At 41.6% G+C, this 72,089-nt stretch overlaps 1 protein-coding gene across 1 annotated transcript; it reads right to left on the reverse strand.

Moving 5' to 3' along the window:
- Positions 1 to 22,506: 22,506 nt before the first annotated feature.
- On the reverse strand, positions 22,507 to 50,595 carry LOC310874594 (chymotrypsin-like protease CTRL-1; the record flags this gene model as incomplete). Its single annotated transcript, XM_083787453.1, has 6 exons — positions 22,507 to 22,578; positions 44,295 to 44,501; positions 45,532 to 45,593; positions 45,859 to 46,136; positions 49,192 to 49,348; positions 50,580 to 50,595. 6 exons carry the CDS (start codon positions 50,593 to 50,595, stop codon positions 22,507 to 22,509), a joined length of 792 nt encoding a protein of 263 aa, XP_083643579.1.
- Between the last annotated feature and the right edge of the window lie 21,494 nt (positions 50,596 to 72,089).

A 72,089-nucleotide genomic window follows, 5' to 3' on the forward strand; every position in this document is an offset into this window, starting at 1 on the left:
TGACTGGCCCCCAGACACCCACCAAATTATTGTAACTAGTATACACGCACGCACATGCATACACACGTGCAAACGCATGCACGCACACATGCACGCACAGACACACACACACACACACACACGCAGGGAAGCCTGCATGTGACAGAGCCTGAGGGATATTTCACATGAAAAGATATTACCCTGCCTGCCTGCCTGCCTGTCTGTCTGTCTGTCTGTCTGTCTGTCTGTCTGTCTGTCTGTCTGTCTGCCTGCCTGCCTGCCTGTCTGTCTGTCACTCACTCACACTAGCCTGAGTATTTATCTCTTGCAGAGACACACGGAAGTGTGAGACAATTATCTGACCTGCATTTCTGATTTCTGAACACTAACACAGCAGCTCTGATTCAATTAGCTTTTGAGGGGCTCTAGCCCCTCCAATGCATGGCTTTTGAAGATTACAGTAACAGCTGCGGCAGCGTTTCCTCCTGCCGGTCCGTGCGTGTGCATCCCATTACCAGTCGGGTAATTCTGAAGCTTTCCTGAAGCATAATTCCTAATATGTATTCCAGAAGCAGTTGGGGGCTGAAAAATAGCAGACCTACAAGCTCGTAGCGCGCCACTCGGTGGCGCGCTACGAGCTTGTAGATCTGCTGGCAGCATTTGGCGCCGGCGACGCTGCGGCTCACGCCGGTGCTGGAAAATGCATGTCATGTGGGAGGCCCGCATTTCACACAAGTGTGATTTTTTTTAATTAACATATTTACACTATAGCCAATAATAGTGTACATTTTCACTAAATAGATAAATAAAACGTGCTCCTCTTTTTTTCCCTCCCTGCCGTTTTCTGATGAGCTGGCAAAATGTTAAATGGTCGCCTGTTATTCGTGTCAGGCCGCCGGCAGGTTGATTGTGTGGCTGCTCGCGGTGTATAATAATGCAAACTATTTAACATGTCATTCTTCATCTACCTCATGCTTGCTGTGGCCTGTGGGAGATTACACTCCCTAGTCTCCGCATGCACGCACGCACACGCGCGCGCACACACACACACACACACACAGAGTACTGTACTCCCCAGTGATCTCCTGCCTCTCTAAACCCCAAGCAGTGTGCTAATGCGGCGATACGGTTCATGCATTCCTCTCCTCTTCCCATCTTCTCTCCTGTCCTCTCCTCTTTTAATAGCGTCACTGATAAAGCCTGTGTCATCTGCCTTCATTTAACACGCACGCACACACACATGCATGCGCGCACACACACACACACACACACACACACACAGTGATCCATTGTGCTAAAGTAAATCTCATGGGAGGGGACGTGAGAGTGTGATGTGCTCCATCTTCCATAATTAAAAGTAGGCTCAAACAATGTAGGTAATTAATATAATGCAAATATAATGACACTCTTTTTTATATAGGTTAGAATCTGCTTTCACAAGCTGCGATCTACATTTTTTGCTGCAATCCTCCATTCATTAATATACTTTATCTATGTAGTCATATACTTCAGGACATAATGTATTGCTACACTGTGTGTACATATAAATACATAGTCTCCGTAAGAAGGCTCCATGTTCATAATAACATATAACAACTGCTGCTGTATTGTCCTATCCTGTCTCCTCCACCGTTCCAACCACAGCAATTGCTGCCTGACTCCATTTGTTTCTCATTGTTTTTCTTGGAAATGTTCCCTCGTGGCAACAAGTATGCGCTGCCCCATTTCATTAGACCCATCTTTTGTACCTGTCCCACTGCTGTGGGTCGAACCCGCTGTAGCATTACACTGTCCACATAGACATTAACATTACTGCCTTTAAACTATTCTGACCTGAGATCAGATTCATACGAGGTTTCCACTGGACACACACTGGTCTGATTAACCCATTCTGACCTGAGATCAGATTCTAAAAATGTCAGTCGCTCTTCGATTTTTCAAAAATAGCAGACCTACAAGCTCATATCGCGCCACTCGGTGGCGCGATATGAGCTTGTAGATCTGCTATTTTTAAATAGCTAAAGCATAACATGATGCTGACACCAAAATGGGTGCCCGTTCAGAATGGGTTAAACTACAGGTCAGATTATTGCTCTGAGGATGTTTACTGCTGCTGTAAAAAGTAAGGTACAGTAAACGTAATGCACTTGACTCAACTACTTGTTTACTGCGTGTCAGTAATCCAGAGGAACTGCTCACTGCCTGGGCGCTGAAATATATGGAGCTGTCCAGGACTGAACGGAAACAACTGGACAGTTACACAGCCAAGCTTTAGCTGATCAATGAGGTCTGTGTGTGTTGTGTGTGTGTGTGTGTGTGTGTGTGTGTGTGTGTGTGTGAGGGTGTGTGTGTGTGTGTGTGTGTGTGTGTGTGTGTGTGTGTGTGTGTGTGTGTGTGTGTGTGTGTGTGTGTGTGTGTGCGTGCGTGCAAATCGTCTGCTTTTGTAGAAGGAACGAGCCTATAGGGTTTGAGTTCATTGTGAGGTTTACAATATATGTTGGTAGTGTGTTATAGTTTAAGGTTAGGCATTTAGACGTGGAGTAAATGTCATAGTAATATATATACATTATACCGGTAAGCTACAATTTGTGCAGCCATCCATCCCAAAAAACTGAACCTTTACATCAGTGGTAACCAACCTTTTCAAGCCCAAGAGCCCATTTTATTCCCAACTGTAAGCCATGATCTACCACTAAAATATGTAACAAAACACTTGTTTCTGACAGGCTCAATGTATGTGCATTGTGCACACATCCACACAAAGACTAGATAGTTTAAATAGGAAAAATACTGAGTTATATAATAATAATGAATTGCATTTTTATAGCGCTTTTCCAAGTGCTCAAAGCACTTTACAATGGTTCATTCATTCATACATTGGGAGGTGAAGCGGCGATCAGTCGACGCCAGCGTCCTCACTTCCCACATTCACACACCAATGGTGGCAAGCTCACACCAACCAACTCATTGGAGGCAATGCAGGGTTCAGTGTCTTGCCCAAGGACACTTCGACATGTGGACAGGAGGAGCCGGGATTCGAACCGCCGACCCAGTGATCATTGGACGACCTGCTCTACCTCCTGAGCCACAGCCACCCTATATAATATTTAATCAATGTGTAAATATTAAGAGCAATGCATTAGAAATATAAATATTAGGACAAAAAAAAACGTTTTTAATAAAACAAAATGCAAAGGACATGAAATGAATGCTTATACAGCACAATATTTAGTTTCTCAGTTCGATGAATATTCACCTTTACAGATGTTCAAATGACAAATACATAGCACAGGGGTCCTCAACTAGAAATGATGAAGGTCCACAAATATTTTTTTGAATAAGACCGAGGTCCGGTCCCATGTGCGGCGTCCATCGGAGAGCGGGGCTCTATGCCCGTTTAGTATGGTCAAGCCAAGCTTATACAAATCGGATCGCCTTCCACCCAACCAATAATGGGGTGCAGAGTGCAGGCCCGGAGTGGAACTCCAAATCAGGCCGGGAGTTATACGCCCTGGCAGGCCACACTGCGCGCGCGCATAGCGCGCGCCAGAATTTTGGGGGCCCTTGGGGGACATTTTGGGGGCCTTTGCAGCAATTTCACATGAGAAATGTACCATCTGATGTTATTTATATTATTAACTTAAAAAAAAAAAAAAAAAAAATCTTTTTTTTTTTTTTTTTTTTTTTGGGTGGTCCGCAAAGAGGTGGTCCGCGGTCCGGTCGCGGACCGCGGTCCGCCAGTTGAATACCCCTGACATAGCATATACAGTAGCATTTCAAACAGGAGCTCTTCTTTTCACCCTTAAACACAACATGTTCTTTTAAGCCAACATTTGAAAAGCTTCATCAGGGGCCATGTCCTTTTCTTACTACATGCCAACGGCAGCATATTAAACTTTAAACATGGATGTGATGAAAGTGCAGCGCAAGCTAGCATAAAGATCCTGGAGTGAAGTCATGCTGATATAATGTCCAGATGACACTGCGGCTGCATCAGGACTGTGTGTGTGCGTGCGTGTGTGTGTGTGTGTGTGTGTGTGTGGGGGGGGGGGGGGGGGGGGGTGGCAACTCTGTTAATGGTGTTGTCTGTTTCCGTAGCCGCACGGCGCTGCCAAGATGTTGATTTGAGTTGATACAAAACACTTTCACATGTGGACACGTTTCAGCCCCGCTGGCTTCCTGTCCAAAACATCATTCCCCACGATGGACACACTGCTCTGAAAATGGTATGGCACCAAATGGCGCTGATGAGATCATAATATTGCAATAACATACTCTACCAGACGGATTGGCTAATGACAATTCATTCATTAAAATAAGTTCCAGATGGCAACTTTCATGTGCTCATGTGTATGGGGCAATTCAAGTCCTATAGAGTCTAAAAGGGAAGCATGCATGCACATCCCGACAAAAGACGTATTCAGGTGCTGAGCAACAATACGCTGGAGGAAAGGAAGGTTCGCACACTGCAGCTCCCACTAGAACATTAATTATTGGAGCCTCGGGTCTCAAACAACGTCTCGACCTCTGTGGATCTTCATCAGGCAATTCAAGTCCTGCCTTGATAAAAATGTGCAATGGAAATGTTCTTTTTTTGTTTCAACTGGTTTCAATAGACAATCACTATAGTGTTGATTTCAGAGTTGTTGTGTTCAATCAGGCGTTTCTTTTAATTATCAAAAGTATTACATTAGCTCCATTAACTCTAACTCTAGATTGGCCATCGTTTTCAAAGTGGAACTGTTTATGGCTTCATAGTGTGATGGCTGCATGCCAAGAATGAGAGGATGCAGCTGGGTGAGGTGCAGAACATGGCTGTGTGCACCCAGAAACCATGTATTGTAAGGTCAAAGAAAAGTTTTTTTTTTTTAGTTGATGGAAAGTCCAACTGTGAATGTACACAGCCATCATTATTTAGATGTTTTACGTTATGTATTGCACTTCTAAAAACATATATACTGTACTGTGTAAACCTGCTTACATTTTCTGCTATATTGACCCAGAAACACTGTTTGCACTAGATGGGAATTGTTCAATTCCCTGAGTTCTTTAATGTTCTGTCTGGATAGACAACATCCTATAGCCTGGAGGGGTGTAGTTCATTGTTAGGCCAACAGTCTGACCAATGGCGTAACTTCATCAGTCAATGGCAGATTCATAATTAAATTAAATCTTTCCAGATTCAACATCTCTATTCACCTCTTGTAAACAAATGCTAGTCACATATCTCCTCATACAGGATTAGATTCACCTATAATTGTGCCAGTGTGAAGCGAGCTAATTATTAAATTGCTCTCAGATGAAAGACTGCACTGCTCGATCTTGGCCAAATGTCCAGGGAACACAGAGAGTCCCAAACAAGGTAGAAACGCCTGGAGGAGCCCAAAGGCAGCAAACCCAAAATGAACTCACGTCCTCCACATCACAGATGCTGCGCAGTGGCGTGCACAGATAGACACTAGGGGGTGCTAGAGCACCCCCTGCCCTTTTGGCAATGTGCTCTTAAAAAATATATATATAAAATAAAATAAAACGTTTAATTTTTTTTCTTAATTTGTAGTGTGTGGACCATGGTGACATTGATCAAATATTGATAAAAAAACACTTCTACTATATTATTTAGGCCCCCACAATCTATGTTTCTATGTCAGTGGTCCTTCGATAATAATAAAAATAGCAGACCTACAAGCTCGTAGCGCGCCTATGAGCTTGTAGATCTGCTATTTTTCAATAGCTATAAAGCACCAAAATGGGTTCCCGCCCCAAAATGCGCTGCACAAGGTGCCCTTTTTTTCACTTGAGCACCTGCCCCTCTAAATGTCTGTGCACGCCGCTGATGATGCGTATATGACCATAATTATCATGTGTCCGTTCTAAACCCCTCATTGACTTCCCCAGCTATAACATCATGCTGATAGTGGACTGTGTGTGAGAGCGTTACAGGCATTGGCTCTGCATTCATCGGTGCATTGCATGGGGATGTTCTAATAATGCTATCGAGTGGCGTCCATTATGTCATTATGTGGTGATAGTGCTAGGTCTTGTATTGGTGTAGGTGCTTACGCGGGTTATGAGCCGCAGGTGCGTTAAGTATTGGGGGTGCAATCACTCCCATCTAAATGTCAGGCAGTTTAACAAATGGCACACGTCACGCGTCATTCTTCTATCGACAGCAATGACTTCCATTTGATCCATCTGAATCTAAGAGCAAATTGATCGATTCTACTGCGATTTTCTTTATTAACGATATTACTCTTTGCACTGTTCATGTCTGCTACTATTTCGTAATCTCACTAGTTTATGTTTATAGCAGTTTAGCAGTCAAATTATTTATGGTTACATTTAATTCAGTTAATTTAAATATTTTGTGAACAAGTCCTCTGCTTGTGATGATTCTAAATCATCTTAGTTCTTGTTCTTAGTTCTTTGTAATCATTTGAGTTGACATACTGTACTAAATTAATGTGTCCAAATATGCCCTCTCCTCAATACAAATTTTAAAATGTCAACTGACTTGGATTTTTTTAAAGGCAAAGGCAGGGCATTCCACAAGGTACAGTAGGAGCGACCACTGCAAAGGCCCTGTCACCTTTTGTCTTTAACTTGGATTTTTAGGAGACCTTTAGCCGAGGACCTGAGAGGTCTCACATTATCCTTAGGGGTTAAACGATCAAGGAGTGGGGCCAGTCCATGAAGTACTTTAAAAGTAGTTAACAGGATTTTGCAGTCCAGCTAATGGGGGGGGGGGGGGGGGGGGAGGTGGTTGGGGGGGGGGGGTGACGGGGGTGACGGGGGGACGACGACGACGAATGCACCGCTCTATGAGACACAGACCGAGTAGAAAATAAATGTGGTATTTTACCATGAGCATTAGTGAGCACCACTTTTCAACTTACCTTCCTAGAATTCTCTAACAACAAATGCAATGCATCAGTTTTATGGATGCCTTCTTTAGACGTTGAAACATGAATGAAACATGACTTCTCTCACTGAATTATTCTGTAAAGGTTTTCTAATACACAGTTATGGTAATATATGTCTCTAATGTATGCTTTTCTGTCTTAGGGGGTCATATTAATTGATAAATATACTCATTACAAGGTAAACAAGCCTGATTTAGTGCAAATGAGATGAAATTAGCTCCCTTAGCCTGGTATTGATGGCTTCTCTCCAGTGGTTTATGTCTCATCGATTGACGCAGTATTTATTGACGTAAAAGGAAAGGCTAGGAATTAGGAAACATGTTTAGGTTTAACCACTGGCTATGGTGTTAGCAGAGCATATAGCTACTTTAGGTATAAGGTAGGTAGGTAGGTATAGGTAGGTAGGTAGGTAGGTAGGTAGGTAGGTAGGTAGGTAGGTAGGTAGGTAGGTATTTAGGTAGGTAGGTAGGTAGGTAGAGGTAGGTATGTAGGTACATAGTGAAACATACATGGAACAGGTCCAGATATGACGGGATGAGACCACTCTCTGTAACATTGAATGTGTGTGTGTGACCTAAACAGTCCAATTGGACAGAGGGTCCAGATTAGGACTGTATAGGGTTTAAGTGGTTGAGATTGTGACCTTGAAACAGAGAGGGAGCTTAGAGTGCTGAATTCATGGTGGCTGATTCACAGAATAATCCTTCTAAAGCTGGCCTGCATGAATATGAGAGCTGATGATAAAACATAGACACATACAGTAACACTAACAACAATCTAGAAAGGTAAATCTCCGACAGGCTGGATTGCCTAGCCATGGCTGTGTACGTTGTGGGTTGTGGGTGTATGAACCCGAAGCTGCGGGGGTCATTTCAGGGTTTGAAATTCTTCTCAGAACTCCCAGAAATTAAACAAAAAAATGGGGGGTCAACCCCCCCAATACCCCTGAAATGCATAGAAAACTGCATTTTGGCACAGTTACAGTATATAACCTACTGTATAACACACAATGCAAACACAACAGGTCTTACACCTGCATTAGGCTGCTTCGTTACACTTACTGTATCATGTTTGATTGTAACAAGTCCTATTCATACATACAGTAATCACAAGGCAATGGAATGCTTCAACCATAAGTACTAAGACACACAAACCTGAATTTGTATAGTTTCTGTGAACTACATGAACTATACAACTTATATAATAAGTCCTTCACACGGCAACTGCAACATAAATAAGAAATCACAACAGCACATCTTAACCACTGCTATCCTGACATGGTCCAGCCCAATCCTTACTGAAACACATCAAAGGCACTTCCCAAACATATTGCAGCTATAACCCACATTGCCCCTCATGTTTGTTAATCACCAAGCATTTCCCCAGGTGGAACTCGTTGGCTGAGTGGCCATCTCAGCTAAACAGGAAACTTTGAAGTGTAATTAGTATTCTGCCGCATGGCCAGTTCGCACTTGAAAAAGAGACGCAGTCTCAATGTGTTTTTTTTTTTACTGGTTAAATAAAAGTTAAATAAAAACTGACTCACCTGCCAGTCAGGAGCAGGAGCCCCCACCGGAAGGACTCCGTCCTACGCCTCCCGCCCAACAATCCCTGCAGATGCTGACAGGTGCCACCCTGGCCTGTAGGATTAAATGCAGTGACACATATCACACTTCCAGCTTCCCTCCCCCGAACATGGGTCCATTATGTGTTCTCATAGACGACCGACAACGCTGGATGCACCATGGTGAATTCAAACCTACCTGGTGGGGATTCTAATCCGCCACCCAAGCCTTGCAGGGTTCATTCAAGACAGACACAATTATTTCATTGTGTGGTGCCCCCTTTGCGCTGAAGTGAAGTGCATTTTTGGATGCGTGACCTATAGAGGCACATCAACATGGAATTCCAAAGTGGGGTTGATTGGATGTTGTTACGATTATGGTGGCAAACATTATGGAATATGAAATCTCCTCCTCATTAATCATTGTAGACTGTAAAAAATGCATGAAATAGGGTTCTCGCACACGCGCACACACACACACACGTACAGTATAGCTTAATTTGCATCATGTTGAAACTTTCGACAACTCCTCTGTTTTTAATATGTTTATATACGTATACTTATACGTTTCTCATTTTCTATTATTTTTAAGTTTGCGTTTTCATTTTGCTTCCATTTATTGTGTAAATATAATAAAGCTCTTTGCCTGCATGCCTCTGTGTTAAGATATTGAAGTCAATCATTTATCATCCACAGTCATGCTTCTAAAAAACCTGACTTTTTTCTTTTTTTTTCAGAATGATTGAATTGTTTACTACCAGACTAGTTTCATCTCTGGTATTCTATATGGATGGACTGAAGCTCATGATTAATGTGTCTTAATATTATAATATTAATACTTAATGTTCAGCAACTGAAGCCAGGTTTTAAATACCAATGCAGCACATTAATGGTTACATAAATTACATTCCGTGTTATAAATTATAGTCCACAGGCAATTTCATACTGTATGTGAAACATTACATTGCATTAAATAATGGAATCTCACCTCTATGTTTATGTTCTCTCTCTCACTCTCCGCTCACGCACACACGCGCGCGCACAAAGCGACACCTGATGTTTGTAGCTGCTAATTTCTTAAAAGAAAATACACTCCAAGTTAAGCTGGCTTCAACTGCAAAGTACAAAGCTATACAACATGGCCAATAACCACTTCCATTCACCTTCTCTCTTCAAACAATTCCTGCTCGTAATGGCAGGGAAACTATAACTATTTTTCTATCACCCAGTTCTGCTGTGTTCTTTTTTTTTGGGGGGGGTGATGTGAGAGCTTATGATAGTTAAGGGTAGCGGAATATATTTCGAAGACATTGTCAAGAGGCGCATTTAAATTTCACAGGGTTAGGGTCAAGTGTATTGGACTTGCAGCGGTATAGGATTTCAGTGTATCCTTGTGTATTCATGTCTACCCACCATCTCATGAGGATCTGAATCACAGCCTTCTCTGGTTTTACCGGAGAAAAAGTCCATTATATCATGTTTAACCTTCGGATTGGCTGGGCTTTATTAGATGTCTGTGGTTTGTCCATGGCTGGTCTATGGAGCTCTGTGGTTGGGTCCATTCATCCAACTCTTAACCCCATTTCAATGGTTGTGCCCCAGGCATAAGCTATCATTATAACATCTAATTGGCTTGTGACTGCAAGACTAAATCATGACTAATAAGTTGAGCTACAAAGCGGTGGTGTGTGTGTGTGTGTGTGTGTGTGTGTGTGTGTGTGTGTGTGTGTGTGTGTGTGTGTGTGTGACTGTGTGTGCGTGTGCGTTCGTGTATGTGAGGGGGGTGTGTGGATGATGAGACCGATTTGAAAGCCAAAAGAGAACTGTTTGCTCTGTGTGCTCAACATCAACCATATGTATGCTTTTGGAAAACGCTGGAATTAACAGAAAAGCAAATCAGCCTCTCCAAAATCTAAGAAATGTCAACAAGGAAGGAAGGAAATAAAAAAATAAAAAGCCTTTCATTATTATTGGATACATCGTTAAAAAAGCCAACATGTTTCGCCATTGGTCAGGGCTTTAATGAATTAAACAGACAAACTATAGCCATTAAAGTTACATCATGAAGCCACCAGGGTATTAGCAGGCGTTCTGCAATCTGCACTGCCCTGGAATTAATGACTCGTGTTTATGCTCATGGGCTCTGGAGCTCTTGGACTACTGGGATTTCACTGCGATCATTATAGCTCTTTTGCACGTAAATAACTAATTAAGTGAATCGCCCTGTGCCATATAAACGTGTTTCACATGTTCTGGATATGTTTACATATTGGTTTGGTTCCAGATAAGGTTCTCGGAACCTAATCTGGGCCCTGCCCAGGAGGTGGTATTAACCCTGATATTTGGGCAAACTGATATGCTTTTTGCTGTGGATAGATTGCATATTCATCATTATATTCACTGTCAATATTTATGAGGACATATTGTATTTTCCACTGTGGATTGACTGTACTATCTTAGATTCTTATGAGAAACAGCTCACTGAAGTCAAGTTGTACTGTATAAACAGACACCTTTGACTATACAAGTATGACCACGTCTACACCTGGCGTTCCAGATACAAACAACAACATCAGGGACAGAGACGAGGAGTCTTCTCCGCCCAAGTGGGTTATCATCCACAGACGAGTCGGGGAACGAGGATCCTCCAGCCACCGCTCCAAGACGAGGACAGCAAAAAATGTTTTAGAACCAGCAACGGCCACCGGCCGTTACCAAACCCGATCAAGAAATGACCCACCCGGCGGGGAGGCAGATGACACTGCCGGCAGGTCGAACAGCGCACGGCTTCCGACGAGGTATCGAACGTAATTAAACTTTCCAACAGACAGTTGAGGTATCGACCCTCTCCAGAACGGTTATCATTCGTACCCCTCACCAGAGCTAATTCGTTCACAACGAGGATTGTGAACGATTTAAACAGTTAAACTGAAGGCTTTCTTTACGAAGAGAGCCTCGCGAATGTTTCTTCACCTTCCCATGACTTCCAGTGATGCTGCGGCATCTACACCCCCCAGGGTTGTTGTTAAAAAACGTAAAGCTAAGAGTACCTTTTTCCCGCCGGCTTTCAACCCCTCTGTGGCTACATTTTGCAGACCGATTCAACAGGATGTGACCAGTAAACTGTAAACTGTAAAGATTACACTCTAATATAGGAAAATGCAGTGTCTGATCTTTGTAAAGATACTAGTATTGTGATTAAGAATGCTGATAAGGGAGGAGCAGTGGTTTATTTGCAAAACAAGAAGAAATATTCAGGCAGCTTAGTAATACTGACGTTTACACTCCTTTAAATGGAGATCCCACAGTAAAAGTTTCACAAGAAATTGAATAATTCTTAACCAGAGCCCTGAGTGAGTATTTTATTTCTCAAGATGAGTTCAACTTTATGTTTCAGAGACACCCTATCCGCCCTATATTTCGTACATTATCTACAATTCATAAATCCTGTATAGAACCGGTACCCGGCCAGGCGGCCAACCTATTGTGGCCGGCATACAATCGTTATCAGAACCTATTTCACAGTATATGCATATCAAAGAGTTAGTTTCACATCTTCCCTCTTACTTAAAAAAACCCACAGATTTCTTACATAAATTAGACTCAATAGAGAATATTCAATCTAGTGATGTATAATCTGTAGTCTATCACTTCTTTATATACAAATGTGCCTAAGCAAGAAAGCCTTAGTGCTCTTTCATATTGACTTTATCCAATTACAATACGACGATACGATACGATACGATACGATACGATACGACACTTGAGAATTGTAAAACGCAGCCCTTCGATTGATATAATTGTAAAATGCGGCCGTTCGATTGATAGAATTGTAAAACGCGGCCGTTGGATTGATATAATTGTAAAACGCAGCCCTTCGATTGATAGAATTGTAAAACTAGGCCATTTGACTGATAGTATTGTAAAACTAGGCCATTTGACTGATATAATTGTAAAACGTGGCCGTTCGACTGATAGAATTGTAATTGTTACTGACAGAATTGTGTTCAATATTGTTGCAATATTAAAAAGTGTGTGATTACTATAATGAAATCAAATTTATTTTGTTGCCAAAACTGAAAAACTGAAATATTGTGCAGTGTTTGTCCAACTTCCGGAAAAAATGGAAGCATCAACTTTTAGAAAACATTAATTTATGCCGCATGTATCCTCAATGAATCCAAATGAACTCCTCTGCATTATTACAAGTGAAGTGAGGACCAGCCAGTGGTCCTCTCTCAGCTGGTTAGAAACTTTCTTTTCCCTCACATATGTGACCAGATTTGACTGAGAGCCGGCCATCGCGCAAACTCCAGCTTTTCACCAGAGAAGAACCTTTTTTGAGTTAATAGCACAAAATGAGTTAATAGCACAGGGAGACTCTTCACACACTAGAGCATGTCTGAAATGAGTGTCAGAGCTGAAATAAATGCTTAAACATGTAGCTAGGTATAATGTTAGAGACCACAGGAGTGAACCTTTCAAGCCTGTTTTCTCAACTCGCTGTTTTCTGCAAGACATTACTCTATAAGCCATATCTCCAAAACTGGTGGGTCAAACTGAACAACTAATATGTCAATTTGAAGCTAAGATTCCCTGCTTTCACATGACATGAAAAAACGAACATTCAAAAAGATCCAATGGCAGTCCCTCAGTCAAATTTAGTCACATATGGTGTTTCAGCTAATCTAAGGCAGTACATGGGGTAAGGGTGCCTGCCTAGTGTCTAGACTTACTATGGCCCCAAGTACAGGAGTGTGTGTGTGTGTGTGTGTGTGTGTGTGTGTGTGTGTGTGTGTGTGTGTGTGTGTGTGTGTGAGGGTGTGTGTGTGTGTGTGTGTGTGTGTGTGTGTGTGCATGTTTTATTTAGTTGGAAAATCCTCCAGGGGATAATAATGAAGGCAGGGCTGAGGGAGGAGGTTAAATACAGGTTCAGTCGGTCTTATAAATCACAGTGGGGGGTCCCGACATGCCGGCATGGCTGAATGCTGCCTTGACCAGTAATAGCTGCTGCTGCACATACAGCAGCACCTTGACAACCGCTAGCCATGCCGGCACTACCCGTCCGCACGCACACACTCACACACACACATTTAATACGGAAAAACTCAATACAAGTGTGATTATTATATTACATCTTGGCATTCAGCACATTAGCAGCACTAAGTTTGCATGATGGCCATGACGCAAATCAGCATCCAATTGTGGTGAAACTGTGCACGCACATTCCCACTAGGCTGAGGAAGAAATGCCACTTGTCAACAGGCAGAGTCGCGTCTTTACCAATGTATCTGCACCAATCTGGATCAATGTTTGTATACACACTCCCTATAGAGGCCAAGAAAAACATCTGGACTGCGTTTATGCGTTTTACAGCGCCACCAGGAGGTCGACTTATGTGAAACACATTTTTTTATATTACTCGTTCCAATTTGATCCAAATATCACGCAAATAGGTAGGCCTATACTCACATCAACCTTGCACTGAAGACCAATTTAAACAGCTACTCAGAAAGACCAGGATCCGCTGTGGACAACTGGAAGGCCCTGGAAGCAGCGGACTCGCGGAGCACCTTTTCTAGCTTTTGCTCTGTTCTTTCTCCGTGTCTCGCCTTCTTTAGTCAACTCTGCACTTAACAGAGTTGACAGGTGCGTTTAAACTTTAAGGAACACTCTGACAGATCAATCACGATAGCCAGCTAGGTGGTTCGGGCATCTGGTTAGGATGCCTCTCGGGCGTCTCCCTAGGGAGGTCCTCGATGCACGTCCCACTGGGAGGAGACCCCGGGGCAGACCAAGGCACAGTTGGAGGAAACACATCGACTCACTGGCCTTGGAACGTCTCGGAATCCCCCAGGAGGAAGTCACTAATGTTGGAGCTGTTGCCCCTGCGAGATATATATATATATATATATATACATATATATATATATATATATATATATATATATTAGGGCTGTCAAATGATTAAAACATTTTATCAGATTAATCACAGCTTCAAAATTAATTTAATCATGATTAATCACCATTCGAACTATGTCTAAAATATGCCATGTTTTCCTGTTTATTGTTGTGGAAATGGAAATATAAATGACAGAAAGTGGATATACATTAGTTTTTTAATGTTTTTTGTTTTCTAATGCATTTAGTATAGCCATGATGTGATGTGAGCATTTGTAGGCCTAGCCTACACTTTGAGTTAAATGAACACTGGCTTTTGGCCATGTAGACTGGGGTCCCCCAGGAGGAAGTTACTAATGTTGCTCTGGAGAGGGAAGTCTGGAACACTCTGGTGGAGCTGTTGCCCCCGCAACCCGACTACGGATAAGCGGTTGACGATGGATGGATGGATGGAGACTGGGGTCCGAGTCCAGAGATGAAAATCATAATGAAATGGCCTAGGCTACTTTCTATCAATTTAATTTGGGGGTCCTTGAAATTAAAATAGCTGAGAATCAATGGGTTAAACTGTAGACTACAGTTAATTCACAAAGTACAATAATGTCACATGAGCATTTTTGAAACAGGGCTTGGTTTAGAGAAGCCTATATTTTGCGCTAAAGTAATTGTTGAATAACATATAAATGTAGGTTTTAAGGCTAGAATGGCATTGTAGTGGACTATAGTGAGAGGCGAGATTGTCTCTCCTTCATTGTGGGACTGCAGGACTAGTCTGGAGATAGTTAGTCGTGAATGATCAGCTTCAGTCAGTGTTTTGGTTCGTACCTGGAGTTGTGCATTATCTCCGCTGTGCACAGCAGCACAGGGGAACTGTCTTTAATATATCCATGGTCGTTTTCAGTTGCTTTCCATGTGCTACACAAAAGTACCATGTGTTTGTTTTGGTAATAGCCTACTGCAGGCGCAGCCATGCTGATTCACGTAATCTCGTAGGACAAAATGAAACCAGCCGTTACTTGTAAAGTAGCCTGGAACTCACCTATGCTTTTTATGGCATAGGCAGCTCCCGGCAGGATCCGCCGGGAGAAACTATGCGCAGCTGCGCGACATGAGACTAATTACTTAGAGCGACAGAGAGAGAGAGAGAGGAGTGTGTGTGATACATGTCTGCGTGTGTGTGTCAATTTAACAAAGGTGCAGACGATCAGAAATCAGCAGAGAGTGAGCAATGTTTGCGCTACTCTATGCCGAATTGAAGTGGACTTGGACCCAGACTATTTCTTTTCTCCCTGGAAATAAAAACGTCTGGGTTTCCGAGGCAACTTGTAAAGTAACACAACAGAGTTACAGAATCAAACCACTTTGCAACCCAACTACAATACACAAGATATCTCTCTGGTGTTGTTCAATCATGACTGTGTGCTACACAGAGACAGATTTGTTATGCTCTGAGCCGCGCGCATGTTAGGGGGAACACTAACATGCGTTAATTGCGTTAAATATTTTAACACAATTAATTAACTAAATTAATTAACGCCGTTAAGGCGTTATTTTTGACAGCCTTAATATATATATATATATATATATATAATCAAATTTCAGAATGGTAGACCTGAGGCCTACCATACCAGGCCTCAGGCCGTGGCACATATATGCACGGAATGTCTATGTTCACAGGCTTCTGTGTGCGGCCTAGAGGAGAAACTGAGCATGTGCAACACCACTTCTTACACCATGGTGTAAGAGGTGTCCTTTGGGAAACCGGCCCTTATCTGTGTGTAGATAATAATGCATAGTTCAATCACAAACAATAGCAACACAAACACAATTTGGGATGCATGGTTAATGCTGGTGCCAGCTCATAAAATGTTAAGCTGACTGGTGGGCAAATTAGAACAGGAGCATACAGACTCATTACAGAACCTGCTGTGTGGAGCAGCACAGACAGAGCCTGAAGCAGAACATAAACCTACCTACAGACTCTGGTATAGCACCACTGTATTGTTAATGTCTGACCCAACAAGAAATGTTGAGAGAGTGAGATTATATCTAAGTTATTTTAATTATTTTTTGTTGAAATTGAATTGGAACGGAAGGGCAATTGCATAAATTCTGAACGTGAAATCACTCCTGGTACTTACGACTGATCAAACTGTATGTGCTCTTTATAAGTGTCTTATCGTGATGTTAAAGATACTGTAGTGTACAACATATGGACCTACAACGCAGGAATCATGGACATCTACTGTAAAGCATGTTGATAATTGGAAATCTTTTCAGAGCCACACAGACATAAGAAGGCTGCTCTTCTTCAGACTTTGTGATTTAATTAGCTTTTTTTTTTTTCTTTTCTTGTCACAGCAATGGGACTGAAGATCAGTTAATGATTGCTTGGATTTACAGGTACGGAACGAGGCCTGAATTAAAATTAAATATTGTATAAGCTTTACAAACTAGGAAGACCAGCATGAGGAAGTAAAAGTCCAATAAATGTGGATCACACAGATGCAATACCTACCAGGTGTTTTATTGATAGAAATAATTGACTCGGCTTCATCAATCATGATGTATAATTTGTGCAGGGCAATTGCATGAACTCAGATCCACTGCATTTAACAGCTACCGGTCATCTGGCCAGCCAACTGGCTTACATCTCCGTAGATAATAATAGCCTATATGATATGGTGGTCAAATGTGTCCCCAGCTGTCACCGTTTTTACAGAATGGTTGTGAGAATGTGTCGCATAGTTGTGTTATCCTATATAGATACTCAGCCAAACCAGATGGATTTTAACCCTAGATTCCACTGTAGTGCCCCCTCTTTAAAGATTTAATGGTAGAGTAGCCTTTAATGTTTGGAATGGTCAATACATCCAGTACCACACACTGAAAGGGTCTCATGTTGCGTTGTGTGTGATCCTGTCTCTGCCGTCGTTTAAAAATAGCTTTTGTTAAAAGCATGTATGGCAGATGAAGAAGGCACATTTTAATACAGAGCACACGTGTGTTCTCTGCAGTGTCACAAGTCATGTTACACACAGTGGTGTCACCATTATCCTACCCCACATGGGAGCTCTGATTAAAAATGTCCATATAATTTACAACAGCCATTAACTTAAAGCCAGGCCATCATTAATCATAATCAGTGTCCAACCCAGCTCTTACAAAATTATGATTATATATAAGCAAAGTTACTGTGTAGAAGCAACGGAAGGGAATACAGTTGTTTCTGTTCAATCTGAGCTGGTTTAGTGTGCACGCTGTTATGTTTTGACAATTTCTCATTCCGTTCACCTCACTGCATGCTTATTTGTGTGTTCTGCTGATGGTGAAAACAATGAGATGTCAGAGCTGTCAAGGCCAGCACCTTATTGCAGATGTGATTTGCATTTAGACTTAGAGAACATTGCAGATCATCACAGAATGTAGAGTTCAGAGTAACGCCTTTAAACAGCAACCCCAAAAGCAAGTAAAAGTGGATTTAGATCAGAATCAGTGATGGGGTTGCTTTAGTATTTCTGATGTGGACCACTCTCTGAACCCATGGCGAACCAATTTCCTCAAAACGTTTTCTATTCCAATGCAAAATCCCTCTGGAATATTTCTCTCTACATTCCTAGAAGTATTGGTTTGTCCCGATCGTCATTTTCAAATGATCGGAATCGGATCGGGAGCCGAAAAACGTAATTGGGACATCCCTTATATCCATATCAAGATATTAGACTGGATAATGTCTGTGATTTGGGATATTGTACTATTGTGATATGGCATAAACGTGTTCGAAAAAATATAAATATCGGATCGGGAAGAATCGGTAACGGCAGATACCGATTCTTCCCGATCCGATCCGGACATCCCTACCTAGAAGTGTCCTGGAGGTAATAGGATGGATCTATTTTCATTCAAAAATCTAATCGCATTTCAAGTAATCTTGAAATGTAGGCTATTTAAAATATGGTTTGAGCTGCATTTTTGTCTATAAGCTTCCATTTAATCCATGGATCTATGCGTGGACATTTTCATTCAAAGATCTAATCGCATGTCAAGTAATCTTGAAATGTAGGCTATTTAAAATATGGTTTGAGCTGCATTTTTGTCTATAAGCTTCCATTTAATCCTTATTGCCTAATGTATCAGGTTATGTTAAGCATAGGGCGCAGATTGTGTATTTCCATAACTTTTGTTAGACAATATACGGTGCAAAAGAAACAGGAGATCGATAAGACAGTGCCATTATCTTAATTTGAAGTTGTGACACTAATTAGATCTATTGTAGTGTACACAAATGCTCATGTCACAGGAAAGTTTAGAATAGATGTCCATGCTACCATTTTACTAGTCGCATCACCTCGGGAGGGTGTCTGGCTAGATGGTCTTGCACTGGTTTATTTAAAGTTACACTATGTTACTTTTTTTGTGTGAATACAATGTTATTTTGTCCAATCTGATCAAGGACAACCGCATACAAAGGCTACACGTTTTGTGCAGTGTTCATTTTGATATATTTGTTTTAATCATCAGTCACGTACACTCTGAAAATAGCCAATCTAAGCTCACAATGTGTCATAGTGCGACGCGTTGTGAGGTTGTAGAGCTGCGATTTTCAGAGAAGGCAACAAAGCATGAAATGACTTGCCTTTTAGTTCTACTGGATCTCTTATAGCCTGGTTAATAAACCAGACCGAATCAGCCGTTGGCAAAAACAAAATTGCCTGCCGGCGGATTACGGTCTGGAGAGGCTCAATTGTACGCCCATTTCCTACACGCTCCACATAGTATCCTTGTGGGCCGGAAAAGCAACCGCAGGGATCTGTTCCGTTCAGTGCCGTGCAACACAAACCGGTTCAAGAGAACTTTTGTACCAACAGCTATTAGGCTCTTCAATTCGAAGGCCAGCCGCTAGGTCTATGAACTGGACTGAGGTTTTTTAGATTTTAGTTATTTATGGGCCTGAGTGCAATAACAAAGGATTTTTAATCATCCCCACTGTCACCTTTTAAATGCTTTTTAATGCCTTTTATGTTTATTCCCGCTTAGTCTTTAACATGTGTCCCCCTGCTTTTGTGATGTGTTTTTTAACTAACATGCCTGTACGAGCTTTGGGATAACCTGAATTTCCCCTTGGGGATCAATAAAGTATCTATCTATCTATCTATCTATCTATCTATCTATCTATCTATCTATCTACACCAGAGAAATGGGGCGGCCAATCGGGACACGGTATGCAATATGGGCGGGCTTTGGTACAGTGACTTTCAATTGAGACCTTTGACTGACAGTAGCTCTGACCAATTGCGTCAAAGAGAAGCTGAGCCTCCCCAGACTAATATCCCGCGGTCCGTGCGATATTAGTCTGGTTTATTAACCAGGCTAGATCTCTTATGCAATGTGGCCCGACGTCTTTGGAACTTGGACTACAAAATCTGTATATCAGTCCCTGATTGGATGGGTGAAATTACAAATTACATTATGTTCCTATAAATCCAATTCACCACATATGGATTGTAATCCCTTCCCGCCTGCAGTAGGCAAGCTCCATGTTGAATTTAAGAGGCTGCATGAACTCCTGGTGGAAGCTGATGGGCTTTCACTTCACTACCGCAGAACGTGCATGTACAGAAACATTCCCAGCCAGAGATTGGTTTTCACATCAAATGTTAATTCTCTGCATCAGCAAAACTGCCCCAAGTAATAAAACTCTCAGTTAACGCGGCACGACATGCATCGATCTAATCTAAGATGTAAGAAGCAAAACATTCATTTTCATTTTGTTTCTTGGGGGGGTTTGTTTGGTCATTACGACGTGCAGAAATATAAACAGATGGTGGTGGTCTTAAGCCTATATGCACAATTTCAGTCTCATTAAGCAGCATGCAAGGCAAAAGCAGGTGTGAAATATGCTGTTCCAGTAGCATACAGTAGTGTAAAATGCACAGATTGCATGACTGTCTGTGGATTAAGCATTATTCAGCGAATGCACAAGGCAGCCACTTGTGGACAAACAGAGAAGGGATCAATAAGGGTAGTCGTCTCCACAATGTCACTAGACTGCATGCTTTCAATCATTCCTATTGTGTCAGAGTGGTGTGCACTGTTTCATTTCTAACTCAATGGATGCCGGAGCTCAACTCCCGCACATGCACGCGTGCGGCAGTGCGAGTGCATGTGCGCAGAATTTGTCGGGTTTGGGGGTATTTATGCCGGTTATTTGCCGGTAATGCTGCCCCAGAGTGACAGCCAGGCAGTAGGTACACCAAAAAACGTTTTCACAAATCAGACTGCACAGCCACAGACTGTAGAGTCACAGAGAGTGAGACTACAGCGAGTCACCATGTCATGATAAGAGAGATGATTATTGATAAATGATTACAAACTGCAGCAGCAGTACTGCTATCCTGGCCGCTAGCCACCAGTGTGGCTCAGCCTGTACAACACACAACAACAACAACAACAACAACCAGGCGCGTCACCACTTCACTGTGAGTCACAACACCCGCACTCTCACATATAGGTGATTTCACCCCCCCCCCCCCACACAAACACACACACTTTGACCACCCGATAGCTCCTTTTGGAACCTAGTGACACTCCTGACAACAACAGCAGCAAGTAACAACAACCGGCATTCACAGCACAGGACACTGCAAGGCTGCAAGTTGACATGTTTGTTGTCATGATTGCTGCTGCCGTAGTTCAGTCTGACGCCTTTTCTTTTTCTTTTTTCATATCATGAACGGATAAAGTCGCTTCACGATGACTGATAATAAACTGATAAACTGATAATAAACTCTCCCGTCCGAACCTGAACCGATTTACACCGAAGCAAAAACACTTTGAAAGGGGGGGGGGCGTTTCCGCGTGGTGGAAATAACTACTACGGCGTTGGCATGTCTCTGATTCTGATCACTAAGGTACGCTGTTGACGGAAGATTTCACCCTTCTGAGCAGCGTACACTCACTGTGCAAAGAACGTACGGACGGAGGCCTTTTTGGGAATCGGGGGCCCTACGCAGCGTATAGCAGCGTGTGACACCTTTGTGGGACAGAGCATAAATTAGGCTTGATGGGCTGCAGCTGTGCGAGCACGAGCAGGCTCTGCTGCAGTGATCATACAACGCTGCTACCAGTCGTATGACAGCCACTGTAGGCGTGGTTTATTTTGAGGACAACTGCTTTGGACAATTGCTCTTATTGTTTACACACAACAGAATTCAAGGATTTCATATATTTCAAGGGTGATAGATCACAATAAAAATCCTAGGAATTCTTCCCCTCATACTGGGAGAAAAACATCATCTGAAAGTTTGATGGTGCATTTTTACACACAAGTGCAGTGACAACTTCTCCATTAATTGCATGTTATGAGCGGTGGGGTTGATTTGGTGCGGGCCTGCGCGTGCATACTGGTTCTTAACAGTGTGAGTCGTCTGATAAGGGGTTGATCTGACTGCAGACACATGAATATGTTCAGTCATTGATTGATGAAGTCTTAACTAGGATGGAGATGTAGGATACAAGAGTTGGCTCCTGACCTCTACCTTTTTTTAATTTCAAAGACTCTCAATTTGATACAATGTGTTTATTTTCTTAATCTCTGGGACCCAATCTACACCATCACTGTCATCACTATATGAATCCCAGGGAGTCCAGCTGAACAGATTTCTCGTGATGCTGTACCACTCACTGGATTAAAGCATCAACTGAATTATATCCATCTGTGAAAGCAGGAAAGAGACCGTGAACGAGTTATAGAGATTGAGAAGGCCTATTCACACTCCAGTTGTAGGTGAAAGGTGGTGACCACCGAAAACTACAACATGATGTCATGCCGTGGTGATAAGCCAGTACGTCACCGCTCACCCAAACCTCTCTCTGTTTTTAGTAACCACTGTTTCGGTGGTCAGTCGGTGGTCAGTTCGGTGGTCATTTGGCTTATTACCTAAAACTGGAGCATGAATAGGCCTTGAGACGGACTGCACATGATCGGTAACTTAAAGTAAAGACGTTTTGGAAGGGTAGCACCCTATTGGCTCCTAGGGATCAGCGCTTAAGCCAATGGCATTAAAGCAGAGGACAGGGCTAAGTCCCCCCGGGTGGCCAGCTGCTGAGGATTGTGTCCGTCCCCTGAATGGACTGGTGTTACTCCATGTTCAGTGGCCCAAGACCACACGAAGACAGAGAGATCACGCCACAGTCAGCGTTCATCCCGCGCTCAGAAGAGACACAGAGAGACCACACCAAGAGCTATCCATGTTGTTTCTGTCAATGCACAGCCGTATGAAAAAAATAAAATCATCCAAGTGAAACACTGAGGATGTGTTTGTTTAGGTTCTCTGTACACTCACTGGACACGGACTAAGAAGATGGTGCTATATCTGTAAATATTTCCTTTTCATCTGTACAATGAGATTTCAGATTACGGCAGAAATGTGCAATGCCAATTGGGGAGTTTGTTCCACAGTTTGGGAGCCAGAAGGAAGAAGAAGCTGATTTTGGAGAGTCCTGTTGGGTCTTGTTGTGTCTAATGAGTGTAGAGTGTACAGAGGAGCCACTAACAGCACCAGTGAGTGTGAATGTGAGAGAGTGATGAGGTACACACCCAGTAAAAAAAAAGATTTCCATTGATAATTTAACACATGGAATCAATTGGGACCCATAAGGGTACATTTGTGTGGTAAATTGTTGACCCAGTCATTTTTACACTCTCAATAAATGAAGAGTTACATTTTCACTGTACAGCACTCACAAAAACCAGATGAGCGCCAGTTTTGGGGGAGGGAGAGAGAGAGAGAGAGAGAGAGAGAGAGAGAGAGAGAGAGAGGGAGAGGGAGGGAGGGAGGGGGGTTAGGCAGTCCGATGTGAGGACAGGCAAACCACTGTGATTACAACTTAATTCCGTCTGCCATTATGTGCAGCATCATGAGTCATGCTGACATAATACTCACATGACAGCACAGCGAGACTGTCCCATCACCAGAGAGGAATGGATGACCTGCTGGGTCATGTGGCTCTTATCTCTGTCTGTCTCATACTATGGCCTATGGTCACATAACTGAGAAGTCTTGGCTTGCATCGCCCTCTAGTGTTGATCACACACACAGGTTGGAGCAGTAGACTCAAGTGTGGTTTAGTCTGGAAACAGGATTGGGACCTATACAACCACAGCTCATTATACAGTCTTTGGTCACCTCCCTCAGTGAAGGATTCCTCTGTACTGTCAATCTGTTAACATGGTGATCGTATAGTGGTATTTTTGAGGGGTGCCAGCTTTGTGTGTTTGTGTGTACCACATTTGTGATGATTTGATTGGCCAGTTGTGTGTGTAACACATGGTGATACTTTGATTGGCTGAGCACGGAATGTGATGATGTTTTGCCAACCAAGTCTATGGAATTTAATGTTTGGTTAGGTCATTAAATGATGACGTAAGACGTCATAATGGCCAATATATACATATTGCACCCCTCACTTCACACAAGTGTGATTTTAAAATAATAAAACATAAAACATTTGCTAATTACATGAATTCAAAGTCAGTCAAAGTTGAATAATATAACGTGACATAACTAGCAGCACAATCTGGGAACCCATCGGCAAAAAAGGAAAAGCAGCGCCCTCTGCTGTTCTCAGAACAGCATCTCAGAATCTGTTCTTAGATTAACAGCACTCAGCACTCAGCAGCATAACCTTTTCCCCTCTAAAGCTATTTTGTTATGTATGACAGAGTGAACAAACATGAACTTTACTAGCACCCTGCTGGATAAAATGCTAAATTGCAGGCAGGCCTGAATAATTATGCAACTGTATAATAATAGCAAAGGCACAAATAAGTATTACACACACCAGACTTACCTGGAAACGTAGGATTGGGAGTGGCACAAGCACAGTTCATTAGATACAGCCTACGGTCTTTGTTTGGTCATCTCCTGTGCAAACACACAGTATCCTCCATGTCAGTGGGTTCATTTATGTAACACAGCAGAGATAGCTAACATGCTAATCGGTTTGTTAAACATGAAATAAACAATTCCATACCATGGAATGCAAAACGGAATGTTACTGGATAACAAAGTGCATATTATTTGGCCACTTATATGAAGCATAGATAGTTTGGGCCTGTATAGGACAGGAGTCCATCTCACCCTCAGTAAGTATTCTCTGTACTGAGGATTACCCACAATGCATCACATACAAAACAAAATAAATGTTTACATAATAGTTAAACATAATAGAGCGTCGCAGTCCCGCCGCGGACAAGTGGCCCGGAAGATAATTTCCAATTCATTTTCCCAATCCCTGAATTTCCAATTCATTTTCCCAATCCCCATAGATGTTCGAGAAAGTATTTATTTAAGATATTTAAGCCTAGGACAAAGCCAAATCACCAGATAATGACAAATCATGACAATAAACATAATTGTTTGGGCTGAACAAATAGAAAGAAGAAAAAAGGGCAGGGTACTACTATACAACACCTTTTGTTCTTTTTCTTCTTCCTAATTATTTGTTCGGCCCAACATATTTTGTTTAATTGTCATGATTTGCCACCATCCGAGTTGGCTTTGTCTTTAAATAAATACTTTTTGAAACGTCTTTGGGAAAAAAATGCATGGTAAATTCTCTTACGGGCCGCTCGTCGTCATGAAAGGGGGCGGGACTGCGACGCTCTATTGAACTATAAAGAAGATAGTCATATGCTGAATCACTCCCTGCATTTAAGACGTAAATGCATGCTTCTTCATCATTCCACACAGCCAGCAAATCACATGACACATGAGAAAGTGGCAGAGATTTTATAACAGAAAAATGCAGACGGGCCTAATTTGGTCGTGTTTAGCAATACATTTTTGACCGAACCTGTTAAGTATAATACATTTAAAACACATATAGGCCTACTCTATACAGTAATATGTTGTGGTGATTTGTCATGTACTGTAGCCAACTAGCCATAGTAATAATGTTTAATTTGATCCTCCTCAAAACAGAAGTTAATAATATCCTCTGCAACACACAGGCGGGCCTCTCAATCAATCAAATCATTCATTACAGTATAGAAGTCATTCTATTCATGGTGAAAAACGACACTGAAATGATTCCTCAGTGCTACCGCCTATACCTTAAAGGCCTGATAGAAATGCATCATATACCTGCAAGCTCTTCTCCAAAACAGAATCAAGGCCCGCATAATAGTAATTATTTTCATATTTCCTCAGCCATTTATCACAAGAATCAAAGTCCAATACTACGCAAAGAGCTCTGCAAACCAATTGTCATGCTCAATTACAGCTTCGTGTCAAATGAAAGATGCCACAATTAAGGTTTATAACTGATTGGGAATTGAAGTGTGGGTTATTGTTGCACGGAGCATTGAGCTTGATGCTTGTTTATTAAAGGGCTGTAAAGACTATAGTTGTCTTGCATTGTGATCACTTCTTGATTGTTTTATTATGCTATAAGGGATAATATTGGGCATGTCACATACAAAAACCCATGTACATTTTCATTGTATTCAAGTGACACGATCTGCGCATTGAGGATAAAATCTATTCATGTGGATTAAGTCATCTGAAGGCAGACAGACATTGTACTTGAGGTTATATGTCTGTGGTTTGAATATTGATTATATCTGTATGCTCATTAATATGTTAATTGTAATTAGTATGTTTGTGGTGTGAGTATTGATTATGTAAAGTTGCCCGAACGGCCAAGGCTCCAAGAATAGACGCAGTCCAAGAATGTACATCTTTTGATGTATTTATTTACCTCCAAAACTGATGAACAGCCCATATGACGGATTGTCACAGCCTGGGTCTGAGGCAAAACAAAATACTGCACGAATGATACTGACCACAATACACTTTCAAAAACCAAAAGTAAGAAATAAACACTTGATAACTAACAAAGACAAAAACAACAAACCAAGAACTAAAGACACTGAAAACAGGCTATGCCTTTCCTGAAGACCCTGGCAGCTCTCCCTTGGTGTTGTCTCTTTGCTGTCTCAAGCCAACTGAGCAATCCCCCAAACATTTCCACAAGCCTCCCTTATATACCAGGTGAGACCCCACCCACAATGATTAGTAATTGGACCAATCTACTCAACCAAGGTAAACCATGACCCATGAGTTAGACCAACTATACAATTACACATTTAGAGTCTGAATGTTTTCCAAGGCATCACATCAAACACAAAACAATTATGATAGCATTAGGCAACACCGATAAGTAGTACAGTATATGATGCTACACATAGCCACACCTCCAAGGAGCTTAATGACAGTCAATTAATGGGAGCAGCTGTGCAGTGTGCGTTTGTAATGTTCAGTTTCACATTGTGGAGTCTTCTAGTGTCTATAGGGCACGGGTTGCCCCGTGACAGATTATATTATAATATTAATTGAATTGAGTTGCATCAAAGCTCAGGGCCCTACAGCACATTGATGTATGATGATAAACCTTTACTTAGCTGCAGCTGTAGATGTGCTGAATTGTATATAATTCATATCATACATGTTTATTTACACTGTACATCTGACTGCAGGCATAGTTGATAGCAAGCTGCTCGTCTTTAAAGGGGAAAACCACTCATTTTCAACATTGAACTGTGTCATTAATATACCTTAGAGTTGTTGTGTGTTAATAATAAAAATCCCCCCCCCCTCTGTGTAGCCTAGAACTGGAGGTCTAGAACTTGGGGTCATGTGGTCAGTGACATCACAAAGATGTACTCTGCAAAAGAAGGAATTTTTTTTATTATTTCCACACAACAACTAAGGTATAATAATGACATAGTTCAATGTTGAAAAAACCCATTTTGGAACAAATGCCTTCTAAATCCTGACAGTTTTCCGAAAAACCCTATGTTTCAAAGATTTGCACCACATTTTCGCGATTTTTCAAAAATAGCAGATCTACAAGCTCGTAGCTCGTAGTGCGGCACTCGGTGCCGCACTATGAGCTTGTAGATCTGCTATTTTTCAATAGCTCAAGTATAACATAATGCATAACGCCCAAAATGGGTTAAGAAGTCGAGTCTACATGGTTGTTTCTCAGCAAGCTCAGGTCACGTGAAGTCAGCAGGTGTGTTTTGTATGTCTTTGATCAAGGTATTGGCGGCCTAATGGCTGAGGACAGGAACACGATCAATAAGTTGATCGAGGGGGCAGGATGTATTATTGGTGTGACCGCAGATTCTCTGGAGGGCATTACAGAGCAGGGAAGGAAGGTTGGGAGGGTATACGGTCACCGGACCATTGCACTTCTTTGTTTGTTTGTTTTTTAGGTTTTTCCAACATCTAACTTTCAGACATGACGTCATGTGGCATCCAAGTCTATGGACTCGGCTGCCACTAGTGGGTGCCCCTTCACACCTGTGCGTTTTTGAGGGGCACTATATCAACTCCCTTGTCTGGTTTTTGAAATTACGTCATATGGCAGCCAAGTCTGTTTGTTTCTAGAGCATCCTATTGGCAAAAATGCTGCACTGAATTATTTGTTTTGTAAAAAAAAATATTTTTGGATAGTGGCAGGAAACATGCAGGGAGAGAGACAGAGGATGATACGCAGCAAAGGTCTTTGAGCTCGAGAATCAGGGAGTGGGAGTGGTGAAAGAGACATTGTGCAAACAAATGGAAAAATGGAAACAAGTATTTTGTTCCTGCAGCAGTTAGACTTTTTAATGAATGCTGTTGTCGATAGCATTCTTTCTAATTATGTATCCATCATTTGTGTCCATTACATAATTATGCATATTGATGAGCGTGGCATCGTCATTGACTACACAGTTACTGCATACAGTTGCTTCCACATACAGTAGCACATTTGCACTTTTAGATATATATTTTTATATATAATAATTTGATGCACACTTTGGCTCTCATTGACCCTTTCATCGTTGTTGCAATGGCGCTATACTTCAATGCAGTGGTTCCCAAACTTTTGAATGTCAAGGACCCCCAAATTCACTAGCAGTGATTTTCAACCATGTTCACCCCCAGTTTGATATGCAGACCACGCACCCCCCATTTAATTACATTTCTATCTCTGAGTCCCCCCAATTTATATAAAATTGTAAAAATCAATGTACATTTTTGTACATTCTCAGAGTTACAGACCCATACCGTCCATTTTGTTCCAAACTATCATTTAGCTCCCTCAAGGACCCCTAAGGGTTATGATGTACCCTTGAACAATGCACCCACCCACCCACCCACCCACCCACACACACACACACACACACACACACACACACACACACACACACACACACACACACACACACACACACACACACACACACACACACACACACACACACACACACACACACACACAATGAATTCATCAGCAGTCTGGCTTCATATTTGAGGGGGGATACAAAAGGTGGGAGACATGGGAAGACATGAGGAAGTTTAAATATGCAGAGTCCACTTAATTCTGCTATGATATACTGAGGATGAAAGTGAATTGTAGACTACTTTTGCATGGCACTGTCATATACAACAAACAAAGTATAAAACAGGGCATAGACATATTAAATATGGATCTGCTGTGATATAATGCACATTAGCTGGATATATTGATATGATGTACATCGGCTGTGCTATTACTGTATGCTGTGATGTACAGTATAGATCTATTGTAATGACATACAGTATAGCTGGAAGCTGTGGCTTCATCGTTCATACTGTACATCAAGCTGTGCCAACTCAGGGGACAAAATGATGAAATTTACAGTATTTGGATTTGTAGCCCTGGGTACCAATGCCATGTAACATGAACACCATTGTGAAAGAGAGCCAATCGACCTGATGAATGAGTGGATGTCTGCAGGGTTGAATATTGTGCTGCTTCGGCAGTCCCTTATTCAAGGATAAATCTGCATAGATACAGTACAAATGCACTTCCCATTGCAGTCAGAACTGCAGCATCACTCCCAATCTTCCGCTGTAGTCTGAAAACCCACCTTTTCAGACTCCATCATGGCCCATAGCACTTACCCCACCCCCTTAGATAGCATTTCTGTAGACTTAGATAGCATTTGATACAGACTTATAGCATGTTATGTAGACAGCACTATAATTGCATTGTATGTAGTCATAGCACGTCATAGTACGTATAGCATAGTAGTATATATGTATAGTTTATATGTATAGCTTCATTATATAGATATTCCACTGTTACTTTCTTAGCTTACGCATGTTTCATGATAAATGTTTTTATGTGATGTATTCCCATGCTTTTTTGTTCTTGCTTAATGTAAGTCGCTCTGGATTAAGAGCGTCTGCTAAATGCCTAAATTGTAAATTGTAATTGTAAATTGTACAAACCAGACCTTGATTTAAGTGCTCAGAGTGACATGGGAACTCATTTCCCTTGTGTGACATGTGACTACGTGTCACAGTCCATGTCATTAGAAAGTGAATCACAGGGCTTGGCTTTGGAGGCGTTCTTCTTACATGTCTCCAGTGACAGTATATATGGGGGTGACTGAGCTGGTGTGCTGCGTCGTGAAGCCACCATGAAGCCACACTCCTAATCCCCTCACTAGAAGTGCCACAACACTGTGAACAGCATCATTCCACATGCTGGAAACTCGACCTGAGCTACAGTACATGGCATGCAGATGGTCCGCTTTGTGCAATTTCAAATGATGTGTCTGTCGTTGGCTTACTGCACATGTTTGGATGACTTGCCTCGATTAATCACAGTGTGTGTAGTACTTTCTGAAGTCTATTATTTAATTGAACTGAATGAGTTGGTGAGTGTCCAGCTCTGATAAAGCAGTCTGGCTAATTAACATCGGCATAGTCTCTAGATCAATCACATGCTTCCACTTAATTAAAGGGCTGAAGGAAGTCAGTGTGGCCCGGGGGGACAGGTACTGTCATTTACACACTGAATGCCACACGATGAACCTCCCATAGATAAAGAAAACCATCTCCCTCTCCCTCTCTCCCTCTCTCCCTCTCTCCCTCTCCCTCTCTCTCTCTCTCTCTCCAATTACAATTTAGGCATTTAGCAGACGCTCTTAATCCAGAGCGATTTACATTAAACAAGAACAAAACATCACATCACATTTGTTTGGGACGTGTGGAGCGTTGTCCCGGCGTTTTTAGTGAGGGTACTTCCAGCTTCCCTGCGTTGGCTGATCTGAGTGCGCGGGAGGGTTTGTAGGGTTTGATTATATTTGTAAGATATGGGGGAGCCATACCTTTGGTTGCTTTGAATGCCAGCATCAGAGTTTTGTATTCTGTGCGGGCAGAGACCGGGAGGCAGGAGCCAGTGGAGGGAGCGGAGAAGGGGGGAGACATGTGAGAATTTTGGCTGGTTGAAGACCAAGCGAGCTGTGCACATGCCGGTAGGCCAGTAAGGAGGGAGTTACAATAGTCAAGTTTTGACAAGACTGTTGTCTGGATTAGGAGCTGGGCTGACTCCTGGGTGAAGAACGGTCTAATTCGTCATATGTTATAGAGTGTGAACCTACAGGATCTAGTGACAGCTGTGATGTGTGTTTTGAACGAGAGCTGACTGTCCAGGACAACACCAAGGTTCCTAGCTGTTGGGACAGATGTTACCAGGGCGTTGTCTATGGAAATAGTTAGCTCCTGCATAGGGCAGGACTTAGCTGGGAAGAAGAGAAGCTCAGTCCTGTCTGTGTTCAGCTTGAGGTGGTTGGAGGACATCCACTGTGAGATGTCAGCCAGGCAAGTGATGCGCTCTTCCACCTGAGTGGCAGAGTGGGGGGGGGATAGAAACAGTTGTGTGTCATCGGCACAGCAGTGATAGGATATATTGTGAGCAGAGATGATAGTGCCAAGGGATTTAGTGTAGAGTGAGAAAAGGAGGGGACCAAGTACAGATCCCTGTGGGACCTCATTTTGGAGGGTTCAGGGGGATGATAGCAAACCTTTCCAAGAAACCTGGTAGGTCCGGTCGGTGAGGTAGGAGGAGAACCACTTTAGTTCTCTCTCTCCCTCTCCTCCATATCCCTCCTGTTATCTTTCATTTTGTCAACCTCTTTAACGCCTAATTTATATGATTTAATGTCTAAAAATCTCTCAATAATGAGGAGCATGTCATGACATTTACAAGGTCATGTAAATTCTCTCTCTCTCTCTCTCTCTCTCTCTCTCTCTCTCTCATCACATGAATTTCAACTCAAGCCATTTTAGTGTAGTTCCAGAAATAGCTCTCCAGTGCAGGGAATGCTACCTCTCTCCTTTCCACACCATGTTGTGTGTATAAGCAGAGAGACATTTTGATCGGTGCAGACAGGCCTATGATAGCATCACTGGGAAAGAGATAAGCTCATTGGCGTTTGGCCAGAGGCAGTAAACCCAGCAGCAAAACAGAAAATACACGGAGGCAGGAGGCAGCAAACAACAATTAATATCAGAGCGTGATCCAGCTGTTGTGTTGTGCAATTACTGGCAAGAGAGCAGCTCTCGTTCGAAAAGCATTCCCCCATGATTAATCTGTTCCTCTTGATGCAATAGCAGGCTTTGTTCAAAAATAACTCCTCAATGATTAATCTGTTCCTCTTGTTGCAAAGCTACAGGACTCCTAAAGAAATCCTCAATGATTCTCATCGTTGATTTTCTCCTCTGAAATGTTTATTTTGTGTCATTCTGACCTGAGATCAGATTCATACGAGGTTTCCGCACTGGACACACGCTGGTCTGATGAACCCATTCTGACCTGAGATCAGATTCTAGAAATGTCAGTCGCTCGTCGATTTTTCAAAAATAGCAGACCTACAAGCTCGTATCACGCCACTCGGTGGCGCGATATGAGCTTGTAGATCTGCTATTTTTCAATAGCTAAAGCATAACATGATGCCAACACACACATAATGGGTTAAGCAGGTCCAGCAGGAGTGTTTGATCAAATGTTTGACCGTTTGATTCTAATTATTGAAGTCACTTGAGGGTTGTTATGTTATTGTTATACTGCTACATTCTATTGCTGGGAACAGAGTGAACATCTTTTGCATAGTCGCTCCTGAACTGAGAGGATCATTCGTACAATGCATTGCATGAGCAGCCAGAGGCTGAGCATATAGCGTAGCTTTCCTAGGTATAATGTCAAAATCATTGTGTTTAGGCAGAGATGGTTAAGTTAGCTCTACTAATGGTTGTGTTTAATCATTGGGTTGGAGATGCATAAGTTCAAGTTTAAAGATCTGGGTGCTCGGGTGGCACAGTGGTAGAGCGCATGCCCACCACCACCAGGTGTTGTGGGTTCGCATCCGTTGTGGTGCAATCCGGCTTTGTCGAGCATCTACACACAAACACAATTGGTCCGTGTTCAGGGGAGGGAAGTCGGGAGCGGAGGCCCACATACTCCTACTGGGGCGGCACATGTCAGCAGGGAGTGTTGTAGGAAGGTTCTACATCCTCCCAGTCGGGGCTCAGTCCTCACTGGTAGGTGAGTCAGACGGACAACACAGAAATGTGTGTGCTGGGAGGACTTAAAGCGCAAATAACATGCATTTTAAAACTGCTTTTAATATTTAATAATCATATTGTCCCTCAAAGTTATTTCTAATGGTTTGAGCCTCAATCACCACTCTGATATAACCAGGCCTTGTCAATTCTTTCTGGACTTTGAAAGCAGTTTTAGCTGCAGTACCACACTGTCCTGAGGTGGAGAGGGTGCTGATATGCTTTTTATATTATTTAATATTTGAGTCATTATAATACTCATGCTAGATAAAACCAGGCTTGTTTCCATTCCATGCCAGCTTGGAAAATCAACAATGGTGGACATTGTAAACAAAGTGGAAATGCAAATTTGCAACTGAAGACTGAAGAAATGGAGGAATTATACAAAGTAGGGTGACATTGATGACATCACGATGAGACCAAAATCAGTCGAGCTGTTTCTGAGAGCAATTTCCATTAAAACACCCATATGACATGAAGGCCTGATTGTTCAAAATGGGTTATTTGTGGGGATAGAAAACACACATGGGAGCGCCAAAAACACAAAATAAATTGAAAAAGTAGAATTTTATGTTATAGGTCCTTTAATTGGGGAGACAAAAAGGGGTAAAAAGTCGTAGGAATCTGGGTTCCAGGCGTCATGACAATATCCTTTGTCTTTATCAAAGCAGCGGTACAGTATGGACAGCACCAACCTCAATTGAACTTTACTTCTGACAAATCTGTCATCAATATCTGTATTTTCCACACAATCTAAACTAAAGGATCTTTTCTTTAGGGCTCAGATTGAGGTAAAGGACAATGTTTAGAGCTTAATAAAACTTTAATCCGACCTCGCAAGTACTAGAAAACCAATGTGTACATTGACACAGAGTGAAGCTATCAGTCATCACTTCCGGTTCAGTGAACGAGTTCATGACTGATGAAGAGTGTCATTTTCTGCATGAGTGTAGTGGAGCCACCTGTTGGTGGCATATAAACGGTTCAGTTGCATTGTCCCTGCAGGCTCTTGCTAGCAGCAGCCTACGTATAGGTTAATAGTAGGGTGATTTCATAAGCTTGCCTTCAAAGGTCACATCACCCAGACATTGATTTAGATGTGACTTCCTCTCTATAACTAGTTAGTTAGTTATGCAGTAAACTTGTGTCCTATAGTCACACAGGAAGTTAGAGGCATATAAGGCACAGAGGGTGCTGTTTTTCTATATGTTTTGACAATGGGTACTCAGATTGGAGGCATGTAGACACTTTAAAGAGGGGTCATACCTATGTTCCCTCAGCCCTATGTTCCCTCAGCCCCGAGGTGCGCTGCGGGTCGGGAGAGGGTTGCGGTTAGGTTTAGGTGTCTGCCCCGGGGGAGGTTAGGGTTAGGGTGAGGGAGGAGGTAGGTTGTCGTAGGCTGAGGGAACATAGAGCTGAGGGAACATAGGTACGGTCCCTTTAAAGACGGACACTCTTCACAGCTACAGTATGTTGAATAATTGAATAGCTTTTCAAATATGTTCAGGTGCATAGTAAATAATATGCATTGCAGTGCTAGTAGTGACAACTCAAAATTAGACTATTAACACATTACATGGACATACGATACGACCTTCAGATGAACATATTGTACTTCTTCAAAGGCTACATGCTTATGGAGCTGCCTCAGACATCCTGCTGGATGCAGAAGAATTTTATCCAGCCTGATGTAAAACAGCAAATCAAATAGATACCAGGCTTTTTCTTGCAGTGCTCTGCTACTGGTAGTGAATGTTTTCAGCCAGCACCGTCAAGTATGTAGGGCCCAGGGGACCATAACAAACAGAGTTATATTTTTATAATAAATTAAATCACCTCAAAGTGTTATATTCACCAAAGGCACTGTAAACTTGGTTTTGATCTATCGGTTTCAATCCCTAAAGTCCATGTGCGCTGCAAGGGTATTGAAAGACTGGTGTGCAATATCATTGATACGACTATAGAATTGGACTGTGGTTAAAGTAGTGGTACAGAACACAGAATAAATGGACAGTCTACTTGTGTTGTAATTGCGACAAAAGGTCGCAGTTAACTATGAAACCTTGCATCATGTTTCTAGGAACTAGAAACTAGAAACTGGAACGTTTCCGGTTCAATCCCTGGCTCCTTGTGTCACAATAAGGGCCTTTCTTGGCCCCATCCCTCTCCCACTGTTTATATTGTGTTTAGTTTCCAAGATGGCCGCAACACCAGGAGGGGGTGTGGTGGAGGTGAGCGGGCGGGGTCTACATATGCCCTTACTGGGCTGCGTTCAAGACACTTGCCTTGTGTCTGACACCTGACTTGTGTCTGAACACAGCTTTGATGGATGTGTTCTGCCCCAATCCCCCCATCAAACAAAATGTTTGGGCTTCCATTGGAAATGCATTGGAGCAGCCATTAAACACAGACACAAGACAGACCAAGACAGGTGTCTTGAATGTGTGAAAGCAGCTCAGTAAGGGCATATGTCAACCCCACCCGCTCACCTACGCCCCACGCCCTCCTGGTGCTGCGGCCATCTTGGAAACTAAACACAATATAAACAATTGGAGAGGGCTGGGGCACTTATTAAGTGTCCTTGAGCAATAAATGATTCGTTTCTGACCTATCGGTCGGTTTCCCCGGGAGGTTGGTTGGTCCATTTGGACCATTTACAGTTTATATGTTGGTAAAAACAAATGCATCAGACTTGAGCTTCCCTTTTCTCTCAGAGGATTTGCAAGTGTTAGTGTTTGTCCAAACTGGTGCTGACACAGCATGCTGTTTGTGAAAGCTTCAAGGCTGCTGTCAGTCACTCCTTTCTGCTTGTCTGAAGATCTCCCTGGTGGGACCTCGGGCTAGACATTAGAACCCCTCTAACTGATCAAAGGTCACTGCTTGGCATGACCGTGACATTGACCCGAGGCGTGTGAGTCTCTGTTGAAGTCTAAGCCCTTTAGACGCGGCCCAGAAAGACTCATTCATGGCTTCACCCCGGGCACTCGATGACTGACACAGCACTATGCACTTTCTGTTTACCTTGGATCATGGGCGGAGCTTGAGGGGGTTCAAAAAAAAAAAAGAAAAAAAAAAAGGGTTTTTTTTTTTTTTTTTTAACTTAACTTCTGACTGTAGTTTGTAATCATCTCTCTTATCATGATATGATGACTCGCTGTATGGCTGTAGTGCATGTGTGTATGTGTGTGAGCTTCTGTACTACCTAAATAACTCATTTTTAGGGGTTAGGGCATTGTAAAAACGCTAAAATAATAAAATAAAGGTAAAAAAAATCGGGTGTCGTTGGCCAAGCAGTCGCACCCCCCGGCGTCAAGTTCAAGCTCCGCCTATGCCTTGGATGCTTGAAATGGAACTTCAGAATTGCAATTAAACCAAAACAAAATCTCTGAGGAAAGCTCCTCAGTGACAACAGAGGCAGGCTATATCTTTTCCAAGTCGTTTGCCGCTTTGTTCAATACAATATTAATTTTAGGAAGTGCCTGAAAATCTCTATGGCATAACATTACACTTTTATGATACTTTTTTATTTTACACAAAACATAACAGATGTGCTCTACAACAATAACAGCTTTTCTAATGAAACTATTGTCAGCATGCGACACAGATGCGACAGATTAGGCTTAATAAGTCATTGGTGTAGTAATCCATTCTCACTGTAAAATGATAGTGCTCATTTAAATGGCTGGGAAAGAGATAAATTCATTTTTCAAAATCCATTTACATTGAGGCGGAAGGAGACAGACTTTTCACTTCCGGTTCATGTATCGGTTGCCTATATGCAACCTAACCTACTAGAACCATTCATTTGTGATCTTTAGCATAAAAACTGAAAACACAGTTCTGATGCCTGGAGTCGTCAATGATGGTTAATGTGTTAAGCGATGTCTGCACTAATTGTACATCTGTTCATGATTTTTTTGCACTTTGACTTTGTAGGGCAGAATAGAACAACCTTCGTCCACCTTGGTACCTTAATGTAGACTCATAACAATGAAAGTCATCAGAGTTTAGACTGTGGATGCAATTATCCTCATTTGCCTAAAGGTTACAGACAGTCATCATCAGCACATGGAGGTGAACTGGATCCATGATTTTGTTTGATATTCTCAGCGAAAAGCGGCAACTAAATATTGCCATGATGTCTAGTGTTGAGAATAAATCTTGTGTCTCCATATTTAAATTTCTTGTGTCGTAAAAAATTAATAAAAATACAAGTGAGCTTGTGGATTTGACTATAGTGTCACAATTTGGCCTAGTGGTTATATGCCTGTCTGTTGAGTTTTGATACATTTGATACGACACATGTTCTTTTTTTTTCCAGTCCTAACACTTTGGACATTTCCATCCGTTGCTAATGTTGAGTCCATTTTACATGCTTGGGTCTAAGATAGGATTTGGACAATATAGTCGGCTCTGATTGGAGTGGAACACAACAGTAGAAAATATGATAATCACCACATGATGAGTTCATGCATCATGGAGTTGATTTCATTTGCATCACATAATGACCAAGAAATGTTACACTGCACACAGACACAGACAGACAGACAGACAGACAGACAGACAGACAGACAGACGTTAACACGTTTATTCTTCCATCCATAGATAAATACCTCATTTACCCTCAGTTTTAAAATGGTGGTGAGATCAATGGTGGTGTGTGTGTGTGTGTGTGTGTGTGTGTGTGTGTGTGTGTGTGTGTGTGTGTGTGTGTGTGTGTGAGTGTGTGAGTGTGTGAAGCACAGCCCTCCCAGAGACAGTCGATGAGAAGGGGTGTCTGCCTGAACCAAACTCAGGAGAGGACAGCCTCCTTCACGTCTCATTGACTTTGTTTTCTCTGGCTAATGCATCTTCTCCGCTTGTTGACCCCCCTGAACCCCCCAGGCCCCCATCCCCTCCAAATACCCATTCATCCTGTGCCAAATGAAATCAGTCATCACGGGCCCTATAGTCCTGTTCACACCTCTCCATTTCAGGTACAATGTTTCACCTGAAACATTCCATTGAGGCATGTTTCAAGTGCTGTACAGTTACTGTATAACACCACATGGTATTGTATATGACTCTATGAATCTATGTCAGGGGTGTCAAACTGGTGATCCGCGGGCCGTCTTATGCGGCCCGCCTGCCTCAAGCAAAAAAAGAAAAAAAACATTTTTTTCTTTTCTTTTTTGAATAGCTAAAATATAGGCTAATAAGTAATGCTGCATGCTATATCGAACATGTACCTTCATCAGAGTGGAGAATATAAGTATAAATCAAGTTGAGCAAAGCCACTCTTCTCTGCCCCTAACAGACACAGTTAACGATCGCTTGTTAAGTGCCTGCCAGACAGACAATCAGATGAAATGAAGGCAGGTGTAGAGTAGAGTGTAGTATAGTGAACTGAACATGTTCTCTTTATATCGAGTACTTCATACCAGCCCCTTATGAAACTACTTCTCCCCAAATGACTGTCACCACGTTGGGACTCTCCACAACTGCAGCACTGCACTATACTCTCCAACGTCCCGTCATGGAAATATTTCAGCACAGACAGCCCAAATCCTCGCATGTATGCGCTCATGCAATTAAACACTGTTTAACTTGCAATATTGTTTTTAATTGCGTGATTTTATCTCCTACTAATTTCATATGACACAAAGACACATCGTTGATGTATTCCTTTACTTTTTTATTTTTTACATGTAGCCCATATACATACCTATACAGTTTTATATAAACTAATAAAATTTAGGAGTGAATAAATATATGTTTAGATGCCTGTGACAGCCTCTCAGCTTGTCAAACAATGCTTCTCCGCTGTTCTGCGACAGAAAAACTGGTGAGGACAAAGCGTACGACAGCTCCCGACCAGACGTGACTTTTTGTCCTACTCAAGTTCAATTTCAAGCTTTGGTGGAAATGGTAAATGCCGAAATTTTCGGCGTACGCACGGTTGATAAATTAGGGCCTCAGAACATAGATGATCTACCTGTACAAGCTCACAATGAATCACAATGCAACAGGATGATCTGTCAATCCCGCTCTGTCAGTGTTACAGGAATTCAGGCTCTCTGTGTTTACATTCCAAAGACAGAAGCTAGTTTCCAGTAAGGAAGTTAATTATATAATAACCATTGCAACAGGGCTGCCAAGTATTAACACCTTTGCACGCCACATGCCACACTTGCAATTCCACATGCTCATTTTCCCCTCTCACTTCTTCATAATTGACATACCTTGCTACTCGGGGCCTGCCCTACTTGCATCGAGGGCAGGCATGCTTTCAAATCCCACGCAAACTATAGTCAGATGCCTGGAATCCTATGCTATATGGAGCCTATAATGTTAGAGGTGATTCATTTTAATGCCTTTTCAATCAATCAATGAATGCCTCTTCATCGTCTTGGGTCATGCTTCTGCAGCTACTATTGGAATGCATCAAATGATACGCATATCTCTCTATCTATCTATCTATCTCTCTATCTCTCTCTCTCTCTCTCTCTCTCTCCCTCTCCCTGTACAAACTCACAAGTCACAATGCAACATGATGAGCTGTAAATCATGGTTCCTGTCAGTCACTGTTACAGGAATCCTCTGTCGGTTCACATTCCAAACACAGCAGAGAGTTTCCAGTAAGGACGTTTTCTTTTATAGTAAACATGTTGTGTTTCCATGGAACTTAAGCCAGGCATTAAGACCTGAGGCAAATTCTACAAATGCCTTCTGAACCGGTGCTTATCAAACCATTTCATGCCAAGGACCCCCAACATTTTATTTATTTGGACGCAGATCCCCCATCTGAAAATGCCTTGTGCAAGGGACCCGAGAAGATCTGTGTCAAAAATTTCAAAAAACATTTTTGCGATTTTTCAAACATGTTAAGAAACAGAAGCAACTAGAACTGCACTCTGTCGAGTGCATACTTGCTTGTTGCACACTAGTAAGCCATAAATGGCCAACTAGTGCGCAAGCAGAGCGTGCAAGTACTTTCGACCACTATAAACTGTCAAATCTCAGTATCTCTGTGAAGGAACGTTTGAAATGTTGAATTATTAGGTTTGCTTAGAAATATACAGATGATCTTTACTGGGATAGCTTTATGACTTACTTTTTTGACACTACTTTTTGATAATGCTGAATGAAACAATGGTAATTGTTTTTATACACTTCAGAAACATAATGTTGTAATGAATACGTAAGTGACGACTTTGGATGGTGACGTATATGTCAATCAGTGCCTCCCAAGACTAAAACATATCGTCATTACATCACCATCGAAAACCAATTACACTCTGGCATTGGGTCCTTTAATCCACCTATCTCAAAGAATTAGTGCACCCTTCAACCCTCAACTCGCTCCTCAAACACAAACCGCCTCAAACCCATCAAGACAAACCTGCGCACCATGAGAGCACCACAGTCTGTTGACTCATTTAAGGAGGGAGGGCAGAATCCATTTGTACCGGCCGGCCCATCGTCCGGTGCGATAGGTCGGCCGGTCCGTGGGTGGGTCGGCCGGCCTGATTTTTTATTTTTTTTGTACCGAAATGGTAACTCTGTCATTTCTCTACCGTTTTGGACGGGGGTGGGCTCATTTGAATCGTGTGGCCCCCCCTGGGGGCGTCTTTGGGGGTCTCAAGGTTCGGGGACCCCCAAATGGTAACTCTGTCATTCCTCTGCGTTTTGGACGGGGGTGGGCTCATTTGAATCGTGTCGCCCCCCTGGGGGCGTCTTTGGGGGTCTCAAGATTTGGGGACCCTCAAGGACCTCCAGGGACCCCCAAATGGTAACTCTGTCATTCCTCTACCGTTTTGGACGGGGGTGGGCTCATTTGAATCGTGTCGCCCCCCTGGGGGCGTCTTTGGGGTCTCAAGGTTTGGGGACCCCCAGGAACCCCCAAATGGTAAGTATCAATTCTCAACCGTTTTGGACAGGGCGACCTATCACCGGACCGGCCGACCTATCCACGGACCGGCCGACTTATCCACGGACCGGCCGACCTATCCACGGACCGGCCGACATATCAAACGACCGGCCGACCCACCCACGGACCGGCCGACCCACCGACGGGCCGGCAGGTACAAATGGATTCTGCCCTTGCTGGATTTAAGAGGACTTAAGACTTTCCTTTTTAAGGAAGGATTCTGGTTGGATTCTCGGTTCCCACCGAGTTAGCGGAACATCATGGTATATAGTAGTAAATGCAATGGGCTGAATGTCAGTCTCATGGCCTTGTACTGACAGGGGCCATACAAAATATAATGGTTTTAGACATTTAATTTAATTTAATGGTAGTCTGGGTCCGGGAATTCCGGATTCTCATTGTAATGTGAACAGGATGAAACTGATCAGGCATCAGGTTATTGGTTTTATTTATTACAATGTAAGTTCTTTATTACAGTGTCGATATTGATATTAAATCACAAACAAGACTTCAACATGAGCTACCAAACATATATTTTGTAGCGGTTTCGAGTGAAAATCAACCTATAATCACCAGTAGGTTACTTATCAAGACGATCTTATCGACAAGACGACCTACTGAACATGCTGCTGGGAGCCTACTGAGAATGACAACCTACGTCATACCTAAACATAACCGCAAGCATGGAGCAGCACAGTAACTTCTGTGTTTCTTAATCGCAGCCAGTAGGCTCCCAGACTACATGCAGTAGGTTGATAAGATCGTCTGGTGAAGCGGGTGTATTTTGAGGTGATTAAGACATTATGGGCTGTATTTTGCGTGTCTTAAGTACCAGGTCTTATTACTTAACTTAAGACCTGGAGGCGTGATCAATGCCATTTGGCTATTCTGATTGGCCAAAGAGCATTGACCACGCCTCCAGCTCTTAAGTTAAGTAATAAGACCTGGTACATAAGACACGCAAAATACAGCCCTATGACTTATTCAATCCCAGTGATTATACCATTCTTTGTAAATCATTACCACAACTTCAAGAGAACCCTCACACAACAGCAACAACACAATGTTTTGACGCTACAGTGTCACATGAGAAAGGGCATAGGGCATTACTTTGTGTTGAGTTGAATGTTTTCTTTTTTGTAATTGCCCTTGGCCACCTGCCAATCTACAAGTTGTAAAAGTTGCAATGGGCTACTCACATTTATGCAGCCACAGCAAAAATAAATACCCTTTATTTTGAGCTGCTCAGCCAAAAAGGATCAAACTTTAACCTAGCCTTAAGTTGTGTGTCTGTGTTTGGCCACAGCCAATTCTGTGTTTTCCCCCAAGCGATACTTGGACCAGTCTAATCTTTTCACATTAATACATATATTATTTGCAACATTATATTTTAAAACAATTAAATATTGTTCCATTGTTAAAACTACAAGATGTAACATTTCTCAGTTATATTTTGTACCTTTCTGTTATTAGTCACTATGGACATTTCGTGGTTATTTGTGATCAGGTCTTTCCAACAGATTATAATCACTCTGCAAGTCAACTAAATTCAAGTTCATCTTTATTATCCCTCATTGGCCAGAAATCACACATACAGTAGAAGAAGCATTTAAAGCAAAAAATACACATGGGTGACAAATACATAATTAAACAGACAAGGGAAAGAAATGTGCAGAAATTGCAAGTGTAAATATTGTATGTCTCCTCAGCTGCTAATTATAAAACCTGATAGCATCAGAAATGAATAAATTGTGTTTTATAATTATAATGCTATAATCGCCTGCTCCCTCAGTTGCTGTCTTGGATTTTACTGGGATTTTAGGTTCATGCCGGTCTTGTCTGTGTTCTATGGGACAGCCAACATGTGTATATACCATGGCTATGCTCGTATGCTGAGGGAGAAAAGAGGACTTTGCTGTATACTGTAGGTGTCATGCTGTTTGGTATAATAAAATAATATATAATATATATGCTGGTTTGGTATAATAATATAGAAAGGAATAAAGGAAATAAATTGTAATAACGGGTGGATTTATTCTCCTAAGGAGGGCGTGACAATGATTTTGTAGGAGTCACTCTTTTTATTTCACACTACCAATATATAAAGCAACTCAGATAGGACTAGAAAAAGTGCCCTTCCGGGCACAGGTCTCCACCAGGTTATCCACAGATCCGTGCAGTTAGAGGTAAAAACAGTTTTTGGCCAGTTATAGCGCCACCTTGAGGCTGAGTTGAAATTGTTCATGTGGCATTTCGTCCTCGGCCTAGTGGGAATGTGGGTGCACAATTTCACGGAAATCACGCGATGTGTTCATGATTTGCAGCATTTTGTTTGAAACTGAGCACTCCTGTGAACTTTGGAAGCCAATCTTAACCAATCAGGATGGAGTCTGATAAATCTGAAAGACCCGTTTCGTTGAATGGCTCTAGAGAGACTGTGTACCAATTTGCGTGATGTTTGGACGAAATCTGTAGGTGTACTGTGCAAAAACTTGTTTTGCACAAAGCGGCCTCCTGGTGGCGCTATAACAGGCCGTTCTGGAAAGTTTGGGGCAGAGGTTCATGGTTGGCATCCAGGGAGTGTGTGTGCAAAATATGGCATCGAAAAACTTGTTTTGCACAAAGCGGCTTCCTGGTGGCGCTATAACAGGCCGTTCTGGAAAGTTTGGGGCAGAGGTTCATGGTTGGCATCCAGGGAGTGTGTGTGCAAAATATGGCATCGAAAAACTTGTTTTGCACAAAGCGGCCTCCTGGTGGCGCTATAACAGGCCGTTCTGGAAAGTTTGGGGCAGAGGTTCATGGTTGGCATCCAGGGAGTGTGTGTGCAAAATATGGCATCGACCGGGTTAACGGTGGCCGAGATTAGCTGTTCACGGACACACACACACACGGACACACACACACACGCGCGGACGGACGGAGTGCAAAACATACTCTCCCCACATGCCTTCGGCCTGGTGGAGACAAAAAGGGAGATGGAGTGCCTATGGTGTTTGACCATGTCTCTAATGGTGTAACCTCAAAAGTACACTGTAGAACAACATAGATGATTATTCGATTTTGGAAAGATTGGGCACAATTATTCCACAAATAGTAGAATAGTTTTCCCCATTTTATTTCTTTTTTTATTCAAACTTTGGAAGGTAATCATAGCAATAGCATGCTAACTTTCTAGGAAGAGAGAGGCTGTATTTTCCATTAGAATCCCAACCGATGATTTGGGTTTCTGAAATATCCACAGCCCCCTCTGAGACACAGAGTGAGTAGACGGAAATGGTGCCACCTTGTAATGAGCATTCGTGAGGACATAATAGGCCTATAACATATCTTCACATACATTAAGATGAGGTTCAGAATGGCTGAAGTGCTCTTTTCGGTAAACAATTGTTCCCATGTCACCATGCCAGGTATTAATATTCAAGAGATCTCAATCCAAAACCTAGCTTACATCCCCTCCATACTCAGGATAAATCAACAATCAGTCCCTTATGATGCTAGATTCTCAGAACAGTTCACAGACTGTAAAAAGAGAGTACAAGGGGTAAAATGGATAGAAGGATCATGGCAAATACATTGGATCTTCCGCTGATCGCATTGCTGGAGTTGTAAACAAATCCTGGCTGGTTGGTGGTGATCTGTTTTTCGATCCAGCTCTGGTAGCGGGACACTCTGGTAAACACCCCGGGTCTGACTGTGCAAAAAGAGTCACCCCAGCTCACAACTCCAGCCTGGATCCAACGTTTACCCTGTTCGACCACCAATGGGCCTCCTGAATCTCCCTGCCAGAGAGAGACAACATGGATGTTTGCCATCACTAAATATTCCAATACGAATCATGTATTTACTATATCTTACTGGTGTGTTAACCCATTCTAGGTGGGAACCCCTTTGGGGTTCTTGTTGCTATGTACAGTACTATATTAGCAGCATAACATTTTTGTAATTTTTTTATTTATATTTGAAAAAAATCTTGAAAAAACTTCAGATTTAGAAGGCGTTTTTAGAATCGGCCTAAGTCCAAATGTATTTTAGCTTTTTGATTGTGCCTGTGTTCTCGTTTGAATTTAAATTATAGGACATCATCATAATGTGTGTCAATAAAGCAAACATAGTTACTGATGAATAATAACACGATAGGTAACTATTCTTATGATGATTCCCTTTCAGTCCCATTGTCCAAAGCTTTTTAAAAGCCCCAGCATCAGTAATGACTTCAATGACATGGTCAAAGATTAGTCCGTAACCAGATTTGCAATCCAACAGGGAGTTTAGCAAAGGTGTCTTCAGGTTAACACTGTTCTTTCATAAACTACTACCTACTGTATGAACATGATTATAAGGAATACCAAACGACTCGGCCCTTTACCAACTCCCCCTTGGGCGATGGGCGTACAGCCGGCGGAACTGTGCAGCCTGGTATTCCTAAAGTAACCTAAGTAAATGATGCGGTTTATTATTAAACGGTTAAATGCCTAAATCTAACCCTATTCCTAAACTTAACCCCAGTAAAACTATATGCCTAACCCTAAAGTTATTTCTAACCTTATTCTCAGTAAAACAAAATGAAGAATATTAGAACCGTCTGGTCGGCGTGAGGTCGGCGGAAAACATCGAGGGGCGAGATGGTTTAGGGGCGACCGTACCTGATACAGTTAAGTCTTCACCACCATCACTTCAGTTATAGCCATATCAGCACAAACTGAACAAATCACTCTCAAATTGTGTCTGGTCGGTCAACTATACCTAACTGGATCAAACCTGAAAACGTGTCTTATAGGGTGAACATTATACTGTATTTAAAATACTTACTGAACAGGAGCCCTTTCCTTTTTGACCAGCACAGATCATGTTGTCAGTGACTTCTTGATCTCCTACATACGCGTAGTCAGCATTACACTGTTTATTGGACACAAAGGGCACATCCACCTCCTGCAGGCTCTGTGGATGGGGACCTGGAAAATATATATTTTTTCTGAATAAAGGTTGTACAGTTTGGGGGGGAAAGGAAGGGGGTTATTAAGAGAACAGTTTACACAAGTAACCGTAGATGGAGTAGTAGTATAGATGAATGAAAACAGAAAAGGTCTGCCACAGAATGTCAGCCATACACATTTCATATTATTTATGAAGTCTCACCTGGGACTAACCGGTCACCCCAGCCGGTAACCCAGGAGGTGTTGCCAGCACTAAAATAACTTCCGGTTGCTGCCAGACAGACAGGTCTAACGTAATCAGTAAATCGAACAGAGGAGGAGAGTTTTAACAAAGCAATGTCGTTGTCAATACTATTACTGTTAGGCCTATAGTTAGGGTGTATGATGATCTGGGACACAGATCTGGACACCTCATTGGGATTGGAAACCTGCAGATTCAATTGTCCAAGGTACACTGTGACATCACTAGGCTTGATGTTTCTAGGGGGAGAGAGAGAGAGAGAATTACTAAATCGGGACTAGGAGAAAACACTGCTTTTTATGGGGTTTTCTTTTAAATAAAATGCTTTTAATGTTGTCAGGTGGAAATGTGCATGGCCTATTTGAGGAGTAGTGTAATGACGCACTACTCCTGCAGACTTTGGGAGCCATTAGCCAACCAGGATGGAATCATGAACAATATGACAGATCCGTCTTGATCACATGACTAATAGTTAGATATTAGATTATTGTAATCGGTATGTGATGGTTTCAATAAATATATAATTGGGGTGACCTGGTGAGTGGTAGGCTCTGATGTAGTGGTAGGGCCTGATGTACAAACTGTTGGAAAGTGGCATTGGGGGGAAAACCTATGACATCATAAAATCAATGTACACTAACAACAAATGCGCAGTTAAAATAGGCGAAAAGCACACAGACTTTTTCCCCCAAAATCGAGGAGTTAGACAGGGATGCAGCCTGAGTCCAACACTCTTCAACATATATATCAACGAATTAGCAAAAACGTTCTACAGCTCCAGGCATCCCCTTGGCAAACACAGAAATCAAATGCTTACTTTACGCAGATGACCTGCTGCTGCTGTCCCCAACCAAGGAAGGACAAGGACTACAGCAGCAACTTGATCTCCTACACAAATTCTCCCAGACATGGACCCTGACAGTGAACCTAACTAAGACTAAAATCATGATATTTCAAAAAAGGCCCAGCCGCCAAAACCACCAATTATTCCTAAATACAATCCCACTAGAACAAACAAAAAACTATACCTACCTTGGCCTAAACATCAGCAGCACAGGGAACTACAACCAAGCTGTAAAGGACTTGAGAGACAAGGCAAGAAGGGCATTCTATGCCATCAAAAGAAACATAAAAATAGACATCCCAATTAAAACCTGGCTTAAAATACTGGACTCTGTGATAGAACCAATTTCCCTCTATGGTTGCGAGATCTGGGGACCATTAGCAAACCATGATCTTGAAAAATGGGATAAACACCAAACCGAGACCCTACACACAGAACTCTGCAAATCCATTCTCCGTACCCAGCGAAAAACACCAAATAATGCATGCAGGTGTAACCCTAATTACGAACTAGTAATAGGAGTAGGAGTGATCAACAGTGTGTTTGTCTATACCTGGACTAGCATCAGAAGCACTCTAGGTTTTTAAGAGCCAGTGCAATGCACATCAATAATGACACAGACAACAATGAACTGAATTCGTTATGTGTCCAATTATTATTGCCAAATATGCACATAGGAATATTATTACAACAACTGCAGTATATGAAAAATAATAAACAAAAAGAAAAGCCGGCAAAATATGAAACCCTATAGTTCCCAAAGTTTTGGTTGGTTTGTTCGTTTGGGCCCTTTAATCTGTATTGACAGTGTTCTGATTGGTCGTACCACACGATCAGTGAGGGAGGGGAAAACACCATCGGCATCCAGACTCGGATCTCTAGCTCGCCACCCAGTATGCACTGGGAATCTGGGAATCGTTGCTGTTGGAGACTATGGAGTCTCGCATGCACTTGGGTCCATCAGTGAATGGGAAGGGATGCGTTGTCCTCTTCTCCACGTGACACTCCAGGGGATGGGAATATGAATCACCCAATCTATAAAAACCTGACCGCTGATCAATGAATGATCTGGCTCAGACTGCAATCACCTGGCTGGTCGGTGATTGGCAACATTCGGTCAATACTGCTCAAGCGGATTGCAAAGGATTCTCTCTCTGTGTTTGTGTACTACAGCATAGGAAGAACCACCATGTGTTTCATTGAACAGGAAAAGGAAGTTTTCCTGATTAAGTACTGACAGGAAGTAGCATCACTGGTAGGCTGGACATAAACTCACTGATTGGCCAACTAGGGTGGCAGTCACAGAGCCAGGTAATTTTAACCTTTTGCTGAAATATGCTAGACACCCTGGTTTGTATGTTTTTAAATCAACTGAAAATTAACTTATTTATTCATCCATCCCATTAATTATTTTAAATACAGGCTGCTGATTTAAATACAGGCTGCTGATTTCAAGCCTGGGTTACACAGGGCAGAATTAGGACGATTCCCACTCATAATCAAAATAAAAAAGAGAGCACTTAAGTTCTACAACCACCTAAAAGAAAGTGACCTAGATGCACTCCATAACAAGGCACTCACACACAGTGAAACTCTAGAGAGATGCCCCCTCAGCCATCTGGCCCTGGAACTCCGAGCACAAACACAAACAGAGCCACGAGATAGAAAACCCATTGGACTAAACCAAATTATAAAACAGCAAAAGGAAAACTATCTGACACATTGGAAAGAAGCAACACAAAAGCAGAGTAAACTAGAATGCTATCTGGCCCTAAACAGAGAATACACAGTGGCAGAATACCTGAGCACCGTGACCGACCCAAAACAAAGACAAATCTTAACTAGGTACAGACTCAGTGAGCACAGTCTCGCAATCGAGAAAGGCCGTCATAGGCAGACCTGTATCCCGAGAGAAGACAGACTATGCACCCACTGCACACAAAATGAAGTGGAAACCGAGCTACACTTCCTAACCATCTGTCCATTGTACCAAGACATCAGAGACACATACTTCCCACAGATTACAACCACACACAGAGGTTTTGAAAACATGACCAATGACAAAAAACTCCCATATCTGCTGGGCGAAGTACAACAATGTGCAAACACAGCAGCAAGATTTGTGAGTTGCTGTGATAGGAGAAGGATATCAAAAGGAACACAACCACCCTAAAGACTAATCATTGTGTATATTCCTGCACTATACCTGCATTGAGTGACCTTGGTACATCTATTGAAGATTCTGACCTTCAAATGTACATCATTTTTGTTTTGATTGTATTGCTGTATTGTTGTATTGTTCTTTCTGCTTTGGCAATGTAAACGTATGTTTTCTCATGCCAATAAAGCCCTTTGAATTGAATTGAATTGAATTGGTAGGCTTTCGTGTATACCTTTTCCTATCTAACATTATAAGCAGGGTTAAGGTAAAGAAGTAATGAGCAGCGCACCTCCAGCAATGAGCAGCACTCAGGATCCACTTGTTAGTAATGAGGCTTCCTCCACAGCGCGTCCTGGAGGACATCACATTGGCCATCCAGGGCCATGATCCTGCAGCTGCATCAGAACCGCCTGCGATCCTCGTGTTGTGTGGAGCCACGCCGCACACTAAGTGTGTAACGACACAGATTGTGTAAAACAGGTAAAATCATGCAAGGTTTTCACATCATCCACAGTTCTTATCTCGTGACTTCGATCTATTAAATTTTTTCTCATTTTCTATGCACAATTTTCTATGCTACTGTATGTTGTCTTTCTGTACACCCTATATAAGCTCGTGGCTGTGCTCGGTGAAACGCTGAAAATAGCTAAATATGTGTGATTTTTTTTTTTGAGACTGTGGATTAATAACTATTAATCAGTGGAAAATTGTGCAGGGAAAGGAAAAAACTGATCTGTTCAGAAGGATCTATTTGCTGGAAAAGCAAAGGATGGAACTGGAGTGTTTCAAAGTATACAAAAATAACAAAATAAAATACCTTGATGAGTGATTAGATAATGATAAAAGGCATGACAGGATTTAAAGGAATGTCGTGTTACAACTAAGTTTCATGCAAGGACTAAATGAACGCCCTACTTTACAAGTAAGACGCGCAAACGCGGGAAGCGAACGCAGCTCGTAAATGGCAATAACAATTAGAATAAATTACATACTTTTTTAAGGTTTTCTTTTTAAACTTCACTTTTGTGTTTTTTGAAGATTTTATTTTTAAGTTAAGTTTTTTGAAATTTAAGTGGTTTTAAAGTTTTTTTTTGAAGTTAAGTTTTTTTGTGTTTTTTTAAGTTTTTAAGATTTTATTTTGAAGTTAAGTTTTTTGAAGTTAAGTGTTTTTAAAGTTTTTTTGAAGTTAAGTTTTTTCTTTTTCATTTTAAGTTAAGTTTTTTTTTAAAGTTAAGTTTTTTTTAAGTTAAGTTGTGTGTGTGACAGACATTCAGCCCTTGCTGTCATAGTTAGTGCTCACTGCATTCGCAATCATACAAGAGTGTCGCACACAAGTAGTGAATATAGCAGATCTACTCGCCTAGATTTTAGATTGGCTATTTTCACAATTTAAAATGTAATAACAAAAATCACACCCGTGTTAAGTGTGGGGCGCTCTTATTATCATACTGTACATCTTCATGATGTATATGATGATATTGTCTGGGAATTTGAGATGACTACTGTATTTGCTCATCTACTGTTCATACAGGTATGACGTAAATTCTCCATTCAATGGCATTTAATGTCTGTGTTAGGACAAGAATCTACACTATTGATATGCATTCTTGACAATAAAAACATCAATCAATATTGCAGTGTTTATTTTACACAGGGTGAATGAATGAATGAACTCACCATCCAACTGTGCCATGCCACCTGAGAAGTTGAAAGAATTACTGTTAGTATGGTGACCTGAAAGTTGTTCTTACATAGGACCTGCATGCACAATGAGACTGGTATGTGTTTTATCAACCTCGCACATTGCTTTTAGTCACAATTAATATTTCAATATGTTTATATGATTCATGTAGTTAGATGGGTTAATATTAATATTTGTTTCATTCTACTATCAATACAATAGCTATACATAAGCTGTTCTGTTCAGACCTAAGACTTCCCTTGTTACATTAGCTGTAATTTGTTACATTATTTGCATTTTAACTTACTTGTATATCCTTAAGAGAGCTTTAACATATTTAGAATAGCATTTGGAATATTGTTTTGTTACACTTACCACCAACCACTAAAGCTAACATCAGCACAACACAAACATCCAGTCTTGACTCCATGATGTCACCTGTCCCAAGTAACTGTGTAATCACAAGAGCATTCATTTATAAGGAGGAGTCGTCTGTCAGGTGGAGGCGGGACACTGACCTTGATGAATCTGTCCGCCTCTAAACGGCATTTAAGGATGCTGTTAAATCTCTATCAAAAGAAAGACTTGGTTTTTCAAATTTTTAACAAAAACGACACTGAAACCAACACTCTTCATCACTGTTCCAGAGGTTTATAGAAACCATGACCAAAATGACATTCACACTGAGTAGCCTACTATAACTATAAAGATAACTATATTGTTTCAACTGAACTCTGCCATCCATTTGACTTTTCAAAACTATATTTTTACAGTTATAGTTATAGCATAGTGCTCTGTGTGAATGGCCCTCACTGCTAAAGATTATGCCTAAACAGCAATTTTTCTGAACCTTTCGGCATACAAACTTGTGTAAACGCAGCAATGTACTATATATTTTACAAAACCTGCATCAAATTCATAAGGTGGTTAATATGAGTACTTACAAAATGCATGCACATTGCCTTCTACTCTCATCAATCATAACAAAATTAACTTTTATAAGAATATGTATTTATCTTTATTTTTTTTATATTTTTCAGATGTCCCAACTGTCTAAGATCAAGAGTATTATATTGACCTGTGTAATGAAATAACTGTTTTTTCCAACTTTCGACATTTGGAAATGCAGTACGCAATGCGATGAAACTGCACGTTATTTAATCGCATCCTTAAGAAGTTGATAGTTCAAAAGTGACCCAGAGGTTTTTGACCGAGGAGTGTGTAAAGAACCAGTCACCAAAGTTATAATGGTGGAATTTCTGTTGTTTCAATAACTGGTAGAATATTGTAATCACTGAATCATCCTCATGAAAGGAGCATTATTTAGGAGGCATGATATCTTACCAGGAGTTGATAAATGCTGAAGATGTTTGTTAAAACAAAACCTAAACAATGTCACATGCAGCATTCCAGTGGTTTGCTCAAACATATAGGTATTTCTGAGTCATAATCTCTCGTGTGCCTTAGGCCTTGTAGAGATATCTGTGGTTAACTGGAACTATCAGGAAACTGGCACTGATAAATAAGTCAAGTCGAGGGGAGGAAAGCATAATCCAAGTTTGAGATCTCATCTCTGGCTCATTTGTTTCTTAAGCCATAAATTAGATCAATGTGAGGCAAAAGGGAGATATCAGCTTATGGCTCCTGTTTCTCAATGTTTTCTCCTGAGAAATAGACTCAGTTGGGTAGATTTTGAAGGTGCGTTTTACCAATGGAAATACATAAATTGGCCTCGCTCTGCGCACATTCGTATTATGAAAGGCATATCGGCCCGTGTTGAACGCACTGACCCGTGTTGAACGCACACACATTATGGCTTACCGCGGTCCTGAATATTTTAGCATTGTGGGAGTGTCCATATGTTAATTATTTTCGCTTTGCGCAATTTGCTATTAAGCCCCTTGACCTAAAGACACTCAGCGCATAACGATTAGACGTGGGTCTGACCACCTCATAAACGCAAAAAGCACTGTTTGATTTGACACTTGAGCGGCTCTGGGAGGCTGGTAGAGTGTTGCCATGTCTGTTTATTATAAGCGGCTTATTTTTCTGTAAAGTTGCTTTCTGTGTGGTTGTTTTTCTTGTTTCTAAAGTGGTTATTTGGGCTTTTCTCCTAATGTTGTTTAAACCAGTGATCCTCACACAGCACATTCCCATGTCAAGGATCCCCAGATGAATGCATTTGCCCAACTAAGGACAGCTAATCCAAAAATTAAATAAAAAGATTACTTTTGAAAATAGCAGATCTATACCAGCTCACAATGCATCACATTCATTCATTAAAACTATGAACTCTGACTGCAGGGGGATATATAATGATCATTATAACAATGTGCAAGAACATATTTAAAAAGAAGGAAGAACTTTATATTTGTGGACAATCAAAATATGTTTTTTTTATTTTAATGTGGTGTCATTCAAATTAATCTGGATATGGCAGACTCACTATTTAGAAAATAAAAACATGGCACTTCATTTAAAATAGGTTACAGACCCCTGTTATATGCGCTTATTTTTATAGACCTATTTACTTGTTTCTATGAGACATGGCAGTTTTGCGTCTTTTTAAAAAAAATGTTGAGATTAGAAACGGCCATAATTCTTTCATTTCTCAACCTTAAAAATAAGTAAAAACATCTCCATAATCCGTGGGAAATGTGCTTTCATATGCTGTATCACACCCGATTCAAGTCTTCTTCAATAAAATGCTACGAGCGAACTCAGCGAAGACCATACCATCGGGGCCACAGCATTACGCAGCACGCATTCAACTCATTCCTTCGTCGTGACTTGAATGAAATAAAATATAATAAACGTTATTTTACTGGTGTTTTTCAATAGAAACAAATAAAGAGCGTGTGTAGGCTACTGTGTGCAAGTGCAACAGTGCATATACATGCATGCACTAGGCTATATTTCTTCCGTGTCGGGATGGTGATTGAGCTCTTCAAGTTCACAGCCCGTTTGGTCTTTCATAAAAAAAACGTTGATATTAGCCTATAAACACTCATGGTTCTCTCATTTCTCAACCGTTTTATTAAATGTAAAAATCTCCATATTCCTTAGGAATCTTGCTTTCATTCGCTGTATTGTACATGGTTCTATCGTTATCGAATTAATTAATTACGCATGGATTGCCAATTTGCCAATATGCTGCTATCTACTCGCAATTCCATTCCGATCTGAAAGGTGGGTCTGTTCTTTTGAGGCATAAAGGTGACAGCATGCAGTGCAATAGGAATAATTAACCCAAATGTGACAAAGGCATGTCATGTCTTCTATGGTGCCAGCCTGAAGAAATGTCATACCACGATCCCCAAAGTGCGCATTCCGTATGTGACATCAGCTGACTGGTAAAGAGAATAGTACGGACATGTTGATTGGGTACGTCTCAAACACGCCTTAAACACACCCATGACTAATTCAAGGCCGTTTTGCGCACTCCGCGGGGTGTCAAAAGCGCTTCTTAACATGCCCAAAATTGCAATATGACATACTACATGCCCCCAGATCATAATACTGTAATTAGATTAGTAATATAGAAGTAAGTAAAATAGAAGTCCTAAATCGACCCCTATGGGCTGTATTTTGCGTGTCTTAAGTACCAGGTCTTATTACTTAACTTAAGACCTGGAGGCGTGATCAATGCCATTTGGCTATTCTGATTGGCCAAAGAGCATTGACCACGCCTCCAGCTCTTAAGTTAAGTAACAAGACCTGGTACTTAAGACACGCAAAATACAGCCCTATGACTTATTCAATCCCAGTGATTATACCATTCTTTGTAAATCATTACCACAACTTCAAGAGAACCCTCACACAACAGCAACAACACAATGTTTTGACGCTACAGTGTCACATGAGAAAGGGCATAGGGCATTACTTTGTGTTGAGTTGAATGTTTTCTTTTTTGTAATTGCCCTTGGCCACCTGCCAATCTACAAGTTGTAAAAGTTGCAATGGGCTACTCACATTTATGCAGCCACAGCAAAAATAAATACCCTTTATTTTGAGCTGCTCAGCCAAAAAGGATCAAACTTTAACCTAGCCTTAAGTTGTGTGTCTGTGTTTGGCCACAGCCAATTCTGTGTTTTCCCCCAAACGATACTTGGACCAGTCTAATCTTTTCACATTAATACATATATTATTTGCAACATTATATTTTAAAACAATTAAATATTGTTCCATTGTTAAAACTACAAGATGTAACATTTCTCAGTTATATTTTGTACCTTTCTGTTATTAGTCACTATGGACATTTCGTGGTTATTTGTGATCAGGTCTTTCCAACAGATTATAATCGCTCTGCAAGTCAACTAAATTCAAGTTCATCTTTATTATCCCTCATTGGCCAGAAATCACACATACAGTAGAAGAAGCATTTAAAGCAAAAAATACACATGGGTGACAAATACATAATTAAACAGACAAGGGAAAGAAATGTGCAGAAATTGCAAGTGTAAATATTGTATGTCTCCTCAGCTGCTAATTATAAAACCTGATAGCATCAGAAATGAATAAATTGTGTTTTATAATTATAATGCTATAATCGCCTGCTCCCTCAGTTGCTGTCTTGGATTTTACTGGGATTTTAGGTTCATGCCGGTCTTGTCTGTGTTCTATGGGACAGCCAACATGTGTATATACCATGGCTATGCTGAGGGAGAAAAGAGGACTTTGCTGTATACTGTAGGTGTCATGCTGTTTGGTATAATAAAATAATATATAATATATATGCTGGTTTGGTATAATAATATAGAAAGGAATAAAAAAAAAAAATTTTAATAACGGGTGGATTTATTCTCCTAAGGAGGGCGTGACAATGATTTTGTAGGAGTCACTCTTTTTATTTCACACTACCAATATATAAAGCAACTCAGATAGGAAAAGGGAGATGGAGTGCCTATGGTGTTTGACCATGTCTCTAATGGTGTAACCTCAAAAGTACACAATGTAGAACAACATAGATGATTATTAGATTTTGGAAAGATTGGGCACAATTATTCCACAAATAGTAGAATAGTTTTCCCCATTTTATTTCTTTTTTTATTCAAACTTTGGAAGGTAATCATAGCAATAGCATGCTAACTTTCTAGGAAGAGAGAGGCTGTATTTTCCATTAGAATCCCAACCGATGATTTGGGTTTCTGAAATATCCACAGCCCCCTCTGAGACACAGAGTGAGTAGACGGAAATGGTGCCACCTTGTAATGAGCATTCGTGAGGACATAATAGGCCTATAACATATCTTCACATACATTAAGATGAGGTTCAGAATGGCTGAAGTGCTCTTTTCAGTAAACAATTGTTCCCATGTCACCATGCCAGGTATTAATATTCAAGAGATCTCAATCCAAAACCTAGCTTACATCCCCTCCATACTCAGGATAAATCAACAATCAGTCCCTTATGATGCTAGATTCTCAGAACAGTTCACAGACTGTAAAAAGAGAGTACAAGGGGTAAAATGGATAGAAGGATCATGGCAAATACATTGGATCTTCCGCTGATCGCATTGCTGGAGTTGTAAACAAATCCTGGCTGGTTGGTGGTGATCTGTTTTTCGATCCAGCTCTGGTAGCGGGACACTCTGGTAAACACCCCGGGTCTGACTGTGCAAAAAGAGTCACCCCAGCTCACAACTCCAGCCTGGATCCAACGTTTACCCTGTTCGACCACCAATGGGCCTCCTGAATCTCCCTGCCAGAGAGAGACAACATGGATGTTTGCCATCACTAAATATTCCAATACGAATCATGTATTTACTATATCTTACTGGTGTGTTAACCCATTCTAGGTGGGAACCCCTTTGGGGTTCTTGTTGCTATGTACAGTACTATATTAGCAGCATAACATTTTTGTAATTTTTTTATTTATATTTGAAAAAAATCTTGAAAAAACTTCAGATTTAGAAGGCGTTTTTAGAATCGGCCTAAGTCCAAATGTATTTTAGCTTTTTGATTGTGCCTGTGTTCTCGTTTGAATTTAAATTATAGGACATCATCATAATGTGTGTCAATAAAGCAAACATAGTTACTGATGAATAATAACACGATAGGTAACTATTCTTATGATGATTCCCTTTCAGTCCCATTGTCCAAAGCTTTTTAAAAGCCCCAGCATCAGTAATGACTTCAATGACATGGTCAAAGATTAGTCCGTAACCAGATTTGCAATCCAACAGGGAGTTTAGCAAAGGTGTCTTCAGGTTAACACTGTTCTTTCATAAACTACTACCTACTGTATGAACATGATTATAAGGAATACCAAACGACTCGGCCCTTTACCAACTCCCCCTTGGGCGATGGGCGGAACTGTGCAGCCTGGTATTCCTAAAGTAACCTAAGTAAATTATGCGGTTTATTATTAAACGGTTAAATGCCTAAATCTAACCCTATTCCTAAACTTAACCCCAGTAAAACTATATGCCTAACCCTAAAGTTATTTCTAACCTTATTCTCAGTAAAACAAAATGAAGAATATTAGAACCGTCTGGTCGGCGTGAGGTCGGCGGAAAACATCGAGGGGCGAGATGGTTTAGGGGCGACCGTACCTGATACAGTTAAGTCTTCACCACCATCACTTCAGTTATAGCCATATCAGCACAAACTGAACAAATCACTCTCAAATTGCGTCTGGTCGGTCAACTATACCTAACTGGATCAAACCTGAAAACGTGTCTTATAGGGTGAACATTATACTGTATTTAAAATACTTACTGAACAGGAGCCCTTTCCTTTTTGACCAGCACAGATCATGTTGTCAGTGACTTCTTGATCTCCTACATACGCGTAGTCAGCATTACACTGTTTATTGGACACAAAGGGCACATCCACCTCCTGCAGGCTCTGTGGATGGGGACCTGGAAAATATATATTTTTTCTGAATAAAGGTTGTACAGTTTGGGGGGGAAAGGAAGGGGGTTATTAAGAGAACAGTTTACACAAGTAACCGTAGATGGAGTAGTAGTATAGATGAATGAAAACAGAAAAGGTCTGCCACAGAATGTCAGCCATACACATTTCATATTATTTATGAAGTCTCACCTGGGACTAACCGGTCACCCCAGCCGGTAACCCAGGAGGTGTTGCCAGCACTAAAATAACTTCCGGTTGCTGCCAGACAGACAGGTCTAACGTAATCAGTAAATCGAACAGAGGAGGAGAGTTTTAACAAAGCAATGTCGTTGTCAATACTACCACTGTTAGGCCTATAGTTAGGGTGTATGATGATCTGGGACACAGATCTGGACACCTCATTGGGATTGGAAACCTGCAGATTCAATTGTCCAAGGTACACTGTGACATCACTAGGCTTGATGTTTCTAGGGGGAGAGAGAGAGAGAGAGAGAGAGAGAGAATTACTAAATCGGGACTAGGAGAAAACACTGCTTTTTATGGGGTTTTCTTTTAAATAAAATGCTTTTAATGTTGTCAGGTGGAAATGTGCATGGCCTATTTGAGGAGTAGTGTAATGACGCACTACTCCTGCAGACTTTGGGAGCCATTAGCCAACCAGGATGGAATCATGAACAATATGACAGATCCGTCTTGATCACATGACTAATAGTTAGATATTAGATTATTGTAATCGGTATGTGATGGTTTCAATAAATATATAATTGGGGTGACCTGGTGAGTGGTAGGCTCTGATGTAGTGGTAGGGCCTGATGTACAAACTGTTGGAAAGTGGCATTGGGGGGAAAACCTATGACATCATAAAATCAATGTACACTAACAACAAATGCGCAGTTAAAATAGGCGAAAAGCACACAGACTTTTTCCCCCAAAATCGAGGAGTTAGACAGGGATGCAGCCTGAGTCCAACACTCTTCAACATATATATCAACGAATTAGCAAAAACGTTCTACAGCTCCAGGCATCCCCTTGGCAAACACAGAAATCAAATGCTTACTTTACGCAGATGACCTGCTGCTGCTGTCCCCAACCAAGGAAGGACAAGGACTACAGCAGCAACTTGATCTCCTACACAAATTCTCCCAGACATGGACCCTGACAGTGAACCTAACTAAGACTAAAATCATGATATTTCAAAAAAGGCCCAGCCGCCAAAACCACCAATTATTCCTAAATACAATCCCACTAGAACAAACAAAAAACTATACCTACCTTGGCCTAAACATCAGCAGCACAGGGAACTACAACCAAGCTGTAAAGGACTTGAGAGACAAGGCAAGAAGGGCATTCTATGCCATCAAAAGAAACATAAAAATAGACATCCCAATTAAAACCTGGCTTAAAATACTGGACTCTGTGATAGAACCAATTTCCCTCTATGGTTGCGAGATCTGGGGACCATTAGCAAACCATGATCTTGAAAAATGGGATAAACACCAAACCGAGACCCTACACACAGAACTCTGCAAATCCATTCTCCGTACCCAGCGAAAAACACCAAATAATGCATGCAGGTGTAACCCTAATTACGAACTAGTAATAGGAGTAGGAGTGATCAACAGTGTGTTTGTCTATACCTGGACTAGCATCAGAAGCACTCTAGGTTTTTAAGAGCCAGTGCAATGCACATCAATAATGACACAGACAACAATGAACTGAATTCGTTATGTGTCCAATTATTATTGCCAATTATGCACATAGGAATATTATTACAACAACTGCAGTATATGAAAAATAATAAACAAAAAGAAAAGCCGGCAAAATATTAAACCCTATAGTTCCCAAAGTTTTGGTTGGTTTGTTCGTTTGGGCCCTTTAATCTGTATTGACAGTGTTCTGATTGGTCGTACCACACGATCAGTGAGGGAGGGGAAAACACCATCGGCATCCAGACTCGGATCTCTAGCTCGCCACCCAGTATGCACTGGGAATCTGGGAATCGTTGCTGTTGGAGACTATGGAGTCTCGCATGCACTTGGGTCCATCAGTGAATGGGAAGGGATGCGTTGTCCTCTTCTCCACGTGACACTCCAGGGGATGAGGATGGGAATATGAATCACCCAATCTATAAAAACCTGACCGCTGATCAATGAATGATCTGGCTCAGACTGCAATCACCTGGCTGGTCGGTGATTGGCAACATTCGGTCAATACTGCTCAAGCGGATTGCAAAGGATTCTCTCTCTGTGTTTGTGTACTACAGCATAGGAAGAACCACCATGTGTTTCATTGAACAGGAAAAGGAAGTTTTCCTGATTGAGTACTGACAGGAAGTAGCATCACTGGTAGGCTGGACATAAACTCACTGATTGGCCAACTAGGGTGGCAGTCACAGAGCCAGGTAATTTTAACCTTTTGCTGAAATATGCTAGACACCCTGGTTTGTATGTTTTTAAATCAACTGAAAATGAACTTATTTATTCATCTATCCCATTAATTATTTTAAATACAGGCTGCTGATTTAAATACAGGCTGTTGATTTCAAGCCTGGGTTACACAGGGCAGAATTAGGACGATTCCCACTCATAATCAAAATAAAAAAGAGAGCACTTAAGTTCTACAACCACCTAAAAGAAAGTGACCTAGATGCACTCCATAACAAGGCACTCACACACAGTGAAACTCTAGAGAGATGCCCCCTCAGCCATCTGGCCCTGGAACTCCGAGCACAAACACAAACAGAGCCACGAGATAGAAAACCCATTGGACTAAACCAAATTATAAAACAGCAAAAGGAAAACTATCTGACACATTGGAAAGAAGCAACACAAAAGCAGAGTAAACTAGAATGCTATCTGGCCCTAAACAGAGAATACACAGTGGCAGAATACCTGAGCACCGTGACCGACCCAAAACAAAGACAAATCTTAACTAGGTACAGACTCAGTGAGCACAGTCTCGCAATCGAGAAAGGCCGTCATAGGCAGACCTGTATCCCGAGAGAAGACAGACTATGCACCCACTGCACACAAAATGAAGTGGAAACCGAGCTACACTTCCTAACCATCTGTCCATTGTACCAAGACATCAGAGACACATACTTCCCACAGATTACAACCACACACAGAGATTTTGAAAACATGACCAATGACAAAAAACTCCCATATCTGCTGGGCGAAGTACAACAATGTGCAAACACAGCAGCAAGATTTGTGAGTTGCTGTGATAGGAGAAGGATATCAAATGGAACACAACCACCCTAAAGACTAATCATTGTGTATATTCCTGCACTATACCTGCATTGAGTGACCTTGGTACATAGAATTTGATCTATTGAAGATTCTGACCTTCAAATGTACATCATTTTTGTTTTGATTGTATTGCTGTATTGTTGTATTGTTCTTTCTGCTTTGGCAATGTAAACATATGTTTTCTCATGCCAATAAAGCCCTTTGAATTGAATTGAATTGGCAGGCTTTCGTGTATACCTTTTCCTATCTAACATTATAAGCAGGGTTAAGGTAAATAGGTAATGAGCAGCGCACCTCCAGCAATGAGCAGCACTCAGGATCCACTTGTTAGTAATGAGGCTTCCTCCACAGCGGAAGGAGGACATCACATTGGCCATCCAGGGCCATGATCCTGCAGCTGCATCAGAACCTCCTACGATCCTCGTGTTGCGTGGAGCCACGCCGCACACTAAGTGTGTAACGAGACAGATTGTGTAAAACATGTAAAATCATGCAAGGTTTTCACATCATCCACAGTTCTTATCTCGTGACTTCGATCTATTCAAAAAATGGATCTGTTCAGAAGGATCTATTTGCTGGTAAAGCAAAGGATGGCAACTGGAGTGTTTCAAAGTATACAAAAATAACAAAATAAAATACCTTGATGAGTGATTAGATAATGATAAAAGGCATGACAGGATTTAAAGGAATGTCGTGTTACAACTAAGTTTCATGCAAGGACTAAATGAACGCCCTACTTTATCATACAAGAGTGTCGCACACAAGTAGTGAATATAGCAGATCTACTCGCCTAGATTTTAGATTGGCTATTTTCACAATTTAAAATGTAATAACAAAAATCACACCCGTGTGAAGTGTGGGGCGCTCTTATTATCATACTGTACATCTTCATGATGATATTGTCTGGGAATTTGAGATGACTACTGTATTTGCTCATCTACTGTTCATACAGGTATGACGTAAATTCTCCATTCAATGGCATTTAATGTCTGTGTTAGGACAAGAATCTACACTATTGATATGCATTCTTGACAATAAAAACATCAATCAATATTGCAGTGTTTATTTTACACAGGGTGAATTAATGAATGAACTCACCATCCAACTGTGCCATGCCACCTGAGAAGTTGAAAGAATGACTGTTAGTATGGTGACCTGAAAGTTGTTCTTACATAGGACCTGCATGCACAATGAGACTGGTATGTGTTTTATCAACCTCGCACATTGCTTTTAGTCACAATTAATATTTCAATATGTCTATATGATTCATGTAGTTAGATGGGTTAATATTAATATTCGTTTCATTCTACTATCAATACAATAGCTATACATAAGCTGTTCTGTTCAGACCTAAGACTTCCCTTGTTACATTAGCGGTAATTTGTTACATTATTTGCATTTTAACTTACTTGTATATCCTTAAGAGAGCTTTAACATATTTAGAATAGCATTTGGAATATTGTTTTGTTACACTTACCACCAACCACTAAAGCTAAAATCAGCACAACACAAACATCCAGTCTTGACTCCATGATGTCACCTGTCCCAAGTAACTGTGTAATCACAAGAGCATTCATTTATAAGGACGAGTCGTCTGTCAGGTGGAGGCGGGACACTGTCCTTGATGAATCTGTCCGCCTCTAAACGGCATTTAAGGATGCTGTTAAATCTCTATCAAAAGAAAGACTTGGTTTTTCAAATTTTTAACAAAAACGACACTGAAACCAACACTCTTCATCACTGTTCCAGAGGTTATAGAAACCATGACCCAAATGACATTCACACTGAGTAGCCTACTATAACTATAAAGATAACTATATTGTTTCAACTGAACTCTGCCATCCATTTGACTTTTCAAAACTATATTTTTACAGTTATAGTTATAGCATAGTGCTCTGTGTGAATGGCCCTCACTGCTAAAGATTATGCCTATAAACAGCAATTTTTCTGAACCTTTCGGCATACAAACTTGTGTAAACGCAGCAATGTACTATATATTTTACAAAACCTGCATCAAATTCATAAGATGGTTAATATGAGTACTTACAAAATGCATGCACATTGCCTTCTACTCTCATCAATCATAACAAAATTAACTTTTATAAGAATATGTATTTATCTTTATTTTTTTATATTTTTCAGATGTCCCAACTGTCTAAGATCAAGAGTATTATATTGACCTGTGTAATGAAATAACTGTTTTTTCCAACTTTCGACATTTGGAAATGCAGTACGCAATGCGATGAAACTGCATGTTATTTAATCGCATCCTTAAGAAGTTGATAGTTCAAAAGTGACCCAGAGGTTTTTGACCGAGGAGTGTGTAAAGAACCAGTCACCAAAGTTATAATGGTGGAATTTCTGTTGTTTCAATAACTGGTAGAATATTGTAATCACTGAATCATCCTCATGAAAGGAGCATTATTTAGGAGGCATGATATCTTACCAGGAGTTGATAAATGCTGAAGATGTTTGTTAAAACAAAACCTAAACAATGTCACATGCAGCATTCCAGTGGTTTGCTCAAACATATAGGTATTTCTGAGTCATAATCTCTCGTGTGCCTTAGGCCTTGTAGAGATATCTGTGGTTAACTGGAACTATCAGGAAACTGGCACTGATAAATAAGGCCCATTTTCCACTAGCAAGGTGGAACCAGAACTTTCCAGAACCTGAACCTATTTTTTTAGTTCTGGGTTTGTTTCCACAGCGCACAGCGTGGTACGGCACGGTTTCAGACCAGGTTCTCAGAACCTTTTTTCGGCCCTGCTTTTAAGGTAGTACTAACACTGAGTTCTGGGAACTCCTAAGTGCGACACAGCGACAGCGGACACACAGAAAAATAACCTGGAAAAGCACACAGAAACACTATGGCCACGAGAGAGGGAGAGACAGAGCTTGTGTGTGCGTGAGGGAGAGAGAGAGAGAGCCATAAAGCTGTCGCGACGAGTTGTTTGCTTGCAGTTGTTGTTCTACACTACAGCTAACAGCTATAGGCTAACTGCAGATAGGGGTGTGTGTGTGTGTGTGTGTGTGTGTGCGTGTGTGTGTGTGTATGTGTGTTTGCGTGCGTGCGTGTGTCGTGTGTGTATGTGTTTGCGTGCGTGTATGTGTTTGCGTGTGTGTGCTCGCGCGCAAGAGCGCCATATGATCTATTCTAAATTGCCAGAACAGAATTTTCTTTCTTTTTCAGGGCAAGGCATTAGTGATATCATTACTAGAAATGTGCTGTACACATGTACACATTGGAAGAATTAAATTCGGGGTCATGCCTATGTTCCCATGTCGCACATGAGGCCAATCTTTCCGGTGATAAGATGGCCACCAACGTAATCAAAAAAGTCAATCAAAGAACAAGATTCCTTTACAGGATCTCCTCACTGGTCAGCAAAAACACCTTGAAGACCTTAACAGGAGCCCTCGTACAAGGTTTCTTTGACTATGCATCCACCTCTTGGTACCACAGCACCTCAAAGGCCCTTAAAACAAGGCTCCAGACCTCCCAAAACAAACTGGTCAGGCTCCTAATTGGCCTCACCCCCCGAACCCACCTCACCCCTGCCCACTTTGACAGGCTGGGATGGCTTAGGGTCGACGACAGAGTACAGCATCTTGCAATGGGTCTGGTCCACAAGATTCGATACACCACCAAGATACCCATGTACCTGTCTAAATACTTCCTTAATGTAAGCGAAGTCCACACCCACAACACCAGAGGGAGTGCAACAAACCATGTACAACCCAGATTCGGCACAAACAAGGGACTAAATTCTTTTCGCTCCTATGCCACCAAAATGTGGAACGCCCTACCAACAGTCATTAAGACATGTGAATCCCTTGACTGCTTCAAAACCGCTCTCAAAGGGCACCTACGGATGGCTGCAATTCGAAACTGGCCTCTGTAAAAACTGAATCCCCCCCCCCCCACCCCATTTCCCCTCACTGTATATGTATCTTTTCCCTTTTTGCTTCCTATATGATGAATTCCTGTTCTGTTCTTTAGCTACATAGAAGTGTCTATTTGTATGTCTCTAAATGTTTTGATGAATTGAACAATGTGGACCCTGTTGTAAACAAGTGTAATGCTTAATTGGGTCGTCCACTCACAGTTGACAGTCTTTTGTATTGAGTTTGTGCTTAAAATGTACTGTAAATTCTACAAACTGTTAATAAATATTTCAATCAATCAATCAATCCCTCAGCCCTAGTATGTTCTCCCATTTCAAAACAGACCCTATGTTCCCTCAGCCCTATGTTCCCTCAATCCGATAAGTGCAAGTGCAAGTGTAAATAAATGTAATCGTGTAATAAGTATATTAGTGTAATAGTGTAATAAGTATAATAGTGTAATAGTGTAATAAGAATAATACAGACAGCATTTTTTTTCCAATGAAATTGCCATTAGATGGTACTATTTCCCCCCAAAACAGCTCCTCTCGTCTTTTTTTCTCCTCATCTTTTTTCTCGTCTCGTCTTATTTTTCTCGTCTCGTTTCGTCTCGTCTTTTTCCTCTCATCTCGTCTTTTATTTCTCATCGCATTTTTTTTCTCGTCTCGTCCTTTTTTCTCGTCTCACCACGCATCAAGGAAGCAGGCACGGGAAGAACCTGTTAAACAAGAGAATACCAACTGTCCTTAAAGGAACTTTATTGTTTCGATTTCCCAGAGTATAATTTCAGTTCCTTGTTCCTTGTATATATATATTTTTTTTACCTTCCTTGTCTGGTTAAATGTGGTAATGTGTAAAAAGGCTGAGTCACACTTGTTGTTCACAGCGCACACCTGACAAAAGATATGAAATATTCAGACTGTACATGACCAAGACATCTCCCTTCAGGAAGGGTATGGGTATTTGTGACACGGGGTACCAGAGCTAAAGGAAACCCTATTACTAAAGTATGGCTTTCCCGATGTATTGTGCAGGAGGCCATCCAACTGGCTTATGCCAGTACAGGGTTTCAGCCTCCTGAAGGCCTTAGGACCCAGGGTGCTGCCATACCCTGCGTAGAGCAGGGTATGATATGCTCTGCTGTGGGCCTCTGCTGGAAGCAGCAGCATCAAATATTTGCGAGAAAAACAAAATAGGTCAAAATGGGCATATTGTTTTACAGCCCAATAAATCGTCTTCCATTGGCCTTCATTGAGTTGATTGATTGACAGCTGACATGACAAGCCTCTGTTACGGGTCTCAGGGCTGCTGAGTACCTCATTAATAAAACTGAACCTGAATAAACGGGGATAAAGACGGAGCAATGAGTGTTGCTTTTCTTTCCAGAATGTAACTGAGGGGAACCGGAAGCTGCGCTCCTTATATTGGGACCCCAGAGAACCTGGGATAGAACAAACGTTCCGTCCTCACTGCATGTTACACTTTGCTAGTGCAATTAATTCACAGTATTATTTTGTAAACCTTCATAAAACGAAATTATTAAATAATTAAACAGACTCTTAAAACACATTAAGTTGGGTCACACTCTCCTGGTGCTGCCACACCTTTGTTGATTTACTCAACATTGGGGCTAATATTTGTCAGCCCAAGAGCCTATAGTTCAATCACATTGGAAGTGGCTCGGGAGGCATCCTTTGGTTAGACATAAGGTTGGTGTGGGGTGCGTTAAGACGACCGGATTAAGGTTGATGAGCGTTAAGGGTTAGGTTAGGTGTGCTGTCCCGTGGGAGGTTAGGTTAGGGTGAGGGTTTGAGATGGTTAACATCGGTAGAAGACAACTTGACTGCGTGTGCGTGCGTTTATCTTGATTTGTGAGTTATCTTGGCACAGTACCATGGGTGTGTACGCATAACAAAACCATGCTGCTTCTATGCAACGATTGGTATGTGGTAATGTGGTTGACATGCACTGTAGGAGGACTTCTCCTCCTACAGTGCATGTCAACCACATTACCACATGAGTTCAGATATGTACCAGTGCCACTGTCTGCTATTTTGTTTAAAGCGGCATTACACCTCAAGCAGACTGTAATTATGAAACCTTTTAATTAATTGTCTGGTTTGGGTGTTATTTTGTTCATAAAGTGCATGCTATTCTTGTGTGATCCTCAACACAGGATTTGATATATCAAGGTTCAAGGGTTCAAGGTGTTTTATTGTCACATATCCAGACTAACATTATTAGTATTGCCTTCACCACCAATAACCATGATAGTACAGCAGCTATCCACGGCGTGGAACAGGATTTTACGTCTTCCTGACCGGCTAAATGACGACATATTCCCTCTCACGGCTGCTACAACTCAACAATCACACCATTCCAGCGTGCGTTTCAGTCATCAAAAAACTTGGACTTCTCCGCCGATCACGTTACATTCACAGAAGCACCCATCGACAGTTTGTTTACTCCTCTCCTGCTCACAACATCAAATCCATCTGCACAGTCGTACGTCCCGTCGCAACTTTGCTACGTCATCAGATCACTGTCGCCTCTGGAGTTTGTAGCACTGGGAACACCGCGAGAGCACCACGGACCAGGCAGCAGCCTGGAAAACGTGGAGTGGATTCCACCTTACTCCGGCCACTGCAGAAATTCACTACTCCATCAACAGTCAAAATCGAACTTTTCAACCTACAAACCCTCAAAGAAAAATCCTCTCTCATTTATACCCACATTCTGGAAAAACAATTAGACATCATGTGCCTTGTTGAGACCTGGCACCAGCCAGGGGTTTTTTCATCCCTTAATAAAGCCTGCCCTCCCGGTTACAAATACCTGGAGAAAGCACGCAGCACCGGTGGTAAAGGTGGTGGCTTAGCCATCCTGCACAAAAGTCACCTGGACCTGTCTCCCCTCCCTCTGCCAGCATTCTCTTCATTTGAATGTCTCGGTTTTAAATGCAAACCCCCCTCCACTATGACAGCAATACTTATTTACCGGCCACCAAAACCAAACACACTTTTTATTTCAGAACTGCATGATCTCCTCACAACACTCTGTATTACATCCACTAACACCTTAATTCTAGGTGATCTGAATATCCACATGGACACCCCCACCTCCCCCCCCGCAGCTGAGCTATTACAACTACTGGACTGCCTCCACCTCACACAGCACGTGCACGTCCCAACACATGGCAGGGGACATACGCTTGATCTGGTCATCTGTGACTCTGGCCTGATCAGCAACCTGCAGGTGTATGAGATGGGTGTGTCTGACCACAGAGTCATCTCTATGGAGCTGCTATTCCCCTCCCCCCACAATAAGCCAAAACGCCAAATTCACTTCAGAGACATCAAAAACATCAACCCGGACGCCATAGCCCTGGACCTTCATCACCTCTCCTCTGCAACCCCCTCATCAGCCACTGAATCAGTCGACCTGTACAACAACACCCTGAGCCGTCTCCTGGATCTTCACGCCCCGGTCAAAATAAAAACTGTCACTTTCTCACGCTCATTTAACTACTGTAACGCACTTCTCACCGGGATCCCTAGCAAGAGCATCCAGAGGCTCCAGTACATCCAGAACAGTGCTGCTAGGATCCTGGTGAGAGTGCGAAAATACGACCACATCACACCCATACTCCACTCCCTTCACTGGCTTCCCGTCTCCTTCAGGATTGAATACAAGGTCTGCCTCCTCACCCATCAATGCATCCACAGCAACGCCCCCCCCCTACTTAAAGGAACTCCTTGAACCCCCAGCCTCCACCCGCTCCCTCCGCTCCGGTACATCAAACACACTCAAATGCACTAGAACCAAACTCCGCACCATGGGGGACCGGGCCTTCTGCTCAGCTGCCCCTCGGCTGTGGAACACCCTCCCCGACCACCTGAGAGCACCACAGTCCGTGGACGCTTTTAAAAAGGGACTAAAGACCTTCCTCTTTAGTAAGGCCCAGTCGGACTTTTAAGCTGCCCTGTGTGCTGTTTTTAACCGTTTTATTCTTATTTTTATTGTATTTTACATTTTTCTGCCTGTAGCACTTTGAGATTTGTTTCAAATGTAAAGTGCGTTATAAATAAAATGTATTATTATTATTATTATCTGCACCCGGGGGCTTCACTATGCCAGCTTGTGCATGTGATCGACATTTGCATTAATGTTTTATTTTTGCCACGGACATGCAAAACAAGTGATCAATGATATTACCAGAACACAAATGTATAGCCTACAGTACTAATAGACTCTTGACGTGTCATATATTGTCTACTCTATTCCACTGTGCTACACATTTTAAAATAAGTCACTTATCAAAACTTATTTTTGGGGAAAAGCTACAACACATTATGGCATGTTGTGACCTTGTAGATCAGCAATTGTCCTTTCTTCTTAGCCTATAATGACATGCCCAAAATCAGGATGTCAGGGTTAAAGTAGTTACCACACAATGTTAAATGCTATATTCAAAAGGTGGGTTATCATTTATCATCATATGAGCTATAGCCTATATGAGATATATTTTTCTCTTGCAGTTTAAGCAAAATAGGTAAAGGTTGGTAAAGGTTGGAGAACAACTGGTTTAATGCATTTAAAAAGGGTGTTTTACTGTTGTCCCACTCCCCACATGGAAAGGAAATCCATATTGGCAAATATAGCCTATATATAATGTATGCTGCATATATCCATGTTCATATAAACTACAGTATGTGCATATAGAGTATATGTATTATATATAGGAAATATATGTGACAGCTGTGGCATGTGGCTGCCACAGCTGTGGCACATGTGGCATATAAAAATATGTTCATATTATTGGTTTAAAAAAGTACAATAAAGCAAATAAATGTGAAAATAGACAATCTACAAGCTCACGTGTCTCATCGAGCTTGTAGTTTGTCTATTTTCAAATGACCGAAATGTATTCAAGTACAATACTATATACAGCTACTTTCCACCACTGTTGAATAATAACCAGTCATTATTTAAACATGAATATCTCTGTATTCCGGGACCCCCCCCGGCCGTGCCAAGGGGGGGGGGGGGGGGGGGGGGGCTGCCGGCCGAGCTACTCAGCAGTGGGGGAATGGGGGGGGGGGGGGTGTCAGACTTAACAGGTTCTTGAAAGTTCTGGGTTCTGGTTATATGGAAACAGAAGCAGAATTTGGTTCTGGAACTTCACAGGTTCCTGGTAGTTCTGGGATCTGGAAAGTTCTAGTTCTGGTTCTTGTTCCACCCCATAGTGGAAAAGAGGCCTAAGTCAAGTCGAGGGGAGGAAACCTCTGATGAGCTATACAGGAGATCTAAAAAATGGCTTAAATGTTGCTCAATGTAGCAGCATTTTTGCATCTCAAATGTATGTTTCTCATTTGTTTTCTCCTGAGAAATAGACTCAGTATGTCTCAGATGGAGCTCTGATGAGCTATACAGGAGATCTAAAAAATGGCTTAAATGTTGCTCAGTAAAGCAGAATTGTTGCATCTCAAATATAGCTCAGAGTGAGAGCTCAACATAATCTCATTTAGAGCTCTTTAATACTGAGATTGATCAAATCGCATAAGACTCAGATAGGCGCCAGCCCAGAGGAAAGGGCCGCATAGCGGCCCGGCCTCTAGTACTAACCTAAAGGGCGAGTTCGCGCTGAAACAACAGGTCTGGGAATGCCCATCATGACAATGAACACAATTTTTTGGGCCGATCAAATCATTTATAAGAAGAAAAACGAAACAAAGTGTTGTCTCCTGCCTTTATTTTCTTCCTTCTAATGATTTGATCGGCCCAAAATATTGTGTTCATTGTCATGATTTGTCACGATCCGAGTTGGCTTCGTCCGCGGCGTAACCGTCTTTAAATAAATCCTATGGTCAGAATGCATTGCATTTCATTTCCTGGGCTGTTCGTTGTTCTGAAAGGGGGAGGGACTGCGCCCCTCTATACCCTGAGTCCATTCATTGAAGGATGTTTGTTATTGCTTAAATATTTTACTCTGCAATTGTGTGGGACATTATTGCATAGTGCTGCTTTGGGTATATATCTTCAAGTGTTCTTGAGCAGCCTCTACTGAAACAAAGCCATTAGGTGAATCCCAATTGGGAGTGTTCACCCTACAAGGTGCGGTACTAGGTAGGATAGGGTAGGGCACTGCACTGGCACTACCCTGTGGAGGTGGCATAGTGCACACGCAGAGGGCATGTCTGTGGATTGAGACGGCGTCCACTGGGCTGAGCTGGGCGGAGCCGAGTGGAGCTGGGCGGAGCCAAGCCGTGCCCAGCTTTCTCGACTGGCGGCCATTGCTGTTTACACGGACTGACTGCAGTGTTGTTAAAAGTAGTTAAAACTACCTTTTTAACCCACGGAATTTACTTTCAAGTAATTTTTGGGGAGTATTTAGTTGTTTAAACTTCATGTATGTGGTCAATTAATCATAAAAGGGCCTATTTAAAAATATCCCACAACGGCGTCGGAGAATTCAGAGAACCGTAGGTCTCGCTTTGGGGGCTGTCACCAGGGAGCTGTACCCGTTTTTACCTCTCCTTTGTCGGCGTGGGCCGGGGCGATTTCCCCCCGTTTCTCCTGCGGGGCGACGTGGTGCCCGTGTGTGATGCGGTTCGTTTCCAGTTGTTTTGTTTCCCCGGGTGTCGGGTGCAGTGTAAATAAAAGCTATTCTATAAAATATCTATTGTTATTACTACGTCGAATCTGATTTGGCTTGAGTCCTGACTCGTTGCAAAGAGTTTCTGAAAGGAAGGATATACCAAACTGCCATACACTTCATAATGATAAATGTTTTTACATTTGGACAGAATACAGACTATCGTCGCATCTGCTGTTTGATTTGTATTAGCAGGCACCGATCAATCACTGATCATATAGGCTAAGTTTATTGCTATAATGTCATTTAATATAGGTATACTTTTACATGTAACCAACCACATATAGGCCTATAGCCTATACCTACTGTAAAGTCAGTATAAACTGTTAATTCAACTGAGGGAAATTAATTAATCAGAATGATACTCTTAATCAGTTAATTACATTTGCATTTACATGAATGAAAAGGTTAAACCAGGCCAACTCTCAGCTCTAAATGTATAGGCTACATTTATCACAATATTATTTTACGGTGTAATCTAACACAAATCTTACAAATGCTGTCACTCAGTTATTTAATTTAGGCAGAAAATATATCACTGAATAGTGTATGCAATTAATGCATTCAAAAGAGCTGAATAAATGTTTTATGGACCCATAGTAGTGATTATTATTTAATAATAATAATAATAATAAAACTTTATTTGTATAGCACCTTTCATGACATGAAATGCAGCTCAAAGTGCTTTACAGAGCAATGGAGCATTAAAAGACAAGCAGTAATGCAATGCAATACAGTGAGGACATGAATAACAAAAAATAAAAGATAAATTAAAAGCAATGTTGTAGAAGTGGGTCTTGAGCTGTGCTTTAAAAATGTCTACAGAGGCTGCCTGACGAAGGTACAGTGGGAGCA

This window comes from Protomyctophum parallelum (genome assembly GCF_964188405.1).
Source record: "Protomyctophum parallelum genome assembly, chromosome: 17".
NCBI classification, from domain to species: domain Eukaryota; kingdom Metazoa; phylum Chordata; class Actinopteri; order Myctophiformes; family Myctophidae; genus Protomyctophum; species Protomyctophum parallelum.